General features: G+C 43.2%; 1 protein-coding gene and 3 pseudogenes across 1 annotated transcript; 2 read left to right on the top strand and 2 right to left on the bottom strand.

Moving 5' to 3' along the window:
• The first annotated feature begins 23780 nt into the window (after window positions 1-23780).
• LOC147821755 (ATP synthase F(0) complex subunit C2, mitochondrial pseudogene) lies at window positions 23781-24283 on the top strand (annotated as a pseudogene).
• Window positions 24284-24310: 27 nt separating this feature from the next.
• Window positions 24311-25212, bottom strand: LOC147821756 (epsin-1 pseudogene; annotated as a pseudogene).
• A 263-nt stretch (window positions 25213-25475) lies between these two features.
• Window positions 25476-29097, top strand: LOC147821757 (endonuclease 8-like 1 pseudogene; annotated as a pseudogene).
• On the bottom strand, window positions 26745-32561 carry LOC110349336 (sperm motility kinase 3A-like). The gene is made up of 3 exons (XM_021258818.2): window positions 31019-32561; window positions 30655-30731; window positions 26745-30328 (listed from the first exon to the last, which is right to left on the bottom strand). The coding sequence occupies exon 1, from the start codon at window positions 32451-32453 to the stop codon at window positions 31443-31445; it is 1011 nt and encodes a 336-aa protein (XP_021114477.2). The 5' UTR covers window positions 32454-32561; the 3' UTR covers window positions 26745-30328; window positions 30655-30731; window positions 31019-31442.
• Between the last annotated feature and the right edge of the window lie 18508 nt (window positions 32562-51069).

The following is a 51069-nucleotide window of genomic DNA, read 5'->3' on the forward strand; positions in this document are numbered from 1 at the left end:
CTCTGAACCCAATCCTAAGGAACAAATTCTTTATGCCACCACCATTATAGAACATGGTGCTCAGGGGCTCTCTTCTCAGAGCAAAGTCTTTCACCTTTGTCACTCTGACGCTGCAAAGGCTGGAGTCCTGTTGGTTCTTGTGATGCCTTCAGGCCATCATTTCTGTTGTCTTCTTCTGAAATACTTGGCTTTTTCTTTCTAGTCTTTTCAGTAACCAATTTTTCTTCTGTTCCATCTTTGCAGGCCATAACTTTAATGGATCTTCCTTTGTGCCCAAACTCACAATGTTTGACTCATTCTGCTGGGCTCTTTGCTCTTGATTCTCAACATAAATCTGGCCAGAAGCCCTCAACAATAGCCATGATGCCACCTCAACATTAGACTGCCTTGAAATTTCTTGGGCAAGATTAGTCTGCTCCCCTTAATCTCAGCTTGAGGCAAAGTCTCTGGACATGAGAAAAATGCAGGCAAACTTTCTACTAAGCCATAACACATATTATCTGAAGTCCAACAGCCAATGCAGTCCTTCTTCCCAGCAGAAACCTCCTGAGCTTGGTCTTTATCAACATCATTTCTATCAGCGTCCTGGTTTTCTGAGCTCTGATCAAAATCTCCCATCAAGTACAGCCTAAGGTATTCCAGCTCTACTTTTTGGGCTGGCATCTCCAAACCTTTCCAAACTCTTCCCACAAGCCAGTTTCAGAGGCTCCTGAATCACATAGTCAGGTATAGTCACAGCAACAACTCTCACTCATTACCAAATTCTGTCTTAGTTACTTTCTTTGTTACTGAGACACAAAATACCAGAAACCCAAAATTAAAGAATGAATTTATTTGGCTCACAATTTGTAGAGGTTTCAGTCCATATTAGGCTGGATCCAAGCAAGGGTGGCATGGCAGACAGACATCACAGAGGAGAAACAATTCATGGTGAGCAGAAGGTACCTAGTAAGCAAGGGGTCTTAACAGCTTCTTTCTGCCCCTTTTATATTCTATCTAGGCTACTTAGATTATGGTGGCACCAAACCAATCAGTGAACTAATTTAGTAACCACACACCCATAATCCCACCCATAATCATACACTCTAGATTCAGCCACTTCTGAAAAAGCCCTACCTATGACCACATGACACTTTGGGAGGACATCTAGACACAAACCATAATAAAAGCATGAGGGTAGGCACACACAGCAGATGGTTTGCCTGCATTTTATCCCTAATGTATGTTATTATCACTGGGGCTGCTCTATTGGTGGGAGCATGGCCTTACAATCTAACCTGATTGGCTAGTTTAATGAGATCATGCTTGCTAGACAGAATAGATCCTGTGACTCAGGAATCTCTTTGTTACACACAAAATTTATGGCAGGTGGACCAGCACGTGGCCTTTTATCCTAAGTTGTCTCTCTAAGGAATGGTGAAAGATGCACATGTACATTTTACAAAAATGGGATTTTATAGAAAAATAAAGATTCATATAAAATGGAATTATCCTAAATATACCCTTTGACAGAATAGACATCTCACATCTCAAACAAAGAATTGGATGATACAAGCCCAAAAGGATGCCAAAAGTTTATTTGAAAAGTGAGGAGTGAATGAGTATGGGAGAAACCAGCTCTGCAGAGTGAACTTGGGCAGAATAAGAGAGACAGAAAAAAGCAAAAAGTCTGAGGAGTCATGATAGCAGGCTCCTCATGGAGTCTCATCTCTTTTATGCCATCCACATCTCATGGGAACCTGCAAGAAGTTCTACATATGAGATCCTGGTGTTGTCCTGGGATCTTGTAATTGACAGGTCCTGCCCAGTTCTTCAGCCAGTCCAGCCATGCCTACCACCTATATCAAAATCTTGTTTGCTGAAAATAGATTTTTATCTCCACTTCTTAATTAGACAAAATGAAGAAATTTAACTACAAATGGCTTGCTTATTTTATTTTTCTTAGTGGTTTCTCTTTTCATAGTAGAGGCCTTAAGCAGAGCCAGGATAGATGTGTAATCTTCTGACCAGTTGTGTTGAAACTTGAATACAATAAAAAGTGTCTTAAAATCTAAGGCAAGAGCCTTTAAATTGACTAAGACCTACAATAAGCTAGAGCGGAAGAAAAGTGGCTTCCAGAAATTCAAATTCAGAATAACTAGCCAAACAACCTCCTTTGAGATGTGTATTTCTTACCTATAGACAACCAGGAATCCTACCTTCAGATATCCAAATGTATAATTAAGTTCTGCTTAGTACTGTATAAAGTAACACCATGCCAATCATTTAACTTTATTTAAAAGTTGGTAAATGATAAATTTAGATATTTTTATGAGGACCTTGTGTTTTCAAGGCAGGCAGTGGCACCACTGAGCTAAATCCCCGGCCCCCAATTAGCTGATTTTAAAAAGCTTCAGGATCTCTGATCATTAGAAAAATACAAATTAAAACAACACAGAGATTCTGGGTTTTTTTTTTTGGTACCAGGGATCAAACTCGGAACCTTGCGCTTGCGCGGCACGCGGTGGAACTACTGAGCTAAATCCCCGGCCCTTGTTTTGTTTTCTTATTTTTTGGTTTATTGCTGTTCTTAAAAGAAAGTTTTATAAATTATTTAAAACAATTTCTAAATATAACATAGTTGTATAGAAATATTAAAATGTATTTTGGTCTTTGATTTTAAACTGTATCTCCTTTATTTTCCTCTTCTATTTGAGACCCAATGTTGATTTTTGCTCTTTTTTTTTGTATTAAATTCTTTTATTGGTACATTGCAGGTATACAACACAATTACATTTCTCATTGGGAACTGTACCTTTACATAATGCATCTTGGTTCTTATTTTTTCCCCATTCCTAGCCCTCCATTCACACCCTCCACCCTTCCCTATTTACAAAGACTTTATTTCCATTTTTTCCACTTCTCGTCATTTTTTCCTTTCCCTTCTTTCCTTTGATTTTTGCTCTTAATTCTCAAAGTGAGCTGGGAAGCCACGGATTCCGGCGGTTGTGTGGCGCCACCTGCTGGACAAATGGAGCAACGCGTCCGAACCAGAAGGACGATGGCGGGCTCGGTGCTGCCCCAGGCCCTGCGGGGGTGCAGAGCTCGCGGAGTGACAGATCTCCCCAGGCGGGTGTTAGTCGCACTGGAATCCGTACAGGGGGCAGTTGAGTAGCCCTGGGCACGGCGTCAGGCCTCTGCTGTGCCTCTGGCTCTGGGGTTCGTCCGGGGGGCCGGGCTAGCCTGAGACCTTGGACAGCTGTGGCCCTCCTGAGCTTGACTTTTGCAGTCTAAAGACAAGCAGAACAGCGCCGCTGGCTCCTGCGCACCCAGGGAACACATTTGCACACTGCGCAGGCCGAGCGCGCTTCCGTCCCGCTCCCTTTGACCTCCTGGAGAGGGCGCCTCAGCCGGCAGCGATCGCTCTCTGCACAGACCGGGCTGGGCGGACCGAGGTGAGGCCGGGACAGGACAGTGTCCCCACGCCGGCGAGGACCACGAAGAGGTGTGCACGCAGCCCTCTGCTGCTCAGCTCCTCCTATCCCGAGCTCCTGCTTTCATAAACTGAACCAGAACAAAATTGATTTACACACAGACCACCCAGCAAGTGTAAGCTAACAAACGTTGCTTTAAAACGTGGTCTGTCATTTCAAAACGATACTGTTTTATTCTTGGAAAATAGAGGTCAATATATTAAAAAACAATAACGAGATATTGTAGAATCACATCTCTTGAGTAGATTCCAAATCACTAAGATAAAAAGCAAAGAAACTATTTCAAATTAACAAAAGAAAAAAATAAAAATAGCAGGAAAGTATAAGAATGAGAGGGGAAAAATACTCTGATAAAAATTTGGAAAAAGCATGACACGTGAATAAGTTAAACAGTTACTAGATTGCGAAGTTTTAAATAATCGTTTAAAAAATAAAAATGTCTCCTGAATTATTATTAGAAACCCACACAAAATAAAGCTAAAAATAAAAAAGAGAAAAATATATCAGGGGCAAAATATTTTTTAAAAGGTGTGTGGTGAACTAATAGTCAACTTGGAAGCAGCCGAACTGAGTCAGTGTGCCTCTGGGTTGGAAGACCCACCTGAGGATTGTTGCCAGTGCGTAGAAGGAGAACTGGAGGGGAATACTGTATACTGTTGATTTTTCTGGAGAAGCTTTCCGTGGCTGGTTTTCCTGATACGAACTCAGCTGTTATCATCTGAGGAGCTCGGGTCCTCACCCTGAGCATCACGTCAGGGCTCCAGTGCAGATCCCTCAGCCTGGTCGCATAGACCCTTCACCTCACGGTGCAGACTTTCTGGCTTCCACGACTGGCCGTTGGGCCTTCCTGATGCAGATCCTCGATATGGACTTGCATGAGACACTGCCGTGGACTCTAGAGCTCTGGCTGGACTCGAGGGGGACACTGCTGTGGGATCCAGGCCCTCAGCTGTATTCTTTAGGTCTCTAGTGTGTGGACAGATCTTTTGCGCTCCTCCGTATTTGACTTTTTGGGGGAATATTATAAAATAATCCTATAAATTATGTGTCCTGTATAAAATCTATTTCTTTGCAAACCCTGACTGCAAGGTGGTAAGTGGTATTAAAACTATCTGACAAAGTGATATAGGCTGTATGCTACGTGGACCTCCAAATAACGGAAATATTATAACTCCCAACCTGCTAGACATCTGCTGAAATGCCAAGTTTGTGTTCTCCAAAATCAAAGAATGAATTCTAGAAACAACAGAGGTTAAGAGTAGGGACTATTCATTGGGAGAAAGACAGCTCCTGCCTGAGAGGGTCAGGAGAGGACACCCCAAAAGTGGGTTGCCCACTGACCCTGCTTCTCAAGAGTGTTTTGAGCAAAGCCATAAGGGGAGGCAGGTTCAAGGTGGGACAAAACTGTAGTCAACTAATAAGATGAAAAGTATAGTCGCTTAGGTAATATTGATCCAATGGGAAAACACAAGGTGGAATGAGGTGGGGCAAAATGAGGGTCAATCAATATGATTATAAGTATAGTCACTAGATCATATTGACTAAAGGGGGATCAAATGGGGAAGCAAGTCATGTAGCAAGCATACACGGGCCAAACAAGGATTTTGGGAAGGAATGTGCTAAGGGAGGTTTTGGTCCCCACCCAAGGTGATTGATGCCTACTTAGAATATCAATCACTGCTGTTCATGACTAGGAAAAGTATTAAAGTACAGTAGCTCCTCTTTTTTGAATCCTGGCCTTCAGTAAATGTGCCTCATTTCTTCTGTATTGACTCCCTCAAGGGCCAGCCCTGTCTAACTGCTATCTACAACAAAAGCAGGTGATTATTGTGATAAAAAGATTATTTTAGATGGATAAGCGATATCATTCACAATGATTTAATTATCACACAATCTTATGTACAGTATTGGATAACAGAACATCAAAATACACAAAGCAGTACCTGCCCATAGTGTCAGAAATCTAAAGTTGCCAAAGGAGAAAGCTTTTGCAGTGCCAATATGATGCATGAAACTTTCTCTTATGCACAAAATTATTTAAAGTATTGTATAAAGTTACCTTTGGGCTGTTTGCACAAAGTGTATAGGAAACATCAATGAATTTCATATTTAGACTTGTGTCCCATCCCCAAGATTTTCTATCTCTTTGTCTACCTATCTCTGTTTATCTATAAAAATTCAATATCCGAATCAGTTCTGATCCCAGTTATTGTAGACATAGGACTTACTCTGTACGGTACAAAGAGGGCTTACTCACATTTTTTCTCATGTTTCTGTGGAACATTTACAGAACTTGTTAATATGCCAGATCACAAAGGGAACATTAGTGGTGGCACATACCTGTGACCCCAACACTTGGGAGGCTGAGGCAGGAGAATCACCAGAAGGTCAAGGTCATCCTAGACTACAAAGCGAGGCCCTGTCTCAAAAAAGAAAAAAAATCAGATAACAACAAATGCTGGTGAAGAATGTAGTTTCAGTGAAGGGTCTGTGACATCAGCTTAGTACTACCTCTCCACCCTTGGATCGGATCTCCCCTCACGTTCCATCAGGTCCCCCAGTGAAGCCTGGTCACTCTGGCCTGCCCACAGGAAGAGGCTTGTCACAGGTTACAGAATCTCCAAAGTGACTTTCCATCCGCTGACCCCACCTGCTCTTGGCTGTGAATCCCCTATGCCCAAGCTGCACTCAGAGATGAGCCTCGGCTGTCCCCACAGTAAGACCCTGCATCAGTGGTCCCTATGCCTGTCTCAAAGGTCCTGGGTAAAGTCTTACTGTACTTTAACTAATATTATTAAATAATCTTTTCTTAACAGATGGAATCAGGTACATTGACAGGAAGGAAATATCATATGGCTTTTGTTTTTGAGTCTTAAGCATTTGATGAGATTAAAGTACTCAATATTTACAGGGAGTGGCAGCTTGAAGACCTGAAGACCATGAATCTGCTGTCTAAAGGTTTTGAGGTTTAGCTCACTCCTGCTTCAGGCCTCAGAGAGGCCTCTTCAGAGAAGTCTTCCCTACAGGGAACCCTCTTCCCCAATCATATTCTTTCATCTCACTCTTTATACTTGAGGACATGGCTTCAATCTGCTTACAATTAATTATGCTGCTAAACAGTCATATGAATGAGAAATAAGCTATTCAAGAAAAAGATGATGAAGATTTAGGCAGGGAAAAGTGATGTATGAAAGAGGACAGGTTCCAGGGATGCTAAGGAGATGGAATGCTACCATCTGAGAGGAGACATCTCCGATGTTGCCAGGGTTTTGGGTGAAGCGTCCATGCAGGTGATGTTGATCTTTAAGCTGACAGAGAATGTGACTGAAACATCCTTGGGCAGGAGGGATGATGAGACAGAGCTGGGGCTGTTGGGGATGACATGCCCCGAGGGATCCCAGTGGGAAGTCCAGTGGAAGTTGGCACAAGTGTGTAGCTCTGGAGAGAGGTATGGAGCTGGGAGAGGGGCATAGGGTCAGCACACACCAGGACCAGTCACAGCTTGAAGAGGAGGCTAAAGCCCGGACCAAGGGGAACACCCTGTCCACACACATGTCCAGAAGAAGGAAACAGAAAGTGGAGAGGACCTGGAGGAACACAGACAGGCAGTTACAGAGGCCAGACAGGGAAGTTTCTAGAACGCTAAGTGTGTGAGACCACATGCCACAAGGCTGAAAAAAGCCCACAGAATTTGGCTGTGAAGGGATGCCCAGGATCTTGGAAGCCAGAGTGCAGAATCCATCAAAGAAGTTTTTAAAATCCTCCCAGGCTAGTTTTTAGGTCAGTGGTGGAACATGAGTGTGAGCAAGGCCCTGGGTTCAATCTCCAGCATTACCAGAATAATAATATCCTATCACTGGTAATCACAATAATTAAATGAAAAATAAAAAGGTTGAAAACAAAGACTAAGAGACCCAACAGAAGCTCCTGGGGTATTGTGAAGGCCCCTTGTAACACCTGGGTGGCAGAGTGTGTGCACATTGTGAGTACACATCAAGCTGGCCACTTGGGCTTGCCGCACATGTTTTGTATGTGCATTACACTTTGCTTCACTCTTGTTAGTTTTGTTTGTATCTCCCCTCCCCCCTACCACCTCTACTGGAGATTGAAGCCACGTTCTTCACACTGATCTACTTTTCCTGTCTTTTTTAAGTGTTTAATTTGTATACAGGGTCTCACTAACTTGCCCATGTTGCACTAAAAAAAAGGAAATATACCCAGAAAATCATGAGAAGATGCTCCACTGTGTGGATGCCTGGCATGAATCATCACCAACAACTGCCCAAATCAGAAGCTTGCACGACATCCCAGAGAAATCTCCAAAGAGATGAAACTGGATGTACGTTGCGATAGAGGGGAGGGACAAGCAAGGACACCAGGTCTGTCCATGGTGAAATCCATTTTGGATGAAAAATCCAAAGGTTGAGCCATCACCTATTTCACAGATATGTGAAGTACTCAGCCTTGATTTACTGCCTTATGGAATATATACTCATTGGTTCTTGCTAGGCCCATGTAAGAGCCTAAATTCAACACTGCAAAAGCCAGACACATGGGAGGGAGTCTTTATGCAGAATTTAAGGAAAATTAAACAGACAGGGACAGCCATCCATCCATTGATGCCCAACACTTGTACCTTACTTATCACCTTGTCCTAAGATGATGGTAGTGGACCCAAAGATGCAACTTTTTTTTGTATTTCCTTGGGCCCTGACTTCCAGAACATGTTTGTTTTTGAATGGGAAGATTCCTTGACCAGAGTGAAGTAATAATATTGTTGGACTGTCCTCCTTCAGAAACACTATTATTCTTGGCAAAGTTTAAGAGATTGAAGAGATCTTCAGTTGAAAGAGAAAGCTCTTCTCCAATAAATATGTGGTCAGAATCCCAAATGCTACAAAGACCAAAAAAGCACACATTTCTCAAGGCTTTGTGTAGTATCTGGGCTTTTAGTTGCCTTAGGGGTGAAAGAGTATGCTCTCTGACAAGAAAAACATCTGATGAGGTAGCTCTGCCCACTACCAAGTTATAGTGCTTGGATTCTGGGCATGGCAAGACTCTCTTGCAAAGAATCCTCAACTTTGAGTGCACAGGAGGTGAGCCACTCCCAGCGCCCAGGAAGAGGCTTCCGGGCCGCCGTACCACTCCTTCCCCCAACACACAGGAGGTGAACTGCTCCCAGTGCCAAGGAGAAGGCTTCTGGGCTGCCATACCACCCCCCTCAGCACACAGGAGGTGAACCGTACAGGCACCATCAACACCCCCACCCCTGTCAAAATGAGAAGACACATAAACAAGTCTCAAAACCAGACTCCCAGAGCACCTAAAGCAACCCCAAACAGAAATGGGATGGAACACTCTGATAGGCAACCACCTGGACTCCCTGAAGTGGCAACAAAAGAGGATCTGGAAAAAATAAAATTAGAAATAATTTCTCAGATAACAGCAGAGATTGTGCCCATAGTGCAAGACATGATTAATAAATCTAGAGAAGACACAGATAAAAAAATAGAGGAACTGAGGACATGATGGAATCCCAACATAGGAAACAAATGGAATCCATAAAACAGACACAAACAGATTTCCAGGAGATTAAAAACTCCATTGAAAGCTTATGCAGTAGAATGAGCCAATGTGAGGACAGAATTTCAGATATAGAAGATAAGATTGCAATTAGTGACCAGGAAAAGAAATATTGCTCTAAAATAGTAAGGGACCATGAGAAATCAATCCAGCAGCTGCTAGACGATGCAAAGAAGAATAACATATGACTGATCGGAGTCAGTGAAGAAACAGGAGAGAGTGCAGATGACATAAAAAAAACTGTCCATAGAAGTGATGGCAGAAAACTTCCCAAGGAGGGGAAAAGAACTTGACATACAGATAAGTGAGGAATATAGGACTCCAGCTAGCCTTAATCAAAAAAATCTACACATAGGCATATAATTATTAGGATTCCAGTATCCCAACAGAAGGACAAAATTCTCCAAGCTGTGAGAGAAAAGAAACAAATCACATATAAAGGAAAGCCCATCAGAATCACAGCAGACTTCTCAATGCAAACCCTCAAGGCAAGAAGAGCTTGGAGTGATGTATTTCAAGCCCTAAAGGAAAACAGTCTCCAACCCAGACTGATGTACCCTGCAAAAATATCTTTCAAAATGGATGGAGAAATAAGATGCTTTCATGACAAAGAGCACCTTAGGAACTTCATGAATAGCAAACCAGCACTCCAAAAATTTTTAGACAATATTCTAGGAAAAGACAATGAGGCTCACAACCCCAGGAAGCCCAGCGGAATTAATCCATTGGGGATGACAAGAAATTAAACATAAAGGGGGAGAATCTGAAAAAAAGAAAAAGTCATGACAATGATAAGGCAATATATATCTCTACTGGCTATTTATCATCTTCTTGTGTCTACTTTTAAATTGGGTTGTCTATGATGAGCTGTAAGAGTTGTTTATATATTCTGGTCTTAGGTTATATGTATTATAAATATGGTCTGTTTAAGGACTACTTTTTATTTTCTTAATAATGTCATTATAAAGTTCTAAATTTGATGGAATCTCATTTATCAATTTCTTTCTTTTATACATCATGTTTTTTGTATCCTAGGAAATTTTTGCCTACCCTAAATTCATGAACATTTTCCCTTATAATTTCTTCTTAAAGTTTTATAGTTTTAGTCTTTCATATTTAGGTTCATAGATCCTTTCAAGTTATTTTTATGTATGGAAATAAAGGGTTGAGGGTAATTTTTTACATACGGATACCAGGGGTTCTAGTACCATTTGCCGAAATCACTATCTTTTCCTCTGCTCTTGAGTTGAGTTTATGTTCTATAAAATGCTAATGTTAAATAATCTTTCATAACTCAGTGGACCATATATGTGTGGTTCTATTTCTAGATTCTCTATTTTATTCAAATGATCTATATGTCTTTCCTTACACCAACACTGCCTTGATTACTGTAGCTTTAGAGGAAGTCTTAAAATTAGGTACCAAATGTCTTCCAACACTGTTTTCTTTTTCTTTTTACTTTTCTAGGTCCTTTGTACTCCTACATAACTTTTAAATTTCAATATCCAATTCTTCATTTATAGTAAGTATACATAGACCTAAATTTTTATACACACCTTGGGTTTTCTAATCCTGTTTAATTCAAATACAAGTTCTAGGGGCTCCTAGAGATTTCTTAGTATTTTCTCTGTAGATGATCATTTCATCTACATATAAAGATTTTACTTCTACCTTGCCAATCCTATGCTAATTGTTTCTTTTTATTACCAGACTACTTTGGTTTGGGCCTATGTTTCAAAGTTTACTCCTCAGATGAAGAGTAGGCATATCTGCCCTTGTTCCCCATCTTAGGGAGAAAGTATTGTATCTTATCCATTCATGTAAGGCGTTTTTGCTGCAAGTATGGAGTACATGGCTTTATCTGTTGAGAAGGTTCTGCTCTACTTCTAGTCTCCTGATAGCTTTTGCCATGAACAGCTGTAGAATTTAGTCCAATACTTTTTCTCCAACTAGTGACAAGATCATATGGCTTTCTCCTTTCCTCTGTTAAAATGATAACTTATGGGGGTGGATCTTCCAATGCTGAACCAACACTGCCATCCCTATAATAAAACCACTTTCTACGTACTGCCAGATCTGACTTCTAAGAGTTTGTTTTGTTAAACAAATTTCTATCTATGTTCATACTTTTTTCTTCTATTATCTTTATCCAGTTTTAGGATTAACACAATGTTGATTTCCTAAAATGAGGGGAGAAGTGTTCCTTCTTTTTTCTGCTTTGAATATTTGATATAATTCATCAGTTAAAATGTATATGAGCCTGTTGTCATACAGGTAGCTTTTCAAGCTAGGAATATACTTTCTTTAATAGGTGCTATTCAAATGCTATATTTCCTCCAGAGTTAGTTTCATCAATTTGTCTTCCAAGGTACTTCTTAGAAGTTGTCAAATTTATTTCAAAAAAGATTTCTGTAATATGCTTTCTTTTTTTTAATGACACAAACAACTTTTTATTGAAATGTAAGTTTGTATTTAGTGTGGTTTTGCACAATTAATGTGTCTTCACTGTGGTATGCACGTTGATAGTCTGACAAACCTTGGCTCATACTTTTGTTAGTTTGAGACCCACACATGTAACACTCAGATCATCCTTCAGTATGTTTCTTGTATACAATTTGATACAATTCAAAGCTGAAAACAGCAGCTCACAAATTTAAGATGATCCAAACCAAAAAAAGCAATCCCGGGGCCAGGGATTTAGCTCAGTGGTTCTGGTGCCTGCTGTGCAAGTGAAAGGTCCCAAGTTTGATCCCTGGTACACACACACACACACAAAAAATCCTAAGCACTTTCATTGACTTAAAATTATTTGACAGAGAATTGCACACTTTAAGGGGTTTCATTTTCAGAACCACCAACTGTGCTGTCCTTTGTCATCCCTTCACACTCTTATCTTCACTAGTGTTTCACATAGGTCATAGATTTTTCCAGACAGAGCTTTCTTGAAATTCCAATAGCTCCATTTCCAAATTTCCAAAATCTAACCAGTATAAGCATGATTCAAACTGGCTTTATCTGGAGCAGTAAGAAAACAGAGGTTTGTCTCCATCTTACAAAACTATAAAAGTCTGTTACTAAAATTCTCCTTTGCAGCTGCTCCAATGCTAGAAAATTCCTGTAGATTTCCTGATGGCTTTGCAGGATTGTCTGCAATTGTTACCAACAGCAAAACACAAAATTACTGCTACCCCTGCATGATTATTATCTGTGCTTTCATCCAAGCACATGGCTGCCTTTTGTAAGTCAGTGGTGAGACTAATACCACTTGCTATGCCCAGAAGTTGATCTTTAACAGTATTTCAACTAAGTGGCACCTCAGAGATGCACTGCATTTTACCCTTGTTTGGGAAACCACAAAAAAGGGAATTCCTCCATGACAACATGGCCGTTGTGATAAAAATCCCCATTAGAGAGGGGCTTAGCTCCACCATCTCCTACCTACCCTCCCTCCTCCAGTTAGTAACTCTTTGTCAATTCAGTCCATGCAATCTACTATATGCCAGGTTTTGTACTGTGCTGTACCACTTTTCTGAAGTAACTGTAAAAGTAGAAACAGTTCATTTAAGAAAAGCCCCTTGCCATTTTCTGTGTCGTCAGTCTCTTTGGTAGGTCCGTTCCTATCTGAGAAAGTTCACACCTCAATATTTGTAAGTTGGGGATTTACTGTATTAGAAACAACACGAGGCCCGGGAAGTTAGCTCTATGGCACTGCGCCTGTCTTGCAAGCGCAAGGTCCTGAGTTTGATCCCCGGTAAAAAAAAAAGAAAAAAAGAAAAAAACAAAAACAAAAACAAAGAAACAACATGACAATGGTTTTTTTTAAAAAAAACCACAATGGGCCAATGGCTTTATCTATTAGGACATTCCTTTCCAAAGTTTAAAAAGGGTCATTTAAGAAGGCCGTATATAGCAATACAATCATACACTGACTACCAAGTAAGATATATTCTTTTTTTTTTTGTCTTTTCTGGATCTTTATATTTCTTTCCCCATTAACTTTATTGGTATATTTTAGGTATACAATACAGTTACATTCATCATTGGGATCTTGTACCATTACATGAGTATCTTGGGTCTTATTTTTTTTCCCTTCCCTTGCCCTCCCTTCACCCCCTCCCCCCTTCCCTATTTGCAAAGACCTTGTTCCCATTTTTTTCCTCTTCCCATATTTTTTCCTTTCCCTTTTTTCCCTTCCCCTACCCCTCCCAATTCCCCTGCTCTTTTAGACCTTTTCTTCCTGTTACACAATATCAGTTATACATTTTTTAAATTACAATATTAAGATCTAGGAGACATTAACACAGATTTTACAGAATTTAAAAGGATATAGAAAGCATATTACAAAAATTGTTTTTGAAATAAATTTGACAACTTCTAAGAAGTAATTTAGAAGACAAATTAATGAAACTAACTCTAGAGGAAATATAAAATATGAATAGCACCTATTAAAGAAAGTATATTCCTTGCTTGAAAATGTACCTATATGACAACAGCAGGCTCATAAACATTTTAACTGACAAATTATATCAAACCATTAAAGCAGAAAAAAGAAGGAACACTTCTCCCCTCATTTTAGGAAATCAACATTGTGTTAATCCTAAAACTGGATAAAGATAATAGAAGAAAAAAGTATGAACATAGATAGAAATTTGTCTAACAAAACAAACTCTTAGAAGTCAGATCTGGCAGTATGTAGAAAGTGGTTTTGTTATAGGGATGGCAGTGTTGGTTCAGCATTGGAAGATCCATCCCCAAAAGTAATCATTTTAACAGAGGAAAGGAGAAAGCCCTATGATCTTGTCACTAGTTGGAGAAAAAGTATTGGACTAAATTCTACAGCTGTTCATGGTAAAAGCTATCAGGAGACTAGGAGTAGAACAGAACCTTCTCAACAGATCAAAGACATGTACTCCATACTTCCAATAAAAACTCCTTCTATGAATGGAGAAGATACAAAGCTTTCTCCCTAAAGTGGGGAACAAGGGCATATATGCCTACTCTTCATCTGTCCATTAGACTTTGAAACATAGGTCTAAACCAAAATAGTCTGGCAATAAAATGACACAACTAGGATAGGATTGGCACGGCAGAAGCAAAATCTTTATATGTAGATGAAATGATCATCTACAGAGAAAATACTAAGAAATCTCTAGGAGCCCCTAGAACTTGTACTTGAATTTAGCAGGATTAGAAAACACAAGGTATATTTAAAAATTCAAGTCTGTGTATACTTGCTATAAATGAAGAACTGGATATTGAAATTTTAAAGTTATGGAGGAGTACAAAGGACCCAGAAAAGCCAAAAACAAAAACAAAAACAGTGTTGGAAGACATTTAGCACCCAATTTTAAGACTTCTTCTAAAGCTACAGTAATCAAGGCAGTGTTGGTGTAAGGAAAGACATATAGATCATTGGAACAAAACAGAGAATCTAGAAATAGAACCACACATATATGGTCCACTGAGTTTTGAAAGATTATTTAACATTAGCATTTTATAGAATATAAACTCGATTCAAGAGCCGAGGAAGAGATAGTGATTTCAGCAAATGGTACTAGAACACCTGGTATCTCTGTATAAAAAGTTAACCTCAACCCTTTTTTTCCATACATGAAAATAACTTGAAGGGATCTATGAACCTGAATAAGAAAGCCTAAAAGTATACAACTTTAAGAAGAAATTATAAGGGAAAATATTTATGAATTCAGGGTAGGCAAGAACTACCTAGGATACAAAAGCCATGATGTATAAAAGAAAAAATTTGATAAATAAGATTCCATCAAAATTTAGTACTTTAAATGACATCATTAAAATGAAAAGTAGTCCTTAAACCGACCATATTTACAATGCATATAACCTATGAGCAGAATATATAAAGAATTCTTAGAGCTCATTAATAGACAACCCAATTAAAAAGTAGACATAAGATGATAAACAGCCAGTACAGCACAAGGAAAGGTGTGCAACTCTAGAATCAGAAAAATACTAATCAGTACAATAATAAGACTGAATTATACACTCATTAGGGAGATGAAGTCAAAAGTTTTAAAAGCCTTGTCATGACTTTTTCTTTTTGTTGGATTCTCCCTCTTTGTGTTTAATTTGTCATGCCCGATGGATTCATTCTGCTGGGTTTCCTGGGGGTGTGATCCTCATTGTCTTTTCCTAGGGGATTGTCTAAAATTTTTGGAGTGCCGGTTTGGTATTCATGAAGTTCCTGAGGTGCTCTTTATCAAGAAAGCATCTTATTTCTCCATCCATTTTGAAAGATAGTTTTGCAGGGTACATCAATCTGAGTTGGAGGCTGTTTTCCTTTAGGGCTTGAAATACATCACTCCAAGCTCTTCTTGCCTTTTGCATTGAGAAGTCTGCTGTGATTCTGATGGGCTTTCCTTTACATGTGATTTGTTTCTTTTCTCTCACTGCTTGCAGAATTTTATTCTTCTGTTGGATTTCTGGAATCCTAACTATTATATGCCTATGTGTAGATTTTTTTGATTAAGGTTAGCTGGAGTCCTATATGCCTCACTTATGTTTATGTCAAGTTCTTTTCCCCTCCTTGGGAAGTTTTCTGCCATCACTTCTGTGAACAGTTTTTTTTATGTCATCTTCACTCTCTCCTCTATCTTCATTGACTCCAGTCAGTCTTATGTTATTCTTCTTTGCATTGTCTAGCAGGTGCTGGATTGATTTCTCATGTTCCCTTACAATTTTAAAGCAATTTTTCTTTTCCTCCTCACTAATTGCAATCTTATCTTCCATATCTGAAATTCTATCCTCACATTGGTTTGTTCTGCTATGCAGACTTTTGATGGAGTTTTTAACCTCTTGGAAATCTGTTTGTATCTGTTTTATGGATTCCATTTGTTTCCTATGTTGAGATTCCATCATATTCCTCAGATCCTCTATTTTTTTAATCTGTGTCCTCTCTAGATTTATTAATCATGTCTTGCACCATGAGCAAAATCTTTGCTGTTATCTGAGTAATTATTTCTGATTTCATTTTTCCCAGATCCTCTTTTGTTGCCAGTTCAGAGAGTCCAGGTTGTTGAGTATCAGAGTGTTCCATCTCATTTCCCTGTGGGGTTACTGTAGGTGATCTGGAAGTCTGTTTTTGAGGCTTGTTTATGTGTCTTCTCATTTCCACAGCGGGGGGTGGGGGGTTGCTTCTGGTGCCCACACAGCTCACCTTCTGCGCCCTAGGAGCTTGGGATGGCAGCAGGGGAGCTTCCTTCCAGGTGCTGGGACCTGCTGGGCTTCTCTGCCCTAGGAGCCTGAGATAGAGGCAGGGAGCTTCCTTCTGGGTGCTGGGACCCACTGAGCTTCTCTGCCCGAGGAGCCTGGGATGAGGTGGGGAGCTTCCTTCCGGGTGCTGGGACTGGCTCACCTTCTTGGCCCTAGGAGTCTGGGATGGCAGTGGGGAGCTTCCTTCCGGGTGCTGGGACCAGCTGAGCTTCACTGCCCTAGGAGCCTGGGATGGAGGCAGGGAGCTTCCTTCTGGGTGCTGGGACCAGCTGAGCTTCACTGCCCCAAGTGAGATATATTCTTAAGAATGTGTTCATACACAAACTAAGGCACCCTAAGGTGTCTATTATTTTAAAAACCTGATTTGGACCTTAGTATGATCTGTATTTACATTTTTTTCTTATTATTACACCCAAGTCAAAGACTACTTAGATGAGACTAAGAATAACAAAGATTAAATCTTTAGGGACAAAGCTGAAAATTAAAGGTATTGGAAGTTACTGATATTGTGTAAGACCAACTAAGAATAAGACTTTATTCTATTGCATAACTGTTAATTACTATAGTTTGGTCCAGTGCAATAAACACACTGACTCTTGTTTCCAACCATGTTTTAAATTGGCAAAAAAAAAGGCTGGGAATTTAGCTCAGTAGTTTAGCCGCCTGCCTTGCAAGCGCAAGGACCTGAATTCGATCCCCGGAACCAAAAATAAATAAATAAATAAATAAATAAATAAATAGATAGATAGATAGATAAAAAAAGTTCAACATCCTTTTAGAATCTCATTTTGCCAATAAGGAGTCAAACAACCACAGGCCAAAATCTTTAGTTATCTTATAAAATGAATGTAATTTGACCTATCCAATAAATTTTCATCAAGAGAAAGGTATTGAAGTCAAGTAAATTTCAGAAATGCTGCCTGCATACTCTACCCTTCTAAAGATTCACAATACACAGCAGGATTTTCACAACTCATACTCCCAGCATACTTTTAGCTCCAATTATTTAACCCAAATTCAACCACCAGCCACTTACTATTTAGAGGACCCAGTAAAAGACTTTCCTAAAATACTTACCCATGCATATAAGCATGTCAGGTTCCTTGGAGTATAGTACTTACTCTTCATCATTGTTATCATCATCATCATCATCTACATCAGCAGCTAATTTTAGTTTTTTCTGTGGAAACTTATGTAATATGCTTTCTATATCCTTTTAAATTCTGTAAAATGTGTGGCAATGCCCTCTAAATTTTGATATTGTAATTTAAAAAACATATAATTGATATTGTGTACTAGGAAGAAAAGTTCTAAAGGAGTAGGGTAAGTAGGAGGGTAGGGGAAAGGAAAGAAGGAAAAAGAAAAAATATGAAAAAAGAAAAAAACGGAAACAAAGTCTCTGGAAATAGGGAAGGATGGAGGGGGTGAAGGGAGGGCAGGGGAAGGGGAAAAAATAAGAACCAAGATACATCATGTAAGATCCCAATGATGAATGTAACTGTATTTTATATCTAAAATGTACCAATAAACTTAATGGAAAAAAAAGAATCCCCAACTTTGCACTAATAACCATCCTCCCTGTGCAGCTCTTCAAGGAGAACACAGCACATGGTTGGATCATGCCTGCCATCAGGCCTTCCTGGTCATCGAGGAAGAGTTGCTTGCTGCTCCTGCTCTGGGTCTCCAAGAAATTGGAAAGCCCTTGATCTATTTCCACAAAAGACAAGGAGTAAAACCCAGAGTATTAACCCAAACTGTAGGTAATATGAGAAGACCATTGTCTACTTACCCTGTGGATCAATGATGCAGGGATGCCCATGTGCCCGAGTGCCCGAGGGTGGTAATACTTTGTGAGTTGCTATAACAGGCAGAGAAGTTTATTTTAGGCCAGTCCACCCTGTCCGCAGTCTTCACTGTGTGTCCGTCCCTCTTATTGAAGCAAATGGAGGAGCATTATCTCATCTCTGGGAGACTATGCAGTATTATCTGGTATTGCCAGACAATTCTGATGTCTAGTGTAGCAGTGTAGCCTTAAACACAGCCACTTTGCTTCTCATCATGCTAAAGAACCTGTCTGCGGTCATGTGCAGTGACCGAACAAGTTTATTCCACCCGTGCTGGTCTAACAGACCTGGAGATGCTCACAGACAGGAGCAGTTTTATGGCCCAAGGACAGTGGAGACTGTTCTTCATGGGAACTCAGAAAGACAATGGAAGCAGAGGCCTCCTGCCAGGTACCTCAGCACAGAAGGTGAGTGTTCTTAATGCTGACGAGGGCCCTCCATGTTGGTAAAGACAAAAGAGTGGCTACTCACTACATCTGAATATTCTTTTAGAGTGGTCCGTGCCCATGGAAAGAGAGGATCCCTGTATGGACTGGTTAGTTGGGTTCCTTCTGGCTTTCATGGCCTCTTGCTTCTGCTTCAGAGTTCATACAGATGCTTTCACGTTCAGACTTATGGTGCCTCTTTCTTAGGATGATACTCACATGCTTCAACCATTGTCCAGGACTTAGTTCTGCCCCTTCCCATGTCCTATTTGTCCAACAACAAGAATGACCTCTCAGTTCCAGATCACTAGTCCTAGGTCTCTGGCCAGAAAGGCATAGGCATGTCTAAATCAGGGCCAAACGGTTTCAGTCAACCCAGGTCTATGCCCAAGTTCAGCAAGAAGTGGCCTGATTGGTTATAGTAGGGGGCATTGGACCTGCAGGAAACCTTAACAAACCTCCAATCCCATTTCTGTGGGTTGTTTTTTTTATTAGGTACCAGGAATCTAACTCAGGACCTTGTGCTTGCCAGGCAGGCGCGGTGCCACTGAGCTACATCCCCGGCCCCAACCTCATTTTTTAGTTGCTTGCTTTTAGTTTGCTTTAATAATCGCCACTTTAATATATTTGGCTGGTATATTATCAGTGACCCATTAGCTTTGCTAACAGTGGCCTGGGTTATTTTGCAGGAGCTCGAAGGTCACTCTTACTGAAACCTGACTCTACACATGGGGCCTGTGCAGGTGTTTGATGGGTGAGCTTTCAACGTCAGAGGACCCAAATCTCCACCCTGAAGTCACATCGATGCTACCACTTCCTGAATGCTTCCCAAGAAGAATTATGAAAATTGATTATTTATACAAAAACTACCAAGCACTTCACCTCCAATCACCTCTCCCCAGGCTTCCATCACCCCACTTCCCACCAGTACCCATCGATGTTACCTGCAGTCTCCTGTCACCTCACATGTGACCAGCTCATAAGGAAACTGTCACTCTTTGGCAAAATTATTGTTTTAGTGACAGGCAGACTGCACAGCAGGCCAAACGGGCCTGGGTCCATAATGTTGGCTTCTGTAAATATGGGGCAGTCACTGTTTTCATGACATAAAAGGGAGGTCATGGGTGGAGGACACAGGGCTGTGGCTTGGGAGGCTGAGTGTCCAACCTGGCCTCATGCAAATCAGTGTCCTGTGGAAGGGCAACTCAGTGAGAAAATGAGGGCGGTCAGCCGGGTTTCCTCCCTCCCTAAGAGCCTCAATTTAAAATGCCCAAACTCTAAAAGTGAATTCAGTCCCTTTGAAGAGTTACCCTCAAATAAAATATTAACTTGTAAGTAAAAATGACTCATTTCTTTGCAGCGTAATACTCTGATGAAATACTCACTTTAATCTTAATTTGCCCAATAAATTTAATGGTTCTGAGGGTTAACTTGATAGAGTATGAAGGGGAAGAATGAATATAACTCTAGCTGGCAAAAGAAACCTCACCTGTCCATATTCAAAAGCAGAAACAAATATTTTATAAATTACACTGAAAATAAGGCAGAAACTTCTTACTATCATTATGTTTTAGCCCTATGTTGGGTGAGGATAATGTGTCAATTCATGTGTATATTTTATCAAATTATTGTACCTATAAAGAAAATTCATTTTTATTATAAATGTTATATTATCTGTATGAAATCACATGTAGAAAATGAAAGAGGAGGAGGAAGAGGAAAACACATTTATGTTTCTACCCAGAACAAACTGACATCTTATACTGCCAGGTCTTCTACACACCGATCTTTGGCACAGGTTTTGATTTTGTAAATGGATGAACTCAGGGCCCAAGCCAGATGTGGGGCTCACTTCTGCAGTTCCAGCACTCTGGGAGGCTGAGGCAGGAGAATCCTGAGTTCAAACCCAGCCTGGGCAAATTAGCTGGGACCTGTCTAAAAATTTTACAAATGGAGGCCCTGGGGGTGTGGGGCATGGTCCAACCTTAATCCTTCCAGGGCGCCTGGAGGGGAGGTTTCGTCCCCAGGGACGGGATGGTGCATTTTGTGTATCCTGTGTCGTGGGTCCCATGTCCTGTGTCCCCAGTAGCAGGGTCCTGCTGCTCAGGAGTGGAATCTGGGACCCATAGGGTCACAGGAGAACAGGGGCTGGGGAATCATCAAAGAAGGAGAGATGTCAAGGGGAGCCAAGGTCTCCATGGAACGGTGGCACCGAGGAAGGCTCAGCTTCCAGAGGCCAAGGCAGGAGGATCGCCCCAGCCAGGGACAAAAGCCAGGCCCCAGCCAGCGAGTCTGCAACCTGACCTGGTCCCCGAACTCTTGTGCCAAGCAAAGCAGGCTGGGTGAGGCAGGAAGGTCAGGCTCCACCCAGGAGACAAGCGAGTGTGGATAAACCTACGGTCGAGTGGGTCCGGGGACACTGGGCCATAGGTGCGACCAGGCACTTGCTCCCTGCCCACATGGAAGCACTAGTGGATGGCGGGGGACAGACACTGAGCACCCCGAGTGCCACCTGTGTAGCAGAACTTAGATACTTAGTATTGTAAAGGGGCTCAGCCTTTTCCACGGTCACAGGCTAAGGTTTGTCTGCAAGGCAGGCTGGGTGGCTAGTCACAGGACTCCCTCCCACTTGCAATGTGTTCTGTGCAGAGTTGTGTTTTAATAATTAAGTTGAAAAAACAACCAGCTTATTATAATACTCAATTACTAAAAGCAAACTTCAAAATGTTTGAATATAGAAAATTATAAGATTGATCAAATTGGACTGTAAATCATATATAGCTGGATAGATATTGGGCTGAAATGTTTCCCCATTTGATTTTCTGGCCCAATAACAGAAAGGCAAAAGCTTGCTCCTTCTTCAGAAAAACCCTCAGAGTCACAGCAGCTCATGTGTTGGGCATTCCAGGGCTCAGGCATAGCGCAGTACACACGCAACATCCGTGTCCACATTTTCTGTCCTTAAACACACAGGCAGCATGGGAAGTGTGCAGAAACATGATAATGGAAAATAAAAGACAGCCGGGGGGAGTTGCTGTGAGGAGCACACTTGGATGGCCAGGGAGGGTCCCCTGCACTTGGTAAAGGGAAGGACCAGTCACATGGCTCAGTGACAATGAAGGGGACACATGCTGGCCCTTCAGAGAAGTCTTTCCTCCAAGGGACCTGTCTTGTGCATGTGTCACACAAGGGTGCAGAGAACCCCGAAGAATGGCCATGGGAGAGCATTTCCAGGGCCACCCCAATGTACCTGGCAGGGTTTGACAAATTATCAGCGTGCATACAGCAGCAAAGATCACATTAATTGTGCAAGAGCATGCCAAATGAAAGTTTCATCTTTCAATATAAAGCTGTTTGTATCATTGAAAGCTCTGTTATTGTGGTTTTTTCTTTTAAGACAAGAGTTGTTCATGTCTGAGTTGTTCTTTCTAAACTAAAACCTCAGTATTCAGGTTTAATTGCAGTGTTGGCACTTTGCAATTAATAAGTGGGTTTTGGGTTGCAGTTTGGACACTCAGTCTCTAAAAGGTTCACCATCACTGTCCTATAGCAACTACTAAAAAAAATAACAAAAGAAATAGTGAAGAAATCATTAAAGGGAATGAAATGGTACACTAGGAAATATTCACTTAAGGCAAAGGAATTAAAGAAGGAACAGGAACAAAAGAGATATACAGAAAACAAAAAAGCATAATAGAACTAAATGTCAACAATAATATTAAATGTAAAAGGATCAAAAAATCTAACCAAAAGACATAGATTGTTTCACTAGGGAAAAAGAAAAGTTTAACCTTATGGTGTCTACATGAGACAAATTTTAGATTCAATGATACAAAACAAGTTGAAAGAAAAAGAATGACAAAGGATATATCATACAAAAAACACCCATTAGAATGCCAGAGTGGCTATAGTAGGTAACATCAGACAAAACTTTAACAATACATTTTAGTAGAGATAGACTGAGCCGTCTTACAATAAAAACAGGATTAGTGTACTAGGAAGATAAACTAAGCATAAATATGCATGTGTATAATAAGAGAGTTCTACCATACACATAACTGGAGGGATAAATGGACAACTTAATAGCAAAACTTGGAGAATTTGATAATTTTGATATTTCAAAAGTAGACAGGACAATTAAGCAGAAGATCAGCAGGGAAACATGTGACTTGAATTCAACACCATAAACTACACAGACCTAACCAGCACCTACAGAACAATTCAACCACTACAGAACACATATTCTTCTCACCTGCACCTGGCAGATCCTCCAGGACCGACCTGTAGGAACCATGTGTGAGACCATAGAAACATAAAAATATTGATAAGCGTGGAAATAGACATTCTGATTGGTAGGAATATGGGAATCTGTAATGTTTCATTTTGCTTTGGTTTAATTGCTAATTTTCCTATAATAAGCAAAGTAAGAAAATGACAACTGATGATTAGTAATGGAGAAGCATGAACCCAGAGAGAGGGAAAATTGCTTCCTCTCATGTGGACTATTGAATATTTGCCACACAGCCTGTGACTGTGGCCATGCAGGTAGTGTCTTGGGACATGGGTGGCCCTGAAATGTAGGCAAATCTGGCCAAGGCCGAGCCAGGACTTCCGCTTAGCCAACCTCAAGCACACCTCCCTGTTGGATGCATCCAGGATCCCCTGTGACCCCACCTCGCTGAGGATATTTCAGGCCAAGACTACGAAATTAGCACAGAGCCATCTGTACTGGTCAGGACAAGTTTTTTCTGTCTTGGTCCCTGTCCTTTTGCCTTGAGCCAACTCAAAGACAGACAGGGAAGCCAGAGGATGCCTCTATGCATATAGAGGATATATGTACCTTCAGCATGTATTGACCCAGGTGCGATGTTCGTGGCACACACCTCTTCTCAGGCTCACCACGAGCCTGGCCTAGAGTTTGAAGAAAAGAAAAAGGAAACAGTAAACTGCAAACTCTCAATTTCTGACTTCCCAAATTTTTGATTCCCAGATGTATGGGCCCAATGGAGAATTCCAGGACCGTGCTATGGACCTAAACACAAGCTAGCCTGAAAATCAGGGTCAGAATGACACGATTCAGGACCCAAGCATGGCCCTACACCAAGGGTATGAGATGGATCTGCATGTCGTGTAATCAGAAATCAACACGAATACAGTGCTCTTCATTTACACAAACAGCTCTGTCTTTCAGCCCTGGGAGCAGCTCTCCTGCCATGGCCCCTCTGCCCCTGAAAATGTACGCCTGCCCCAGATCCATCTCCAGCCCCTCTGTGGTCCGGAGCACCTCCCCGCTGCTGAGCCAGCCACTGTCTGCGGTCGTGCTGGACAGACCAGAGACACTGACAGATGAGGGCCTCTGCAGCTTTGCAGTCCCTCATGCCCTGACCTCACTCGTCCCTAGCCACAGCTTCCAAACCAGCATCACTTCCAGGGACATGGACACAGCAGCCAAGTTCCCCGGAACTGGGGCTGCCGCAGTTAGGGCTGCTGGCTCTGGGGCTGGGATTGGCACTGTGTTTGGGAGCCTCACATCAGTTAGGCCAGGAACCCTTCTCTGAAGCAGCAGCTCTTCTCCTACACCATTCTGGCTTTCGCCCTCTCAGAGGCCATGGGGCTCTTCTGCCTGATGGTGGCCTTTCTCATCCCTTCTCCCCCTCACCTAGTTCTTTCTCCCGTGTCTCATCTGCCCATGTGTTCCCCTCCCATACACTTCCCCAGGCTGCCTGGAAGCGTGACTAGCTCAGGGTTTGACAGAGGGAAGACAAATAAACACTGTATTAATAAAGTGAAAAAAATAAAACATAAAACAAAACATAGGAGGAAGGGGTTAGTGTTGGGGGCAGGGGGCGACAAGGGGAGAGATGGCAGTGGGCGGAGCCCGGGACAGGGTGAGGGCACAGGACTGAGGTGGAGCTGACTCAAGGTGAGTGTGGCAGGGGGTGCTGGCTGGAAGGGGCTGGTGATGGAGGGGCCAGCGGCCAGGGCTCCACTCCGAAGGAAGGGGTTCTAGGCCTTGGCTGCTGGCAGTGCGGGTGTGGCCGGCTCACTAGGGAGTCCAGGTCCATGAGGGCGGCATTGGGGCCCAGGAACGACTCTGGGTTCTTCCATGTGAGGGACATGTGGGATGAGGGTGGGAGCTCCCCACAGCAAAGAGCCCAACACCCCACTCATGTCAAAGGCCCCTGGGCGCCTCTCCTGCTAGCAACTCCAGCTCCTCCGTGCTGCTCCCCGAGGCTGGCAGGGCCGTGCGGACTCGGTCACAGTCTGAGAACTCATCAGGCTCAGTGTCAAAGCCCCCCACCCGTACTCCTGCAGTGCCATTGGTGCTCGGCTTGGCAGGTGACCCTCCCCACAGGTTGGAGAAGGCTGGCGCCCTGAGCCCAGGGATCCGAGGCTGGAGTCTGCTGACGGAGGCCACGCCCTCGGAGCGTCCCCATGGGTCGGGCCTGGGCGCCTCTCCTGGTGCGGGGACTGGTGTCCCGCTTCATGGGTCAACTGAGGGCCTTGGAGGCAGCAGACCTCCAGGGGTCCCTAGAGGCTAGCATGGGAGCTGGACTGCCCCAGGGGTCAGCAGCTGGAGGGACAGCGGGTCCCCCCCCAGGAGTCCAAGGCAGGGGCAGCTGCAGGGACAGCAGCAGTCATGGGTGTTCCCCTCCCCCACACCCCCACGCTTGGAGGCTGGTGCAGGAGTGAGCTGAAAAGATGTCAGGCCCGTTTGTACATGATACCTGACATGGCCTTCCCCTTCCCTCCTCCCTGGATGGGCATGCCCCTGCCTCCACCCTTTGCCTTCCTCTTATGCCTTTGCCCCTGTGAGTTTTGCTGGGCTGACCACAGAGGAGCTTCAGGCTCTGGAAGGCCGCAAGTAACAGCACTTGGAGGCCAGGCTGCAGAGCCTGCGCAACATGTGCACACTGCTGGACGCCGTCATGTGGATGAACCAGTACCTCACTGTGCTAGCCTTCTTGGGGCACAGGCTCCCGGCCCAACACTTCAGTCAGCCCCATGGAAGAGACTGCTTCCACGGGGTCGTTGAGGCCTCCACCAGCACTCCCACTTCTGGGGACACCACCCCATCCCAGCCCAGGAAACGGAAAAGCCTCCAGCTCCCGAGTCGGTGGGCACCGAGGAGCTACCGGAGGATGGACAGCCAGATGCTGCAGAGCTCTGCCGCTGCCGCCTGCAAAAGCTCAAGTCCCCTGTTGCCCGGGGACTTTGCCCCAGTCCTGCCCTGCAGCCCTCACTTGAACGCATCTTGTCACCAGATGCCAGCTCCCTCTATCTGACCAGCGAGTCCTAACCCCAGCTCTGACAAAGAGGAAGCGGCATTCCTGAGGCCAGCTGGAAAGAAGGCTGTTTCCTGTTGGCCCCACTCCCATGGGGATGCTGGTCCGTTCTGCTGTCCTCTCCACCTCTGCAGCACTGTGCTGTGCTAGGGCTTGGCTAGGCCTGGCAAGGCAGAAGGTTCAGCCTCTAAGAGCCTCTTCCCCACCCTTTCTGGGGGAAGGGCAGCTCCTCAGAGTCCTACTGTGTGTGAGGGGTCATGCTGCAGTTCGGGACAGCATTAGCTCCCATTCCCAAGTGTGGATCCCAGAAGGGCTGGAGGCAGAACGGGAACTTGCTGCTGGCCTTCTGGCCAAGACTGGTACCAATCTCCTCTTCATACTTCAGTCTTCCCAGAAGCCCCTTGTGGCGGTAGCTGTGCCCCCATGCCCTCTGGCATTTCCACATCTTCCTGGCAACCACATATCTGAGGGAAATGGGGGGGGCAAGAGGGCAGCACTGAGGGACCCTGCCTCTCCCCCAGGCCCTTTCCCCAGCAGCTTCTCCAGTGAGGCTGAGCCACCTCACCCAGCAGCCACTGCCCAGCTGCACCAGGGCTCAGGGCTGGCGTCCTGCTCCTCAACCACTGCAACCCAGAATCCAAGAAAGCCGCTGTTGAGCCTGCAGGACTTTTCTTGAGTTAGGATTGGAGCAACTTCCTCACCTACTGGCTTTCGGCTTAAATCAATTTTTGGAATTCTGATGCTTGACCCCAGGAAGGAGGAGCATGAGTGCTGGCTTCTGGCATTTCTAGTTTAGAACAGGCTCTGGGACAGGAAGGGAACATGGGAGCCCAGGACTGCTTGCCCCTGTCTTTCTTCCCCTCAGTTTGGTGTTACAGAGTTGCTGGAGACAGTTTCAGATGATTATTTAATTTGTAAATATTGTACAAATTTTAATAGCTTAAATTGTATATACAGCCAAATAAAAACTGGCATTAAACAAAATTTTAAAATAAAAAAATTTAAAAAATATTTTTATTTTATTAAAAAAGTTTTGCAATCATATTATACTTTTTGCATCTTCTATTTACATCTTTAATTAGAATTCTGAAGATTTTATCATCCACCTGTGAGAGCCAACCTGACTCCATTTTGTGCCTCATCACCGTTCCCCCCATTTCTTGTAGATTCCAGGTGGTTGCCTCCCCCTCACCCCTTGGGAGCCCCCTCAGTTGATGCTACTGTACCCCATGTGGTGGAGCATTCCGAAACCGTATGTTATCTTTAAAACCTTCTCTTTTGGTAGAGCAGTCTACCACTCTATGTTATCTTTGTAACCTTCCCATTTGGTAGAAGAGTCAGCGAGTATATGTGACCTTTGTGACCTTCCGATGTGGTAGAGCAGTCTGCCGCTATGCGTTATCTTTACAACCTTGTGAACAGAACGCTCTGCACCTGTGTGATAGTTGGTTCCAACTAAACTGTGTGAAACTTCCCCGGCCCCACTAGCTTAGCAAAGTTCAGCTCCTGTGAGATTCCGCTTGTGCTCCCCCTCGCCCTGAGCCCTCCACAACTAGAAGAGCCGCCTAAAGGAGACTCTCAAGCCCATTTTCATCACCGAGAGTTTGTCCAGCATGAGCACTCTCAGTCGCTGGCAATAAAGATTCAAATTGGGCTCAAAATGTAGCGATTCTCTAGACTCTCTCATGATTTAGTATAACATATCGGCTTTACACAGCTTTACACAGTACATGATTCCAAAATTCTTCACCCGTGTCTCTAAAATAATGCAGAGCCATAATTTTCCTGCTGTAACAACTTCGCAGAAAAGCACAAGGAAATCAGGATATTGGTGCTTCACTGATAATTTGGAGAAAGCTTTTGCATGTCAAATCACAAATTCTTCCTCGAATGACATTCTGGCTAAGAGAGCTTTGCCTTGGTGAATTTAAAAAAATTCCCTCAGGGATAGTATTAAGATTGACCAGGCTTCTCTGTGTTCTCTTCCTTTGAACAAATGAACCAATGTAGTCCAAGTCACATAAACTCTGAATTTTGATCGCCTGCAGCCTAACTGCCTGGCCAGCTTCGTAGGGTTGTAGTGAGGAGTCCAGCAACATGAGGCAGTATCTTGAGCCCCTCTTCTATGTGCAGACTTCGGGGCCTGCCCGTCCCCTCAGGCAGCTCCTCTGCTTCTCACTTCCCACCTGGCTGCCTCAGCTCTGCTCCCCTCCCTGTGCCCTCTGTCCTGCTCTCACCCAGCCCTTCCTATGAGCCAGGGGCCTGGGGCTTGGGAGCCCTCTTCCTCCTGGTGGGTGTCTGCTGAGTGGGCTGAGCATCTCTCACTCCTGTGCCTGCTAGAGAGGCCCAGAGTGGGGCAGGGGAGGCCTGGGCATGGCAGGCCTGAGAACCAGGGCAACGGTGTGGTGTCTGCTGAGCTGGAGACAGGACTGTGGAGAGACACCCCATCCTCCCAAGGGGGAGCCGGGCTGGCTCAGGTGTCATCTCGCCAGAGATACATGTACCAAAGCATGGCATTGGTGCCCGGGGGGGAAGATGATGACAACCAGTCATCCAGCGCTTTGGCCACTGGGACCCAGTGAGCAAGTAGCAGCCAGACCTCGGGCCCTGTGTCCGCCTGGAGAATGAATAGTTCAGAGAAAATGTGCTGTGAAACCTGGCAGACAAGGCCTTCAACTGGTCCATCTGGCCCTCCCGGACCAGTGGTTCTTCAATGGCATTAGCAACTACCTCGGAGCAGAGATCCTGTTGCAGCTGAGGATCCCTCCCTTTGAGAAGGCGTGCACAGTCCTGGAGGCCCTGCAGGGACACCAGCTAAGCCCGGAGCTCACTCTGAGCCAGAAGATCAGGGTTAAGCTGCAGAACCTGGACCTGCTGGAACTGTGCCACTCAGTGCCCAAGGAAGTGGTCCAGCTGGGGAGCAAAGGCTATGGGCCAGAGCACAGAGAGGAAGTCTTCTCTGCCTTCAGAGCCTGGCTGGAGTGCTATAGCATGCCGGGCATGAGCTCCGCGCTGGACCGGAATGGCCACACCATCTGATTCCATGGGGATCCGGGCCCCTGGCCCACAATGGGGCCAGGTCCCGAAAAAAGAAATCCCAGGAAATCAGCCAGCACCTGTGGACGGAATGGAGCACCTTCCACCTCCAATCAAGGCCCCTCCTAAGATGCCAAGGGCCCAGAGACACCTTCCTGAGATGACTGCAGCCCGGCAGCCTGAGAGGTCAGGGGTGTGGCCTTGACAGGGATATTGGTACCTGGCCTCTTCCTGACTCTCTGCTTCCCAGGTGCTAGGAGGTGAGGGGCTTCCTCCTCCAACACTCCTGCCACGAAGTGCTGTGCTGCCCCAAGCACACAGTTACCCTGGACGGACACCTCTGCTGATGAATGTCAAGTGTCCTGCCACAGCCTGGAAAGCTATGAACACAGCCCTCTTGGTGCCAATGCTGCCTCTCCTGGTTTGATGCCCTAGTCTGTCTTCCTCGCTAGATGACAGCATGACTGAGAGCTTGTGGGATCCAGACTGGAATCCCAGCTCTACCCTGCTCTGGCTGTGGAAATCTGGGACTTCACCTTATCCCTCCATGATTCACGCTCCTCGTGCATAAAACCCCGGTGATCCTGACAGCAGGAAGAGGAAGAGCAGCACTGGGCACTGAGCACTCTCAGAGGATCACAAGCGTCACTGTGCTGAAGCTCTGCTGACTGTGCTGGCCACATGGCAGAGCTGTTTCTGGTTGTTGGCACTGAATCGATCCTCAGCCAGCTGCTCTGGGGCAGAAGCTGCCTCACTTGATCCCTTGCCTGTCTCCATGTTCTTCAATCCTGTGGCCCCCTCCTGCTGTCACACGCAGAAGCCCTCAGCATTGGGCCTGTACCACTGGTGTCTGTAGTGCCCGCACCACTGTCCTGGCTCTGAGTGTCCCCGACATCTGTGCCATGAACGAATCTCTACAGTGCTGATGGTGCATGGGGAAAAGACAGGCCAAGTTTGAGAGACGTCCTGGAAGCAGACTGCCTTGGGCTGGGGCCACCCATGTCCTCAATGACAGAGGAGGAGGTGGGGAGGCCACAGAGATGTTAGCTATGGGGCTCGGGGCCTAGGACCAGGTCCGTTGGGCTGCGCTGATATCTGGGCCAGGATGCTCCGTGGGTGGGACTGGGATGATGTGGAGACGCTGTCACACACCTGTCTGGTGACTGGGCAGGGGAGGCTCCTACCATGAACTCAGTGGACAGAGGATCAGTGTGGCCTCTGCATATTCCTGGGCTGCTCACGGCATGGCCGAGTCTAGGCTTCTGCACGAGGGCCGGGGGAACAACACAGTGTCCCCATCCACAGAACAGGCAGTACTGCCTCTCTTCACCTGGGCTCAATGTCCTTCCAGCACCAACTCGGTGGCTTCTTAATGGAAGCCCTCACATGTGGACGTGCCAGAAGGTGAGCAGAGAGAAGCTCCAGGCCATGGAGGTCTGTGGGATAAAGTCACAGCTGTGATCAACAAAGCCCACCCTCACCCGGCCCCCACATCTACGTGCACCCAGTTGGGAGGCTGTGGTCTGGGGGCTCCAAGGTGCCCAGCACTCCCTGGTCCTAGGGGAGCCTCCCTGGGGCAGAGGGACACAAGTCAGGGAATCCCCTTCCTGCTGCTGCTCTGTCTTCCTCCCACTGAATCTCAGCTCCTGATGCCCACACAGCCTTCTGTGCTGCACACCCCCCTCCCTCCCACAGGATGCATGGGTGTCCTTGACCTCTCCTTTCCCTCCAGCTCCCTAGACAGGGCTGTAGGGTGACTCACCATGGCCTCCTCCTTCTTGGCTAATCCCCCATGAGCAGGATCGCCACATCTATGGAGTCACTTCTCAAGGATCTGTACTAAAAATGCAAGGAGATGTGTGAAATGGACACGTAGCAGACATGTGGAAACATCAGATGCTATTGTTGGCTGCGGTCACCCCCACCCTCCTCTGCAGTAGACCCCACAGCAAGTCCTCCTGTCCATCTGAGACTCTTCCCTATGACCATGACTCCTCCATCCCTCTGCCTTCCTCTCCTCCCTGACAATTGAAAAGACATCATCAGGACACAGCCCACTCACAGGAAGCTCTTCAACCTCCCTCCCTCCTTGAGGGTTGTCTGGGTCTCTGCTGGGTACTACTTACATTGGGGCCACCTTGTGTTGGTGGCGCCCTGAGGGTGGCAGGCAGCAGCAGCATAGGGCTGTCAGGCAGCCTCTGATGCTCCTCTTCAGAGCCTTCCAGCATCGCCTCCCTCTGCTGCTAGGGGTGGAGGTGGGGCTGGAGCTAGAGCAGGAAGCCCCAGGGCCAGGCTGGCAGAACACCCTGGGAGCGGCAGGGATAGGCTGGCAGGACATGCCGGGAGTTGGGGTCCCGGGGATGGGAATGGGTGACTGGGAGTCTCCGCTGCCCTGCCTTCCTGTGGGCTCCAACCCAGGAAATAAGAGGCCCGTGCAGGTGACAGGTGCACTGGCACTCCTCCGGGGGATGTGAGATGAGGGTGCAGGAGCTGTTGAGGGTGATGCTATTTCTTCATCTGGATCCTCATCCTCAGGTGCACACACAGGCTTCACCCGATCCTTAAGGGCGGCCCCTGGAGTCCCTGGCTCTGCAACAGCAGGAATGTGTCCATCTCCTTTCTCCTCGCTGAGTTGATGACCTTCAGTGGGTTAAATCCCATGCCATCCAGATCATTGAGGATTGCCATTTGGGGGGGCATAGGGAGCAGCTCAGGACTGGGGGGAGGGGCATCTTGGAGCCAGTGGTGCTGCAGCACCTGCTGCGCTGTTGGCCGCATCCTGGGGTTGAAGCACAGGAGGTTCCAGATGAGATCTTGGGCATCCCGGGAGATGGACTGGGGGCAAGAGCACCTCCCAGATAGCATAGTTTGGACCATCTCTGTTTTATCCCCATTAAAGGGGAGCTGCCCTGTGAGCAGTTCATACAGGATGATGCCAAGGGCCCAAACATCCAGGGGAGGGCCTGTATACCACCCACGCAAGAGCCGCTCTGGGGCACAGTATTTCAGAGTGCCATAAGTCATGATCACCTTCTTCCCAGGGAAGCACCTGGATCCCGCCCCAAAGTCACAGATTTTGGCGTGACCTTGGGAATCAATTAAAACATTTTGGGGTTTGAGGTCCCCGTGTACAATTCCCTGGGTATGACAATAATCCACGGCTCCCACGATATCTCGAAATATCCCTCGGGCCTCCTCCTCCGGCAGCCTGTGGTTTTCAGTCCTGAGGATCCGTTGCCGCAGGTTTCCCCCCATCACATACTCTAGGACCAGGTATACTTTGTCGTAGGTTTCGATGACCTCCAGTAGCTGCACGATGTTAGGGTGCTGAAGGTCCTTCAGGATCTCCACCTCTGATACAATGTAGAATGCTGGCTGCCTTGCCTTCACTAACTCCTTCACGGCGCCCAGCATCCCTGTGCCACGGTGTTTGGCCAGGGAGACCCTACCAAACCTGCCATGGCCCAAGGGGCCCAGCACCTCATAGTTTTCCTGGAGGCTGAGAATGGTGGAGAGGCCCAGCCAAGGTGGTCCCTCACCCCTACCAAACACAGGCCACATCTCGGTGGAAACAGAAGCTCCACTCTCCACACCACCAACCCGATCACCAAATCACCACCAACACTCGCCGTCCGACTCCTACGTCACCCACAAGCGATCCACCTGAGCCTCGGCCTTATATAGCTAACAACTGTGACCTCACACTGGGTCCTGTGAGGTAGCGGAACCAATGGGCCCAGGCAGACCTGGCCACACCCCCTAGGGCCACCTCACTCTTGCCCACAAGGACCCTTTGTTTGTCATAAAAAAGGTTACACAGTCCTTGCTTGTGTGGGTTATGGAGATTTTAACTTTTTAAGTTTTTTTTTAAGTAAGTTTTTAAAAATGAAAATCTGGAGGCTGCTCCAAAATCCTTTTCTTTTCTGCTCTGAGAATCTGTGATACCTTTTGTTTTTAGAGATCTCATGATGTCTACACTCAACATATCCAATTCCTTTTTCTTTAAATTCTTGCTGGTCTCAGAGTGATGCTACAATTTCATTGCCATTAGAATAATGTAATGTTCTGTTTCTGAAACCTGTCGAGGCACATTAATGCCTATGAAGCTGGCAGGAAGATACCTGTCATAATCACTTCCCCCAAAGACAATTGATAGAGAAGTGCTATGCACTTAGACAGGCCCTTGCCTTGCCTCCTCCCCTCCTCCCCCACAGAATGTTTTGTTTTGGAAACGTCAGTTTGTGCTGCTGGGCTCCTGCCCAATGCAGCAAAATGGCTTGTGACTGAACTGTGTGACCTTTCATGGATGTTCTGTTAAGCTCCGCCCCCTCACAAGACGGTTCTGTTAAGCTCCACCCCCTCTCAGGAATGGTCTGTAACTTGGTCCCTCTGCTTCAGGAATGTTCTGTAACTCCACCCCTGATTCAGTGATCATGCTCACATACCCTGTGGGTCCCTATCTAAGGAGGCTTTCATTTCTGGTTGAGCGCCCAGACTCCTCTGAGCCCGCCAGGGTTCGCTGGTGTGGTAAATGGTTTTTTCCTACCTCTTCAACTAGCCATTGGATTCCCGAGTCTTCAAATCATGAGAGTGATGTTCCAGAACTGCCACACTGAGCTGTAAAGTTCAGCTGTGCCTCAGAGCTGTGGCACTTGGCTGCAATGCTGAGCTGTAAAACTCAGCCATGCCTCTGAGCTGTGGCACTTAGCTGAGACACTAAGCTGGAACACTTGGCTGTAGCACTGAGCTGCTCTGCTCTGCTGCAATAGTTTTGCAGGATGTCTCAGTCTGCGTTGGAAGTTGTGGTCTTTTATGGCTTGAAACACTTCACTCTATACTCTCCTGGCCTTTCAGGTTTGTGTTGAGAAGTCTGCTGTGATTCTAATGGTTTATGTTTATAAGTGATCCACTGCTTTTCTCTAAGAGCTTTTAAGATTGTGTTCTTATCTTGGATTTTCTGGATATTGACTATGATGTGTGGTGGAGAAGTTCTTTTCTGACTGTGGCTACTTGGTTTCATATGCCTCACTTATCTGTAGGTTAAGTTCTTTCCCCACATTCTGAAAGTTTTCTGCTCTTTTTTCCATAAACAGAGTTTTATGCCATTTGCGCTGTCTTGCGATTTTTCACTAATTCCAATTCGTCTTGTCTGCACTGTCCAGCAGCTGTTGGATCTGCTGTCCATGTTCAGCTGTTATAAGGTATCTCTGAGTACTTGGTCACTGGCATCAGCCCTGTCTTCTAGTTCTGATGTTCTGTCCTCGTGATCACTTGTGCTGTAATCTCTTGGTTTTTTGTTTACTACCTTTTCGTGGACTCTAATTCTTTGCTAAATCACTCATTCCTGTTCTGTGTCATTTTGCTTGTCAGCTAGCACTGTATTCATGTCTTTTGTAAACTCATTAATCATTTTGTTTAATCTCCCTTTTTATAAGTTTGAATAATTCAGAAGTTCGGGGTTTTTTTTCTCCCCCATGGATCAGCTTTGGGAGGACCTGGAAGTTTTCAGAGGCATTGTGTTGCCTTCTCTTCTCATTTCTTGCCTTGGTTCTGGGTATGGGGGTGGTGACTGCCTCACTGATTATGCCCAAAGTAGGCTGTAGGCAGTGCAGGCTGTAAAGAGTCAAGCCTATGACTGGCTTGTTTAAAGAAGTGAGTCTGACTGAAGCCTACAGGACTCCTAGGGTCATTGTGGGTAGCATGTGGGCCAACATCACCCCCCTTGCCAAGAGCCATGGCAGAGGCCAAAGAGATGCCCTGTGAAGCTGTGGGGCTCAGTGGGAGGTAACATAGCAGCCAAGGTTGGGGTGACTCAGACCCAAATTCCATTCCCCACATTAAAACCTTCTTTACTAAAAAGACAAGGTTAATTATTTTTTGAGACAAGGTTAATTATTACCCATAACCTATGTTTTTTCTGTTCTGTTCCTAATTCAAGAATGCTTTGTCTCCTCCTTTATAAGCCTTGTCTACATCAGCAACATATCCATAGCATCTCGATGTAGCCCCTTTACCTCAATCTTAACTATGATGTCACCAACAAATATCAGCAACTTGGGTTGGCTGTGGTCTTTTGCTGCCTGCTCAGCACTGGCCATCCTGGCTCCCCATTTCTCTCTTTAATTCTGCCTCTGATTTTTTCTTTCAGTCATGCATCATAGTACACAGCAGTAGATCGGGACCTGCTGCATGGGTCTCCAGTGTGTGTGTGTGTGTGTGTGTGTGTGTGTGTGTGTGTGTCTGTGTGTGCTGTTGTTTCCAGTTCAATTATCATGGAAAGGCTTCATTGCTATTGTGAAATAGGCTTAGTGAGTGTGTGTTTTTCAGTGATGCACTCCGGTTGTGGTGAAGCATAGGTCTTTTACCCTGTTCAGTTTGTTCAAGTTTTAAGAACATCTGTATCTGTGCTTTTCAAGGATATTTGTGTGCAGATTATTTTTCTGTGATGTGTTTGTCTGTTTTCAATAATCACAGCAACAGTGAGCTCATGAGTTGGGAAATATTTTTTCTTTTTAAATTCTCATGACATTGTGTAAAACTGATATCATTTCTAACTACAGTGTTTGGTAAACTTCACCAGTAAAACTATTTGAGCCTGGAGGTAGTGGGAAGTTTTCGCCAATTCAGTTTCTTCTACAGATATGATGGTCAGGCCCATAAGTTTGAATCATTCTTGTCTTTCTTTTTTTTTTTTGGCTACAATTTCCTTTTCATTTTAGTATTGTATCAGTACATTACTTTTACTATTTCTTTGCTTAACATTCTTCCAGACCTTTTTTTAGAAACTATTGTTTTTTGCATTAAATTCTTTTATTGGTACATTGTAAGTATACAACACAATTACATTTCTCACTGGGAATTGTGCCTTTATATAATGCATCTTCGTTCTTATGTTTTCCCCATTCCTAGCCCTCCCTTCATGCCCTCCACCCTTCCCTATTTACAAAGACTTTATTTCCATTTTTTCCATTTCTCAGCATTTTTCCTTTCCCTTCATTCCTTTACCCTGCCCCTCCCACTACCCCTACCCCTTTGGACCTTTTCTTCCTATTTTACATTATCGACTATTCATTCTAATCATTGGTACATTTTAGGTATACAATATAATGACATTCATCTTTGGAAATTTGCACCTTTACATAGTCTCTCTTGGTTCTTATTTTTCACCCTTGCCCAGCCCTCCCTTCAACCCCTCCAGTCCTCCCTATTTACAAAGATTTTGTTCCTATTTTTCCATTTTCTCATATTAATCCCATTCCCTTCTATCTTTTCCCCTAGCCCTCCCACTTCCTTCCCCTTTGCCCCTTTTCTTCCTATTTCACATTACCTATTATACATTAAGTGCTTATTTACACTTCCAGTTTCTCACACCAGAGAAACTATTCAGTATTTACACATGTGTGTCCTATTTATTTCATGTAAGAGTATGGCCTCAATGTGCATCCACTTAGCTATAAATGTGTCTAATTTCTCATTTTTTATGGCTGAGTAGTACTCCATTTTATTTTAAAAAACACCTTTTCTTTATCCAGTCTCTAGTTGATGGGCATTTGGGCTGTTTCCAAGTTTGAGCTGTTACAAATTGAGCTGCTATGAACATGGGTGCACATATATCACTGTGGTATGATTCTTTTAATTCTTTGGGGAAGATCCCCAGCAGTGGAATAGCAGGGTCAAATGGGACTTCCACTCCTAGTTCTTTGAGGTATCTCCTTACTGATTTCCACAGTGCTTGCACCAGTCTACACTCCCACCAGCAGTGGAGCAGGGTTCCTCTTTCCCCACAGCCCTGCCAGCATTTGTTATTGGTTGATTTCATGATGGCAGCCATTCTTTCTGGAGTGAAGTGGAATCTCAGTGTTGTTTTCATTTGCATCTCTTGAATGACCAGTGATGTTGAACATTTTTTGTTGTATTTAGTTGCTATTTCTACTTCTTTGTCTGAGAAACGTGTGTTCATTTCAGATACCCATTTTTCAAGTGGGTCTTTAAATTTGGGAGGTCTAATCTTTTAAAGTTCTTTATAGATTCGAGATAGTAGACCTTTGTCTGAGGAAGAGCAGGTGAAGATTTTTTCCCACCTTGTGGGTTGTCTCTTCACACTGCTGGTGGTTTCTCTTGCTGTGCAGAAGCTTTTTAATAAGAAGAGATCCCATTTGTTGATTGTTTGTGCTAGTTCATGGGCAACCGAGGTTTTGTTCATAAAATCTTTTCCTACACCGATGTCTTCAAGGGTTCTACCTAACCTCTGTTCCAACTGGTTCAGAGTTTCTATTTTAATATTTAGATCTTTAATCCATTTTGATTTTAGTTTAGTGCATGGTGAGAGATACAGGTCTAGTTTTAATCTTTGGCAAGTTGAAGCCCAATTTTTCCAGCACCATTTATTAAAGAGGCTATCTTTTCCCCAGTGAGGGTGTTTGGCTCCTTTGTCGAAGATGAGATGGCTGAGTGTGTCTGGCATTGTTTCTGCATCTTCTAATCTGTTCCACTGGTCCTCAAGCCCATTTCTTTGCCAGTACCTTGCTGTTTTTATCACAGTAGCTTTGTAGTAGAGTTGCAGGTTGGGGATTGTGATACCCCCTGCCATGTCTCTGTTACCTAGAATTGCTTTTGCTATTCTAGGTCTCTTCTTGTTCCAAATAAATTTTTGGATTTTTTTCTCGGGGTCTATGAAGTATGCTGCTGGGATCTCAATTGCAATTGCATTAAATCTATATAGCAGTTTTGGAAGTATGGCCATTTTCACTATATTAATCCTTTCTACCCAGGAGCAGGGGATGTCTGTCCATTTTCTGGTATCATCTTCAATCTCTCTTTTCAGAGTGCCATAGTTTTCAGAGAAGAGGTCTTTGATTTCTTTTGTTAAGATGATTCCTAGGTATTTCAGTTTTTTGGATGCTATTGGGAAAGGAATTATTTGCCCTATTTCTCTCTCAGTGAGTCTGTCATTGGTGTAGGGGAAAGCTATTGATTTTTGTGTGTTGACCTTGTAACCAGCTACTTGACTGAATTTGGTTATTAAGTCTCGAAGACTTTTGGTGGAGTTCTTGGGGTTTTCTATATAGAGTATCATGTCATCTGCAAATAATGACAATTTGACTTCTTCATTTCCTATCTTTATTCCTTTTATTTCTTTCTCTTGTCTAATTCCCCTGGCTAATATTACCAGAACTATATTGAAGAAGAGTGGTGATAGTGGACATCCTTGTCTTGTTCCTGATTTGAGTGTGAAGGATTTCAGTGTTTGACCATTTAGTATGATATTGGCTGTTGGTTTTTCATCTATTCCAATTTTTTGTAGGGTTTTTATCATAAATGCATGTTGGATTTTGTCAAATGCTTTTTCTGCGTCTATGGAGATAATCATATGGTTTTTGTCCTTGGCTCTATTGATATAGTGTATTACATTGATTGATTTTCGTATATTGACCCATCCCTGCATCCCTGGGATGAATCCCACTTGATCAGGGTGGATGATCTTCTGCATTCTGTTTGCCAGTATCTTATTAAGGATTTTTGCATCTATGTTCATTAGTGAGATTGGCCTATAGTTCTCTTTTTCGGTTGGGTCTTTCTCTGCTTTGGGGATCAAGGTGATGCTTGCTTCCAGGAATGAATTTGGGAGTATTGCTTCCCTTTCAATTTCATTGAAGAGTTGAAACAGTAGTGGCAGTAGTTCCTCTCTAAATGTCTTGTAGAATTCAGCAGTGAAGCCATCAGGGCCCGGGCTTTTCTTAGTTGATATGCTTTTAATTACATTTTCCATTTCATTGGTTGATATTGGGTTGTTCAGAGTTTTTAGGTCTTCTTCGTTCAACTTTGGCAATTCTTCTGTATCTAGGAATCTGTCCATTTCTTTTGTGTTGTCCATCTTATTGGTGTATAGGTTCTGGAAGTTGGTATTGATGATCCTCTGGAATTCTGCTGGGTCTGTTGTCATTTCACCCTTTTCATTCCTAATTGCATGGATTTGGGCCTTTTCTTTCCTTTTTCTGACAAGGTTGGCTAAGAGTGTGTCAATTTTGTTGATTCTTTCAAAGAACCAACTCTTGGCTTCATTGATTTTTTGTATCATTCTCTTAGTCTCCATTGCATTGATTTCTCCTCTGATCTTTATAATTTCCTCCCTTGTATGAGCTTTGGGGTTGTCCTGCTCTTCTTTTTCTAGAAGCTTGAGGTTCAGCATCAGCTTTTTTAATTGGGCTCGTTCTGTTTTCCTAATGTGCATATTCACTGCTATAAATTTCCCTTGTAAGACTGCTTTCATTGGGTCCCATAGATTCTGATATGTTGTATTGTCATTGTCATTTAATTGAAGGAACTGTCTGATTTCTTCCTTAATTTCCTCTGTGACCCATTGGTTATTCAGAAGTGTGTTGTTCAATTTCCACGTGTTTATGAAATTTTTTGAGTTTCTTTTGCTATGGATCTCCAATTTCATCGCACTATGGTCTGATAATATACACGGGATAACTTCCATTCCTTTGCACTTACTTAAACATCTTCTATGTGTGAGTATGTGGCCTATTTTTGAGAATGACCCATGTGCAGCTGAGAAGAATGTGTATTCTGATTTTGTGGGGTGGAAGACTCTGTAAACATCTGTTAAGTTCATTTGTTCAAGAGTTCAATTGAGTTCTAGTATTTCATTACTTATTTTTAGTCTAGTTGATCTATCTATTTGTGACAGTGGGGTGTTGAGGTCCCCCACTTCCATTGTATTAGTGCATATACGACTTTTCATGTCTGTTAGTATTTGTTTTATATAGTTGGGTGCACTAGTGTTTGGTGCATAGATATTTATGATTGTCATCTTTTCCTCTTGGATTCTTCCCTTTACAAGGATGTAGTGCCCTTCTTCATCTCTCTTAATCAGTGTTGGTTTGAAATCTACTTGATCTGCAAAGAGGATAGCTACTCCTGCTTTTTTTCGGGTTCCTGTTGCATGGAATATTGTTTTCCACCCTTTAACTTTCAGTCTATGAGTTTCCTTTTGAATTAAGTGTGTTTCTTGTATGCAGCATATTTGTGGACTTTGCTTCTTGACCCATTCTGCCAGTCTATTTCTTTTGATTGGTGAATTGAGATCATTAACATTGACAGTTATAATTGAAACGTATTGACTTGTCATTGCCATGACTTTTTCTTTTTGTTGGGTTCTCCCCCTTTCCATTTAATTTCTTGTCATGCCAGATGGGTTCATTCTGCTTTGCTTCCTGGGGTTGTGATCCTCAATGTCTGTTCCTAGAATATTGTGTAAAATTCTTTGGAGTGCTGGTTTGGTATTCACGCAGTTCCTAAGGTGCTCTTCATCCTGAAAATATCTTATTTCTCCATCCATTTTGAAAGATAGGTTTGCAGGGTACATCAATCTGGGTTGGAGGCTGTTTTCTTTTAGGGTTTGGAATATGTCACTGCAACCTCTTGTTGCCTTGATGGTTTGTGTTGAGAAGTCTGCTGTGATTCTGATGGGCTTTCCTTTGTATGTGATTTGTTTCTTTTCTCTGACTGCTTGTAGATCTTTGTTCTTCTGTTGTGTTTCTGGAATCTTAACAATTATATGCCTATGTGTAGATTTTTTTTGATCAAGGCTATTTGGAGTCCTATATGCCTCACTTATCTGTATGTCAAGTTCTTTTCCCCTGCTTGGGAAGTTTTCTGCCATTATTTCTGTGAAGAGATTTTTTTATGTCATCTGCACTCTCTCTTGTTTCTTCATTGAGCCCAATCAGTCTTATGTTATTTTTTTTTGCATTATCTAGCAGCTGCTGGATTGATTTCTCATGTTCCCTTATAATTTTGAAGCAATTTTTCTTTTCCTGGTCACTAATTGCAATCTTATCTTCTATATCTGAAATTCTGTCCTCACATTGGCTCATTCTGCTGTGTAGACTTTCAATGGAATTTTTCATGTCCTGGAAATCTGTTTGTATCTGTTTCATGGATTCCATTTGTTTCTTATGTTGGGATTTCATCATGTTCCTGAGCTCCTCTCTAGATTTATTAATCATGTCTTGCACTAGGGACACAATTTCTCCTGTTATCTGAGAAATTATTTCTGATTCCATTTTTTCCAGATTCCCTTTTGTTGCCAGTTCAGTGGGTCCAGGTGGTTGAGTATCAGAGTGTTCCATCTCATTTCCCTTTGGAGTTGCTGTAGGTGATCTGGAAGTTTGGTTTTGAGACTTATTTATGTGTTTTCTCATTTCGACTGGGCCAGGGGGCTGTTAGTGCCTGCACGGATTACCTCCTCTGAACTGGGTGAGGTGGGACAGGGGCTGGAAGCAGTGGTAGGGAAGGTGACCCAAAAGCCCTTTCCTGTGGGCTGGGAGCAGCAGGAGGGATGGTGGCTGGGAAGCCCCTTCCTCTGGACCAGGAGCAGTGGGATGGCAGCTCAGAAGCCCCTCCTTCTAGGCCCAGAATGTTGGGAGGGATGGTGGCCTGGAAGCCCCTTCCTCTGGACCAGGAACAGTGGGACTCAGTACCTTGGTCTGGTGGTCTGGTGTCCTCTGTGTCTTTGTAGTGTGGAATCAGGTGGCTGCCTGTCTGCAACGGGGTGATTTGGTGTCTTCCACGTGACTCAGGACCTCCCAAACTGACTTTGAAGAGATAGAAAATCCACCAGGCTCAGCTCCCTCTCTGTTTCCACCCACGTCACAGCTGCCCACAGCCACTTCGGCTCTCAGCTCAGAGACGCTGGGCAAAAGTTCCCTTGCTCCCACGGATTGCTCCCTGCCTCTCCCCATTGCTTTTGAAAGATAATTTTGCAGGATGAAACAGTCTAGGTTGGAAGTTATTTTCTTTTAGGGCTTGAAATACTTCACTCTAGGCTCTCCTTAATTTGAGGGTTTGTGTTGAGAAGTCTGCTGTGATTCTGATGGGGATTCCTTTGTAGGTGATTTGTTTCTTTTCTCTAACTGCTTGTAGGATTTTGTTTTTCTGTTGGGTTTCTGGGATCTTGACTATTATATGTCTAGGTGTAGATTTTTTTTTATCGTGGCTAGTTGGAGTTGTATGTGCCTCACTTATCTGTATGTCCAATTCTCTCCTCTGTCTGGGAAGTTTTCCACTATTACTTCTGTGAACAGTTTTTTAATGTCAATTGTGCTTTCTCCTGTTTTTTCATGGACTCCTATCAGTCTTATGTTATTCTTCTTTGCATCATCTAGCAGTTGTTGGATTGATTTCTCATGGTCCCTTACTATTTTTAAGAAATCTCTATTTTCATGGTCTCTAACCATGATCCTGTTTTCTATATCTGATATTCTATCTTCTGATTCCCTTAATCTGCTGTGGATACTGTCAGTGGAGTTTTTGATCCTGCTGAATATCTGTTTGAATCTGTTTCATGTATTCCATTTCTTTCTTAAGTTGGGAGATCATAGTTTCCATTTCTTTCTTATGCTGTGTATTCATGGCTTCCAGCATGTTTCTGAGCTCATCTATTTTTTATGTTTCTGTTCTAGATCCTCTAATCATGTCTTTCACTCTGCTCACCATCTCTGTAGATATCTGGGAGATTATTTCTGCTTTGAATTTTTCTAGAGCCTCATTCATCTGTTTTGTTACTTCCTGTGCTATCAGTTCAGGGTATCCAGGTGGTTGGTTATGGGACATTTCCATCTCATTTCCCCCAGGATTTACCCTTGGTGGGGTGGAAGTCTGAGTTTGTGCCTTGCTTAAATGTCTTCTCATTTTCGTTTTTGGTACTGTCCTTGGTTTAAGTCCTGGCTTGATAGTTTGAAGTTGCTTACTGTAGGTATCTTTGTTGCTTATAATTAGAACCCTTATGGAATGATTGCTTCTCAGAGGTGTCTTCCAGATATAGCTGGTCTTTAAGTTTTGAGTCTCTAATGACTCTAAGCCTATCTCATTTTCCTTATACTAGGAAGGTTCATTGACTAGATCAATACCAACACCTTAGCCCAAGTGATACAATCAGCAACATCACTGCATCTAGTACATCTTCAAAAATGACATTTTGGTAGGTATTAATCTATCACCTTTAGCTGTGTGAATTAAATCAAGATCGAGGACCAACCCAACATATAGTGAATAAACTCTTCAATATAACAACTTTACCCTTTGGGATGGGGAGTTAGAAGGGGTTGGGGAGGGAGGGACAGATGGAAAGAAGGTTAGGGGAAGGTTAGCAGTGTGGCTAGAGGACACAAGTGAGAAGGAAAAAGAGAATAATAGGAAAATAAAGAAGAACTCTGAATGAGGACAAAAACAGGGACAAAAATTGAAGATGAACAATGTGGGAGAGCAAGAGAGAGAAAGGGAAGAGAAAAGAAAGAAGAAAAGAAGAAAAGGAGAGGAAAACAAATATTTGCAAAGAATAGGAAAATAAATTAAAGATAAGAGGAGCAAAAGAAAAGAAAAGAGAAAAAACCCCCAGACCAATAATACTAATTTTGGAAATAAAAAATAAAGATAAAAACGAAGGGCCTCTTTCAGGGTTTGTCTCTGCTGTCACAATAGACAACGTGGGTAGCAGTGTGCAAATATAAGTCAGTGAGTCTCAGCAAGCTAGTCGCAGACCCATGAGATTCAGGCAGATTTCTGTCTGCAAGTCCCAAGTTGAGCTCCTTGACTTCCTGTAGGGTTGAACTCTGGAGAGTTGTATTGCAGGTTCCAGCTGCCCTTCCCCTGAAGATAGACCCGGTCCTGACGGGATGTGAAGATGACTCCAACTTACTCAGTACAGTGGTCTGGTGGTCCGGTGTCCTCTGCGTCTTTGTAGTGTGGAACCAGATGGCTGTACAGAGGAGCGGGGGTGGGGGTGGGTGTCCAGTGGATTGCTGCCGGGGCATGGGCTGATTCGGCATGTTTCGCGACCTTGGTAGGGCATCCGCAGACCTGCCTGTCTGTAGCAGGCTCTTAATTCCATGGATTTGGGTCTTCTTTAAAAAATAAGATTGGCTAAGGGTTTGTCAATTTTATTTAATTTTTCAAAGAACCAACTCTCTGATTCCTTGATTCTTTGTATTGTTTTCTTAGTCTCAATTGCATTCATTTTTGCTCTGATCTTTATAATTTTCCTCTCTTGTACATGCTTTGGGTTTAACTCTCTCTTTTCTCAAAGATTGAGGTTCAACATTAGGTTATTTATTTGAGCTCATTCTCTTTTTCTGAGGTGGACATTCACTGCTAATAAATTTCCCTCATAGGACTGCTTTCATTTCATTTCATAAATTCCAGTATGTTGTATTGCCATTATCATTCATTTGTAGAAACTGTCCAATTTATTCTTTAATTTCACCTGTGACTCATTGGTTGTTCAGCAGGGTGTTATTTAATTTCCATGTGTTTATGTAGTTTTTGTGGTTTCTTTTGCCATTCATTTCCAATTTCATTGCATTATGGTCTCATGCATGGCATAATGTCAGTTCCTTTGCATTTACTTAAGCATGTTCTATGAGCAAGTATGTGGTCTAAATTGGAGAAGTTCCCATGTGCTGCTGAAAAGAATGTGTATTTTGTTGTTGTTGCATGGAACACTCTGTAAACATATAGTAGGTCCATTTATTGAAAGGTTTGTTTCAGTCCTGATATTTCTTTGTTGAATTTTGACTAGTTGATCTGTCTATTTGTGACAGTGAAGTATGGAGATCCCCAATTCCAATTGTGTTAGTGCTTATCTTTTTTTTCATATCCAGTAGTATTTGTTTTATATAGTTGGGTGTGCCAGTGTTTGGTGTATATATATTTATGATTGTTATCTCTTCTTCTTGGATCATTCCCTTAACAAGTATGTAGTGATCTTCACCCCTCTTAATCAATCTTGGGTTGCAATACACTTTGCCTGCAAACAGAGTAGCTACCCCTGCTTTTTTCAGAGTTCCTGTCACATGGAGTATTATTTTCTGTCATTTGCCTTTCAGTGTATAAATTTATTTTTGAGTTAAATATGTTTCTTGTAGGTAGCATATTGTTGGATCTTGTTTCTCTTTCTTTCTTTCTTTCTTTCTTTCTTTCTTTCTTTCTTTCTTTCTTTCTTTCTTTCTTTCTTTCTTTCTTATTTTTTTGTGGTACTGGGGATCAAACTTGGGATCTTGAGCTTCCAAGGCAGGCAACAACACCACTGAGCTAAATCCCTGGCCCAGGATTTTGTTTCTTGATCCATTCTTCCAGTCTGTTTCTTTTGATTGGTGATTGAGACCATTTACATTTATAGTTATAACTATATGTGTTGACTTATCCTTGTCATATTATTTTCCTGTTGTTGGTTCCTTTTCTTTCTCCTGTGTTTAATTGCTTGCCTTGCCTGGTGCATTCATTCTATTGCAATTCTTAGAATTTTTGTCTTCTTTGTTCTTTTTCAAGAATGTCCTTTAGAACTTTTTTGGAATGTTGGTTTGGTGTTAGTGAATTTCTTCAGGTGTTCTTTGTCATGGAAGTATCTTATTTCTCCATCAATTTTGAAAGATAATTTTGCAGGGTACATCAATCTGGGTTGGAGGGTGTTTTCTTTTAGGGCTTGAAATACTTTACTTCAAGCTCTCCTTGACTTAAGAGTTTGTGTTGAGAATTCTGCTGTGATTATGATGGGGTTTTCTTTGGAGGTGATTTGTTTCTTTTCTCTAACAGCTTTGAATAGTCTGTTCTTGTGCTGAATATCTAGAATCTTGACTGTTATATGCCTTGGTGTAGTTTTTCTTTCTTTTTTTCTTTTTTGATCATGGCTAATTGGAGTTCTATATGTTTCATTTATCTGTATCTCAAGTTATTTTTCCATGCTTGGAAAGTTTTCTGGCATTACTTCTGTGAACAGGTTTTTTAAATGTCCTTTGTGCTGTATTCTTAGTCTTGTTTACATCATCTAGGAGCTGTTGGATTGATTTTTTTGTGGTCTCTTGCTATTTTTAAGAGGTCTTTCATTTGATGATTGCCAATGACAACCCTGTCTTCTATACATGATATTCTACCTTCACATTCTTTGACTCTGTTGTATATAATTTTAGTAGAATTTTTAATCTTCTGAATTTCTATTTGAATTTGTTTTAGGTTGGGCATTCACAGCTTCCACAGAAAGAAGAAGCTTCTTTCTTAAGCTCCTTTATTTTTTATCTTTATCTACTATATATTGCTAATCATTTCCTTAATAATGGTCATCATCTCTTTAATTAATTTGTTACTGCCTCCATTTCTTAAAATTCAGCTGGGAAGTTTTTGATTTCTTCCACCTCAATGCTCCCTTGATTTGCTTTGAGGGAGTTGGGAGTTATTGGTTTCATCTTGCTTCCATGTTTTCTGATTTTGTATTTTTTTGTTAGTTGTTTTCTGCATTGAGGCTTGTAAATTGCTTATGGTAGCTTTATTAATAGTATTGAAACCTCCTTGGGAAATGACTGCTTTTCAGAGATATCTTCTAGGCATAGCTGGCTTCTGGCTTTTGAGCCTGTCCCAAGATCCTGCCTCTTCAATTTCTTAGTGATAAAGGGCTGCTGCCTGTTTGGCCTAGCACCCAGTTCTTTGGTACTGGACTAGAGTATTGTTTATGACCCCAAACCCCCAGACAATCTAGGTATTGGCATACAAGGAAAATCAATTGATCACAACTATGTCACCTTGGCTAAAAGAGTATGATCAGTAATAACAGTGTCAAGCATAGAGTAGAAAATGACAAACTGTGATAACTGTAGTAACTGCCACCTTTCACCATAGATACAAGATTTATAGTTATATAACAAGATCTTAAGATAAATTAGAAAATTATATACAGTAAATATCCACTCAGTAGAGTGATTTTACTCTAAAAGGAGAAAATTTAAAAGCGATAAGAGGAAAAAATAGACAATAAAAAAGAGTACGAAATTAGAAGCTAGGCTGAAGGACAAAAGAAGATTACCCAAGTCTTGGGAAACTGGTGGTGACAGGAAGGAAAGAACAAAACAAAACAAAAACCCCTAAAAACAGTGTTAGCACTCATGAAAAAACAAAAACAAGCCAAATGAACACAACCACCCACCAAAAAATAATCTCCAACAGCCAAAAAAAAAAAAAAAAAAAAAAAAAAATCCCCCAAACCAGAAATTTCCCTGTGATGTCCAGCCAGGCCACAGTTTTGTGGTAGTGTCCAATTCAAGGCATGAATCTGCTCTTGTTGGTAGATAAAGGAGACAATCTGAGCTCAGATCTGTGCTGGATAATCTCAGCAGGCCCGCAGTAGTATTAGGGCAGGGTGTCATTTCTGGTACTTTCAAATCTGGAGAAGTTTAGATTGATACTGGTCTCTGATGGTAGGGTTGGGGCCTGAGTTGTTGTTCAGCCTGCCACACTCTGTGTGTCTCTTACCAGCCTGATCATGGCGTCTTGACCCAGGATATCTCCTGCAGTTGTCCCTTACCCAGTCACTGTGGGACTTCAACCCTGGGAGATGAGCCAACCCATGGCTGCTCTAAGTTCCAGGTTCAGTTGGCCCCACCCTAAAAGGGCATTTGACCAAGCACTCTTTCCAGGGGACACAGCAGTCACTTGGACTGGAGTCATTCACCAGCTTTTGTAGCACACAGAATCCATTGCTCTTCCACTGGTGCGTTTCTCCCTGGAGGCCTCTGAGTCACCCACACTCACTGTGTCTCTATAGATTCAATCCTCCCCTCTTATGCCACAAGCTGGGAGTCAGGGACAAAGTGCAGATTGCTTCCTCCTTTTTCTGTGTTGAGGTCTGTCTCTTTACTTTTCCTATGGGTTCCAGTTTTCCTTCAGACCCTTCCTGGGTCTCAGGGACCTATCTCCCTCCTTCTTTTCTTCTTTAAGTTGTTATTTTCCAGTGTCTGGGTTCTGACTCTTGGAGAGGTTGATTTGTTGTTGCTTACTGCTGTGTCATCTTTCTGGAAGTTCTTGATATCTTAATTTTAAGATGTGTACAAATTTCTTTCTATTAGAAAATGTTTAGGGCCAGGGAGGACCCAAGTTCGATCCCCAGTACCAAAAAAAAAAAAAAAAAGAAAGTGTTTCATATTTAGAATATTTTTCTTCTTCTGATCCTTTATGGCATTATTGATTTAAATTTGCCTTTGTAGTTAAAATTTTTTTATTAGCACATATTTGCAATACATGATGTTTACATTCATCTTAGGGAGTAGGTGCATGTACTTAACATATCTTGATTCTTTTGATTCTCTTTCTCCTCTCCACCCACCTTCCTCTCTATTTCTAGATTCCCTTTCCCCATTTTCATCATCATCATCATCATCATCATCATTATCATAATCATCATCATCATCATTTAGTTCATGTTGGTGATATATAAAATTACATTCATTGTGGGTAGTTGGTACATGTACATGATGGACCCTAAGTCTTTTTTATGTTCCCTTCTTGTCCCCTCCTCCTCCTACCCTTAGTCTCTTGGTTCCCTTCCTATTTGCAAAAGATCTAACTCTCTGTTTCCTTTAACAGTCTTTTTTTTTTTTTGTATTGGGGATCGAACTCGGGTCCTTGCACTTGCACAGCAGGCGGCAAAACCACTGAGCTAAATCCCCGGCCCCAACAATCTTTTATTTTGCTCTTTATTTGCACTTTGTCTTACACAAACGAGAGAAACCATGCCATATTTAAGCTTGTATGGCTGATTTATTTCACTTAGCGTTGCAATTTGCAGGTATATCCATTTCCCTACAATTGACTCAAGTTTATCCTTCTTTATAGCTAAGTAGTTCTCTATTATGTGTAGATAACCACATTTTCTTTATCCACTCATCTGTTAATGAACATATAGGCTGTTTCCAAGATTTAGCTATTACAAGTTGTGATGCTATGAACATGAGTATGCGTGGAACACTGGGATGTGATGTCTTTAACTTTTTTTTTTCTAGGTAAGATACCTAGAAGAGGAATCCCTAGAAGATAAATAGAAATAACCTCAAAGGATAAATCTCAGAAAATTGGATCAGCTGCAAGAACAAAAGCAAAAATCAACCAATAAATAAAACTCTCCCTACCCTCCTGATACTTAGGAGGCCACTAGAAACCCTTTTCTCTGCATCCTCACCATTCATCCCTAATCCTCAGTGGTGCTGGGCTCTCGCAAAGGCAACTGGCACACCCACAGCAGAATTGAGGTCCATCTTTACGTCCCTTCGTGTCCCCCCAGCCTCCACAGGAGTGCTTTGTCCTTCATTTGTCAAGTGATTGTGACAATTCTTGTTGCCTTGGCACAAGTATTTAACAAAAGAGTCTGGAAATAAAACTAATGACATTTTGGAAGCAGAAATAGCTGCTCCTCCCACTCTCACACCTTGCTACCTCCTTAGAAAGTAAATGTGAATGTGAACTATGCTTGGTTGGCAGTAGCCAGGCATTTGGGACGAGAGCTATTTTAAGGGGCATTTCATGGTTCTAATATATTCCTTCCTCTTCTTTCTTTTCATTTTGGTCTTAATAGATACCATAAACTTTTATTCACTTCTATTTCTTGTGTTATGGCTTGAGAAATACGTGGTGAAATGAAACTGACCTGTCTGTGAGCAGAGTGAGCATTTAAGAAAATGTAGTCTTCTGTGAAGGGTGTGGCTTTGCTAGGGGGCAGGCAGGTCTTGAGAGGCCTGTCCAGGTCATGGTTTTGACTTTAACTACACGTACTTGGGTGACCGTGAGGAAGTCACATCCCCCACCTCTAAGCTTCTGTTTCTTCATCTAAAAAACAAGGGCATGGTAAACTTGGGTCATCTATAAAAAAATGGATGCACCGAGGCCATAAGGTTAAATGAAATAAACCAGACAAACGCGACACACAAACATAAGTATCACAGGAGAAACCCAAAATATAAATGATTTAAAGAGTAAAATAAAAGATTATAGGATACAGGGAGATAAAGGCTTGCAAATGAGAAGGGGAACTGGGGGGGGCAAGTGGAATTAAAAAAATAGGATGTGTTATGTACACGTAGCGACTCCTCATGATGAATGTAATCATTATGTTCAGCAAATGTACTAATAAACATAATTTTAAAAAAAACAAGGGCAGGGGACTGGATGCTTATGTTAGAGCCCTTCCAGTTTGAAATGTTCTTTGATCTCCAAAGGTCCTTATGTCCACTGACATTTAGAGATCAATTGGGGTGCTATCTTCAAGAGGAGGCTGTCATGGTTACATGCAACCTAAGAGTCCAGGGCTTGTGCAACTCCAGGGGCATTGCTGCTGCTATCATTGGTAATCCCAAAGGTCCCATCTACAGAAAATATTGAGAGCTTATATCAGTGATGGTGAATCATTTAGAGACCAAGTGCCCAAACTGCAACCCAAAACTTACTTATTTATCATAAAGTGCCTACAGTGCAATTAAACCTTAATACTGAGGTTTTAGTTTAGAAAAAAACAATTGCTATCCAATGCTCAGCTGCTGGGGCGACTTGCTTCATCTGCTGACAGAGACAGCTCTCTGTGCCTCCTGTAGTATGTGTGCCATAGGTTCACCACCACTGGTCTGTGTTGATGGAATACTTACCAGGGGAGGCATTGTTCTGAGCCTTTTCCTTGTTTATTGAGATGTGATTTACATACCATTATATTCACCCCTGTACGTTGCACAGCTCATAGATGTTTCCTATATTTGCAAAGTTGTGCAATTATTACTACAACTTTATGAAGCATTGTTCTCATTCCACTTTACAAATGAGGACCTTGAGACTCGGTGGGGTTAAGTAGCTTTCCAAGTGAGACAGCAACAGGTGAGGAGCTGGGTAGCACAGGGGCCTAGGCAGATGGACTGTAGAGCCTATTTCTGTTTTTAGCTATTCCTCTGCACTGGCTCTGCTGGGTGCCCTTAGCCCTCATCTTGCTCTTTTCAGAGCCTAAAGGCAACAAACGTCTTTATCCAGTCCCAAGCAAGGTCTGCAGTGACACTCATGGTCTGGTGGATTTTGTCTCTGCAGGTTTTCCGCTGCCCCATGACTTTCTTTGACACAATTCCAATAGGCTGACTCTTGAACTGCTCTTTGGGGGTCTTGGATGAGCTGGACCAGTTGTTGCCCATTGTTTCTGAGCAGTTTCTGCTCCTGATTTTGATGGTGATCGCCATTCTGGGGATTATCAGTGCGCTGTCCTCATACCTCCTGTTGATGGAAGCCCTAATAATCATTGCTTGCCTTATTTATTAGGTATGAGTAGGTTCTTTGTGCTTATGCGCAGGGTTTGAGGCTTGGGTGCAAGGCCAGGACTAAC

This window comes from Heterocephalus glaber, unplaced genomic scaffold, assembly GCF_053883595.1.
Source record: "Heterocephalus glaber isolate CG9 unplaced genomic scaffold, H.glaber_assembly_v1.0 deba00001707, whole genome shotgun sequence".
Taxonomy (NCBI): Eukaryota; Metazoa; Chordata; class Mammalia; order Rodentia; family Bathyergidae; genus Heterocephalus; species Heterocephalus glaber.

What these genes read in the sequence shown, in the direction of transcription:
- LOC110349336 (XM_021258818.2), bottom strand. Translation starts at nt 32,453, where the DNA reads ATGTGGCCTGTGTTTGGTAGGGGTGAGGGACCACCTTGGCTGGGCCTC.